This window comes from Cupressus sempervirens, chromosome 4 (genome assembly GCF_028749045.1).
Source record: "Cupressus sempervirens isolate cs-2001-9-10 chromosome 4, ASM2874904v1, whole genome shotgun sequence".
NCBI lineage: Eukaryota > Viridiplantae > Streptophyta > Pinopsida > Cupressales > Cupressaceae > Cupressus > Cupressus sempervirens.
The window spans coordinates 482,142,101-482,214,189 of NC_143121.1; the positions used below are offsets into that span (position 1 = coordinate 482,142,101).

The 72,089-nt window shown below is 34.4% G+C and overlaps 2 protein-coding genes across 3 annotated transcripts; one reads left to right on the forward strand and one right to left on the reverse strand.

Moving 5' to 3' along the window:
- Positions 1-17,594: 17,594 nt before the first annotated feature.
- LOC149562064 (uncharacterized) lies at positions 17,595-59,363 on the forward strand. Of its 2 annotated transcripts, none has more exons than XM_089825597.1 (5): positions 17,595-17,730; positions 17,858-17,980; positions 18,121-18,228; positions 21,493-21,660; positions 59,004-59,363. In XM_089825597.1, exons 2-5 carry the CDS (start codon positions 17,879-17,881, stop codon positions 59,124-59,126), a joined length of 501 nt encoding a protein of 166 aa, XP_089681723.1. In that variant the 5' UTR covers positions 17,595-17,730; positions 17,858-17,878; the 3' UTR covers positions 59,127-59,363. The 2 variants fall into 2 exon arrangements, with proteins under 2 accessions (XP_089681723.1, XP_089681724.1); XM_089825598.1 differs by having other exon boundaries at positions 17,653-17,738.
- LOC149562065 (uncharacterized) lies at positions 20,048-20,985 on the reverse strand. Its single transcript, XM_089825599.1, has one exon. It carries the CDS (start codon positions 20,726-20,728, stop codon positions 20,435-20,437), a length of 294 nt encoding a protein of 97 aa, XP_089681725.1. The 5' UTR covers positions 20,729-20,985; the 3' UTR covers positions 20,048-20,434.
- Positions 59,364-72,089: the final 12,726 nt, after the last annotated feature.

Below are 72,089 nucleotides of genomic sequence, written 5' to 3' on the forward strand. Positions count from 1 at the left end.
ACACACAACTTGTTGTTGTAGGATACATATTAAATTTTCTAACCATTTTGATGTTTTTAGGCATATATGTGTGTTTTTGCATTCTAAGTTTGTTTTGCAGGATTGTGACATGAATGAGCCACCTAGATCTTCAAGGGAATTCATATCCAACATTTTATGTGAAATAGGGGATGACCAACAATTTTACAAGACATCATGCTTGGATGGTACATGCTTATTTTGTGATTTTTTGCAATTTTTATCAACTTGTGAACATATGGATAGTACACATGCAATTGGAAATGAAATAGTAGATTATGGAAAATATAAGATAGTGACATATTCTCTAAAAGATGAGAAATATGGTAAAAATGATGTGATTGAGTCATTGAAAAGATTCCAGTGTATGAGTTCATGAAGATTTTTCGTGAAAAGATTATTTACAAGTATGCAAGGCATACACACAGAGCTTGATGGTTGGATTTGCAATTCAAGTTGTGCAAGGATACATTTCCACTGGATACCATTGTTTTAGTTGTAGAATTCATAGAGAACTACAAACTACAACCACAAAATGAGGTGCAAAAAAAATATTATAATTTTCAATAGGTTTCCATATTTGTTCACATAAAATTCATGCATTCACCTACAAGTACAGAGGATGATAGGAAGATTTTGAGGGAGTACCATTTTTACATTAGCAATGATCGATTACATTCTATGGAATTTGTACATGGTTATTTTCAACTATTTTATAGAGATTTGGCTAATAGGGGCATACCATATCATCAACACATTATTTGGTCAGATGATTGTGCATCTCAATTCAAGAATGCATAGATGTTTTATTAGTTGAGTAGGATGCACAGGTTGTCTGGAATTCAATATGTATGAAATTTCACAGAGGTTGGTCATGGAAAGGGAGAGCATGATGATACATGACCATGCATTAAAAGAGCCTTAGCTCGTGAAGAACTAAAGTACAAAGACGGAGCAATATTGACAAATGCAAAATCCATCGTCCAAAGGTGTAATGTTGCAATGGGTCCAAGTAAGGAAGGTGAGTCTATGGTTCATATATTTTTTTGGTTGATAGATAATACTAACATTGCACCATACGAGGATTTTTGCACAATAATAGAATCAAGTGAGTTGCACTCTTTTAGAAGCTCCGATGTAGGTTCATGGAGTATCTACACATGAAAAATGGCATGCTACTATCCATGATGTGTAGAGGAAAATTGGGATGAGTGTGAGTTGACTGAATGGGTGGACAAATGGGATATATGATTTTTGGACCCAATTGACACCTATCATCCCCCACAAGCACTGGAAATGGTAGAGATGGATTCATTCATTGACTTTGACTACTTGTCTAATCTAGTGTAATCTGGTTATATATATATATACCAGTTACTATATATATATATATCTTTGTAATTTCAATATGTAACTTTATAAATTTTACCTAAGTATTTTCTAAATTAATGAACATATTTTGTACATTTATCATTGCAAGCCATGTTTTTGTTTATTGCACCTAAAGACAATGAAGAAGGAACATATTATTATTTGTTTCATTATGTCCAAGCCAAGCAAAAATTGGATCACTCGGTTATAGATGGTGAAGGTTTAGAGTACCATATCGGTGCGATGGTTGTAACTGACACATGCTTAGATGATATTCTATGAAGAACCCTAACTTGTGGTTATTCGAAGATTGGCAAACAAAGAGGAAGATTCTTCATTATTTGAAACTTGTTGTCGCATCAAATGTCCACTTGATAAAATATGGTGGAAAACCACATAATAAGACTCTTTGGAAAGTTCGCGAGTCATATCGTAAGGCAATACTTGAGATATTAAAATGTAGAGTAGATCTAGTTGGTTCATTAGATTGAATGAGAGAGAGAGAGAGAGAGAGAGAGAGAGAGAGAGAGAGAGAGAGAGAGAGAGAGGTGTAGGGGCACCTTGAATCATAGGGCCCTCACCTTTTCATTTTTGTTGTGTTATGCTCCAAGCAAGCCTTGTAAGTAGAATTAGGGTCATTGGACCTAGGTGTGATAATTAGGGTATTGGATGTCATTTAATGTCCTTAGAAGAGTCACTATTTTGGCCTAAAAGTCAAGACATACCTTGCCATAGGGAAATGAGTAACCTAAGGGATGAGTCATCAACTTAGGGAAGGGTCCCTACCATGGAATTGCTAAGGAATAGCCTAAATGACAAGTTAGAAGTGTTAAGAACAACAAGCAAGAAAAAATGTAAAAGTTGCTATATTGCAATTTTGCAATTTTTGCAAAATGTTGATTTTGCAAGGATTTGTGGATTTTCCTTTCAGAACTTGAAGGAGGCTGATGCAAACCATAAGGATGAAGGGGAAAGACCTAGGAGGAGATAATAAAGACTTTCCAAACCCTAAAATGAGAGAAGTTAATATCATTATGTACGATCAGCATGCTATAGCATGATATTTGAAGACAAAATTATTGAGATTATAAGTTTTAAGGCATTTTTGACATTTTTTTTGTAGATTGTACTAGTTTCCATGGTAGATTGGGTTGTTTAGAACAATTTTGTTTTAGGAAGTTTGGTTTGATTGTCTTTCTTTTCATAGTTTTAAAAATCTTTCTCTTTTCACCAGCTTGTATTAATAATGGTGTAACTCAATATCCCACTATTGGATTTGTACAGCCTCTTGGGGATAGTGAGTATACATAATGTAATATATTGTGGCAAAAGCAGGGCCCTTCAAAAAGTAGGCAATCAATTTTAACCTCTTGCCCTAGGCAAGCTAGAACATGTTAGGCAAGTGCATCCAATAAAGAAAAGGAACATCATTGAAGGATATATATGCATATATTAACATTAAACAATAAAAAATATAAAGGAATACAAATATTGAGTATTCTATACAACAAAGATTTTTCCAAACCAAAGGCAATAAGTCATTCATAATAGTCAGACAATTAAGAAACAGATTATTCTTACATATGTATACAATATTATTGACCAAATTAGAATAAGAAAAATGATATTGCACATAATCTCCATTACAACAGCATGGACACTTTGCAATTTTAATAGTTATATTCTTTAGTCCCAAAAATAGACATTATAGATATTGCTCACTAATCCTTTAAGATAGAAAATGTTTACAAAAAATGGCATGTACTTATATGAGGACATTATTTATTACAGAAATCCCACACTGAAGCAACTGGCTAGCCGCTTAAAAAATAGTTTTTGAATGCAAGTGGTATCATAAAGATACCTTAATAAACTAGTATCCCCTTTACTCGCAACATCTTGGTCATTGATGTAGCAGTAGGCAGCAAGAGTCTTCAAACAACAAGGAATGGTAGAAGTTCTCAAATTCCCTCAACACCTAAGGTGAAGGGTCCTAATGCCAAATACCTATCATGAGTATGGAGATGGGCTTATAGGAAGGTTATCACAACCCCACAAGACAAGATAACCTAATCACTAGGTCTAAAGTTCTAAGCCTCAAAAACTCAAAATGCATTAATGGATTCCCTTAGCCCAAGAGGGATCAAACCCCAAAAATTGGATCCAAAGAATAGGGGTGGCCTATAATCATTGATATGGCCTATTTAGGTCCTAATGAACATGAATCAATTATTCATTTCATCAAAGACAACTTATAGCATCAAGTTGCTTTGAAAACCAATTAATTGGCTTGTAGCCCTCTTAGAATGAGAATGAGGCATAAGTTTGAATTCTTCCAAACAACATGGTGACTTGACTAGGGATTTGGATGCCCTTTTTGGTTTTATAAAACATTCCAAAGCACCCAAGGATGGAGAGGAATAGAGATTGTTATTGTTGCAACATTAGACCGAATTCCTAGGCTTAATTAGGGCTCCCTTTACTCTACAAGTGTGTTTTCTACATAGGAGAAATTCAATCCAACTATTAGGATATGTAGGGGCATGTAAAATAAAAAATAATACAAGGTTTTAGCCTCTAATGAATCCAACTCAAACTAGAAGGGATTGTTACAAATGTTGTATGGTGTACTCATGGTGATGCACACCTAGGGTATGGCGACAAACTCAACTCCTTGCACTTCCTAGAAAAAAGCTTGAAGAATCTGAAAGCACATTTTTATACCTTGCATTCCACCAAAGGGAATCAATTTCCCATGGTGGAATGTGTCAAAATGACCCATCCCTAGCAAAGTGTTGATTTCTAGGTTGAATCCTAGGCAACAAGCAAGAAAATTTGATAACTTTCAACCTATGAAGAATTAGAACATTAGAATTGATGCAAAATAAAATAGATAAAACTCTCCAACTTCTAGATCCATTGGCACATTCCCTCTCATTTGTATAGTTCTGTACAAGGGTCTAGAACATGTGTTTTATAAGGAAAAATGTTGATTTGTATTGATTTCAATGCCAAATTACAACTGTGCTTCCTATGTCCAACCTATAAGGCTTTATAGGACTTCTTTAATGGTTACATGGTCAATTTAAAATTCCTAGCTATTGGAGGAAAGGATTTGAAAGTATTTGACACTTTCTTGCAAAGTTGCTCAAAAGTTGCTAACTTGGTCCAAACCTAAACTTGGTCTAAACCTAAAGCAAGTGATCTAACATGGATCTAGTTATTAAAAACAATTAAAAACCTAGAATCCTATTCATTTTTTAGGTGTATTGATCATATTTGGTCTTAGTTACCCAGGGACTCATATTTATGCCTAATCCTAGAATGAGGCCTTATAACTGGATCAATGTGCCAACCTATCCTAAGTGAACTATATAGGATCCTTAGGTGCCTTCTTTGATGAGTCTAGAGTGGGTGCTCCTACACTAATCATCTACCTGACTGGGACATGTTTGGGAACTAACAATATCCATTTAAACTCAAGTCTCCATTTAAAGGTGGCAATGAGCTTTTTGTTGTTCTATTAAGATCATTAATATATTTCAATGAGAACTTTGAGGGATCATGCCCAGCTTGAGTATCCTGGCTTCCCAAGTCTTGTAAATGTAAGGCCATTAATGAATAGGAATTTCTAATTGAAACATCTGTGGTGCTAGAATGAAGTGAATGACCAAATTCTTTGCCTACTAATGAGTGAATTTGAGGCTTCACTTCACATTGCTCCATGGATAATTCTATAGCATTTGTTACTTCTTTATCTGAAACTATTGTGTCTATGTGCATGTGTACTCTTTGTCAATACATGTAGGTTTTGTCTCTTCATCCTAAGTAATTGGCATAACTAGGGTCCTAGAATAGTCCTAGATGGACCCATTTGACCTAAATATGTAAAGAGCAAAAATTGCTCAAAAGTTGCAATGTTGCTTGAGCAACTTTTGTAATTTTTGCAAAAAAGTTGCAAATGGAAGTTTGGGAAGTTGTAACTATCCATGCTTGGGTATACGAGCATGGAAAACATATTTTCAAAGGTTAGAAGGTTTCTAGTCAGATTTGCATTTTTAAGCAACTTTTACAACTTTTGCAATTTTGCACAAAAAGTACAACTTTTGCAAAGTTCATTAGATTTCAGTTCTAGGACTTGGAAAAAGTTCCAAACTATTAAAAACAACTAAAAACACCTAATTTTAGGCTATCTTGACCAAAAACTCAAAAAGACCCAATTTTTTCTAATTATCAACTTTTGCTCATATCTTGCACAAAGTGGCCTAAGCATACATATCTTGCTCATATTTCTCTCACTATTCATCGTGGGATCGAACTGTCTATTCCATTAGCTATGGGTGGCCAATTAAACCCTAACCCCAAGCTCCTCCCATCCTATTGAGTGCTCAAACATTCTCGGGCATGCTAAACCGAATCATCCCTAAGAGTCACTAAATGCCATAAGGAAGTGATCTTTGACGAGGCATATCTCAGAGCTTGTGTGAGATATAGATGCAATTCTAGGTGTTATAGGACCATGTTGTGGAGACCTACAATAACCTCTCTTTGCTTTTGGAGATCTTATTCTATTTTGATTTTGTGACCCCATCTCGGGTGATGTTGAAACTTGTAGTATTGGCCAGTACTTGAAATTGCCAACTGTCGAATCTCCCTCACCATTCATTGTGGGATCAAACTATCTATTCCATTAGTTCAAGGTAGCTAGGTAAACCCTAGCCCCATGTTCATTCTATCCTATTGGGCACTCGAATGTTCTCAGACATGCCAAATTGAAACATCCCTAAGAGTCATTAAATGCCATAGGGCAACAATCTTTGACGAGGCATATCTTGGAGCTCGTGCGAGGTATGGATGAAATTCTAGGTTCTATAGGATCATGCTATAGATACGTACAATAAACTCTCTTTATTTTTGGAGATCTTATTCCGTTTTGATTTTGCGACCCCATCTTGGGTGATGCTAAAAATTATAATGTTAGCCAATATAAAGTTGTCAACTGTCGAATCTCTCTCACCATTCCTCATGGGATCAAACTGTCTATTCTATTAGTTCCAAGTGGCTGGGTAAACCCTAGCCCCTGCTCAAACATTCTCGAGCACGCCCAACTGAAATGTCCCTAAGAGTCACTAAATGCCATAGGGCAAAGATCTTTGATGGGGAATATCTTGAAGCTCATGTGAGGTATGGATATGATTCTAGGTGCTATAGGACCATGTTGTAGAGACCTACAATAACCTCTCTCTCTTTTTGGAGATCTTATTCCATTTTGATTTTGCAACCCCATCTCAGGTGATGCTGAAACTTGTAGTGTTGGCTAGTACAAAGTTGCCAACTGTCGAATCTTCCTCATCATTCATCGTGGGATCAAACTATCTATTTAGTTAGCTCCAGGTGGCTAGGTAAACCCTAGCCCCAAGCTTGTCCTATCCTATTGAGCTCTCAAACATTCTTAGGCATGCTGAACCAAAATGTCCCTAAGAGTCACTAAATGCTATAGGGCAATGATCTTTGACAGGGCATATCAAGCTCGTGTGAGGTATGGATGTGATTCTGAGTGCTATAGGAATGTGTTGTGGAGACCTAAAATAAGATCTCTCTCATTTTGGAGATCTTATTCCATTTTTATTTTGCAACCCCATCTCAGGTGATGCTGAAACTTGTAGTGTTGGCTAGTACAAAGTTGTCAATCGTCAAATCTCCCTCACTATTCGTCATGGGATCAAACTATCTATTATGTTAGTTGTAGATGTCTGGGTAAACCCTAGCCCCAAGATTTTTCAGTCCCATTGAGCACTTGAAAATTCTCGGGCACACTAAACCAAAATTTCCCTAATAGTCACTAAATGCCATAGGGTAGTAATCTTTGATAGGGCATGTCTTGGAGCTCGTGCAAGGTATAGATGCAATTTTAGGTGCTATAGGACAGTGTTGCAGAGACCTACAATAACCTCTCTCACTTTTTGGATATCTTGTTCTGTTTTGATTTTGCGACCCCATCTTGGGTGATGCTGAAACTTGTAGTTTTGGCCCGTACAAAGTTTCCAATTGTTGAATCTCCCTCACCGTTCATCATGGAATCAAATTGTCTATTTCGTTCACTTTGGGTGGATGGGTAAATACTAGCCTCAAGCTCCTCCTATCTCGTTGAGTGCTTGAACATTCTCAATCATGCCAAACTAAATCATCCCTAAGAGTCACTATAAGCCATAGGGCATCGATCTTTGGTAGTGGCAACTGGATATGTCATCTCATCCAATGATGGAGACTCATGATAGAAGGTAAAGGGGTGATCATACACCTCATTTTTTAAACTATTATTTTTTATGGTAATAAGGTAATCCTTGTTTGTAAGATCAAGGAACTTGAGGTCACCTATAAACCCAAGTTGCCTTAGTCCTAACGATTTTTTTTATTTTTATTTTTATTTTGGTTAATAAGTTGACTCAATAAGTGTTTTGAGAGTCATTACACCTTATATAGGTCCTATGTGTTACCAAAAACCACCTGGTTAAGTTCTAGGAAGAGTTAATGCAAAAATTGCATTTTGCAATAAAGGTTGCTGACAACTTTTTGGCAATTTTAGCAATTTTTTGGAAAACCTTTAAATTAACCTTGTAACCAATCAAACCAACTGGTATTTGATTGGAATGGATGTCAGATGATGAAAATGCCCCCTATGAATTTAGAGCAGGCATAAAGTGTTGGTGATTATTAAGTTTTTTTTTTATATGGCAAGGAATCACTACTAATGTTAAACTTGTATATAGGATCATTGAGTTATTGTCAAATATCATTACTTCTTATTTGGAACAACAAACTTGTACTTTGTCAAAATAAAACACCAATTTAGCTACATGTTATCACTGAATGGAGTTAGTGGAAGATGTTAAGGATCTTCTTGTTTGTCTTAATAGCCATTTCATGGGCTTGAAACATAATCACTTCCCTTTGTGAAGAGTTGTCCAAAAATCATCAAATTACATGTTGCAAAGAAAATATAGTCATAGGATGTTGGAAGATTGTTTTCACTCATAGGATGTTGAAGAATCTCTTGGAAGGATGGAATATATGATAGACTAAAGTTTGTGAGATAGTTATTAGGTGTTCCTTGAAGTGTCTAAGGTGTTAGTTTGAAGCAAGAAGTTGATTATGATCCATTTCTCAAATTTGCTCATTTTCCCCTTATTACTTCCCAAGTCTTGAATAGGGAAAGTGATCAAATAGTTTTGTGAAGTTGGGTATAAGTTTGTTCAATGTTGTAACCAAGTTGAAAAGAGTCTTTGAAGACACCTAGGAAGGTGGAAAAGGTAGTTTGCCTTAAAAGTGTTCTTGCTAGGAATCCACTAGCTTTTGGTGTGAGCACTCTACATCATTTTGGATGCAATTTACACTAAAATGAAATACATGAAATGTACTTAAAACATAAACAAGAAAAACAAGATATATATTGTGATAACCAATAATGTCATACATGAACGAACATATAATATATTATGTGTAATGACCCCATCTTTTAGCCTTCACATTCTCCAAAGTCTAAGTGGAGCATAAGAGGAAATTAAATTAATTTCTTGTAAAGTCATTAAATAAATTAAAATTAAAAATTGAAAGGTGACTTTATATTTAATTAATTTAATTAATTTTTGTATTACAAGAGAGAAGCTTCTAGAGTGTGTATTAATTATTGGAAAGGTGGAAGCCTATAGTAATTTAATTTTCTAGAAGCACAGTTAATAATTGTATTGCAAGGGAGGAGTTTTTAGAGAGTGCATTAATTATTGGAAGGGGAAAGCTTCTAGCACTTGCAATTAATTAATGTTTTAGTTCCTTCTACAAGGGTGAAGGAAAAGGATAAATAGGGGTGAGGGTCTCATTGTTGAGCATGAGATTTTTGTGAATGACATTTGATAAGAGCTTGGATGTGTGAGTCACATATCTTTCTTGGCAATAGAGGACATTCATCCTCTCTTGTAACATTCTAGATGTCATTCCCTTGGTGTTTGGCCTTTGGAATACATTGCTTTGTATTTGATTTTATCATTTTGAGAACTAATATAATTTTAACATCAGTTCAATCTTTAGTTTGCATAAAAAATCTATTTCAATAGTTGGTTCAATTTTTGGGCATTTCTAGGGCACCCATTACATTTTGATAACCAATAATGTCATACATGAACAAACATATCATATATTAACCAATAATGTCATAAGTCTAATAATGTCATGCATCAAATATAAAATGTCATATATACACCAAATGTATATCGAATATGTCCACTAACATAAAATCTAACATATATGTCCACTAATGCCCATACATGTGTGTCTATCAACTATATCTTCTCCTTCCCATGAGGGGAAGGAAAAAAATCCCTAGAGGTCTTTGATCATTGTGTGGAGGGATATATGGAGATGATGGGGTCTTCCTCACACACTCGTTTGTCCTCTTGTTTAGGCTCTTCTCTAACTCGAGCTGATACAAAAAAAAAGTAGATATGAATCAATAATTATTATACATTGAAATCAAATATATGTACACACAAAATTAATTATTTTCCTACCGCCATCGAATAGTCACTCTGTACATCCACCTCAAAGGCTCACGAACAATCAGGTGTAATAAGGCCCTACAAAAATTCAATTAATATAATCACTTATAAATAAAATTTGAAATTTCAATACTAACTATTATAAACAACAACTAAAACTAAGGAAATTCTTTCATACCTCAGTCAATGGCTCTGAACTAGCCATCGCTACAACAACTCCACGATCGTTGGACTAGTGAAGATGAGGAGTCTCAGATGTCAACAACTACATGTCATATAATACAATTTACATATAACATGAAACATGAAACACATATAATCAAATGAATTAAATTAACATGAAACAAATGTACCTCTACGAAGCTTGTATCATACCTAGGTTCAGAGTCCCTTGTGAATGTCGATGGTCCAGTAGAGAACTAATGCACATCAATAAATTTTTTTTGCCAATCCCTCATATGATTACTTAATAAATATATGTATTAATTTAAATGATTAAATTAATACATACCTCTCGACTCGTTGACAGGACGAAAAATAGGGTTAGGGAATCTGTACTAGGGCTATCAACACTCTTATCTTGAATTTTGAACAATGTCAATACATGCTAATTAATTAGTCATTCACTATACATACGAAATGTGATCAAATTAGTTTATTATAATTGTAATTTATCTGTGTCAATGCCAAATATGTCACTCAAGAACTCATCAGTGACTAGCCCATCATTCATATTGTCTCTAACATGACTACCAAATGTGCATAAGGATCCACATGATGTGCACATGTGACCACGATGCATAGAAGGCTCCTCCTCAACTAATGGACTGGCGCAATGAATGAGAGTTTGCATCAAAGCATTGATAGTCCCTAGAGTGTTGGTCTCTACAAGTTTCTTCACAATTGAAGGAATAATCACATGCTCACCTTGTGGCTTCACAACAGGCACCCTAACTACATTGATGACCTCCCACCTCTATCCTGAGATTCTAATATATCAAAATAATTGGGGATCTCCCCAAGGAAAAATTCACAATACAATTTCTTTAAGAAATACATTGGAACCTCATGATTATTGCAGGGAGGGGCATCAAAGACCATCCACCATCTATCCCAAAAGTTATTTCTAATATCATCATGTATGCACCAATGGATGGGGAACCTTTTAGTTGTATGCTTAACAGTGTCTTGTTCTCCAGGCTTTTTAAACAATGCACAAATGCTACCTTTTGCTATTTGTTTTTTTTAACATCTTTATATGATAATTTGTTTGCATAATATCTTCTTTGTTCATCCCTCTTAACACGCCAAATATCCAATTGACCTCTAATAGAAGCTACATGGGTCATAATGGACTTAAGGGAGGATACCAATTGTGCTCTCATCAGATTGGTTTGTCCACAAGCTTTCAACCTACCAATGAGTGCTTCTAATCCATTTTTCCCTCTTTCTATTTCATTCAAAATGTTGTCTTGGGTGCTAGGAGGAAGTCTTCCAATCGGTGGAGGTTGTGGAATTTCTTACTTTTCTTGTGGAGGGTTTTTATATTGATTTTATTGATTTGGTTGGGGATTTGGTGGTTCATTATTCACATTTCCTAATAAGAAACCAATTGCAATCTAAATAAATAAACAATTTTAAAGAAAAATTGAAAAAACCTACAAAACAATGTAAAAACTTACAAAACAATGCAAAAATAAGAGTAGAAAACATACTACGTGATCTTGATCTTGATCTTCGATGATGAGGAGGCATTTTGAGGAGGTGGGTGACAAAATTCTTCAACTTTTGCAACTTGCATGCACGTTGTTGAGGAGAAAGAACGTGAAAATAAAAAATAATGAGATGGGCCACGAGTTTGCAGCCCATATATAAAAATTGATAATTTCACAAAGCGCGCACACGCTTTGTGAATTTAAAAAAAAAAACTTTTGTGTGTCATATTTTCAGCACCACAACTTGGTGCACTTACCCATCTATCATGCTACCTATATTGTTACAATTCAGATATGAATCATTAAGATATATCTAGTTGCTACAATTTATTCACAATCATAGAAAATATAATTCTAGCTAGAGGAAATGCTCTAGTAGAGGGCATTCCATTTCATCATTATACAACTGTACGTAGAACTAACATCTCTGGTCTATACATTTTGTCCCAAAAGAACAAAGATTATATCTTCCAAATCAAAGTAGCAACTAGAGGATGAAGTTAAAATGAACTACCTTAATTAATATCGACACTCCTAGGGTTGGGGGTTCAGGTTTGAGCGAGAGCTACACTTATGCCAATGTATGAATAATTGATGAATATAGAACCTGTAAAACTAAATGTTAATGAGATTTATTGAATTTGAACTAAACCTTTGTATTGTGTGTACAAAAAGTGTCGCACTTCTATAAACCATTATTCTTGAGAATATCCATGAAAGAGGCGACTTATAACTCTCTATCTATGATATACAAAGGCTATGAGATGGTGGCCCTCAAATGAACAAAACTATGCAACCCTTGCAAGGTGCACCATAGAATGAGATATTCAAAGAATAAAGGTAAGAGTGTCAATATCCAAGAATCTAGAATAAAATGCAATGCAAATGCAAGCTATTTTAAATAAAATACAAGCTAACATAGAGCACTAAGCTAAAGCATAAAGGAAACTAAGCTAAAAAGCATGTCATGGTATAAGTAGAATGAGAGCTAAGCTAAAATGCAAAAATGCAAGAATGCTCTAAGTCTCCAAAATCACCAAGAAAACCTGCAGCATAACAATAGCATGAGAGTCTAAGATTTTTGAATGAGGAGAGAGCCCTCCCTTTTAAAGAAAAATGGAGGGTAGAGATTAAGAGACAAATGAGGCATAATCAAGGGAGGAGAATGCATCTTGAGTGATCCATGTGCACAAGCATCTTAACCAATCACAATGAAGAATTAACTTTTGAAAAGGCTTCAAATGTGTGGAGGAGAATTAAAGTTATTTTAAAAATAGAAGATTCCTCCCACCTATAAAATTGTGCATTCATGTGTAAAAAAATTCTTTTATTTTATTTTTAAAATAGGAATAATGTTTTATGTGTGCACACTTAGGATAAGTGGGAAATGGAGATTTTTATTTAATTAAAATGGAGCATGTTATTTTAATTAAATAAGAGACTTGGGATAAAGTGGTTAAACGATAGCTTATAATCAAATAAATAGATTTTTTGGAGATTTGATCAAGGATAAGCATTGGATAAATTATGCAAAAATGCTAGAAAGGTGCTCATAGTCTTGATGGCCATTTTTGGTTGATTAAATGTATGAGGCCACAAGGCTTTCATGCTCTAATATAGGCTTTGCCATCATACTCAAGAGGTTTTTATATGAACAAATTAGTAACACTTATCAAAATAAAGCAATTTGAGGATGAATACAAGGATGAAAGAATAACGATAGCAAACCATTCCTTCCCTGCATGTGGCATAAAATGAGCCTTTTCTCTAATCAAACTCCAACCACTAAATTTTAAATTATAAAATAAGTAGCTTAAAGGGAAAAAAAACAACTAGTGATGGTTGCATCCAACAATCATCCCACTACCTGCTATGGCCCTATTGTAACCTTGATCTTCTATTAATTATGGAGGCCTCTCCTTTTTTATCTCTATTTTAGACAAAGCTGATTATAATTTTAGCTCCAAGTGGTGTCAGATGCTCCTTCCTATTTACAAATTTCTACTTTTACAACTTGTGCAATCTTCACCATTGAATCTTTCCATTATCATTGAAGAGTTAGAATGACTAATCAACAATGGGAGAAACTTGAAAATAGTTGTTTCATGGTCAAGAGGTGGATCTCAAGGTTCAATTTACTCCCAATATTGATAACAAAAAGAAATCCAAAAGGTTTACAAAATTTGGATATGGTATATGATATGAAAGGTACAATTTTTTTTATAGTTATATATTTAGACACATTGATAATAGAAAATAAAGTTAATTTATGAAACATTTCTTCTAATAACCAAAACTTTCAAAATTATTTTACACAAAAGATTTATGAATTTTTTAAAAATGGATTTGAATACATATGAAATCTATCAGTTTTGAAGCAAATTATACGATTCCTCATACTTGTGTTCTAGTATTTCTAAAAATGTATCAAGTTATATAATTCAAAATATTAGATATATATAATATAAAATTTTATCTGAAGTATTAAGATTCAATATATGCATAAAAGAAAATATCATATCTAAAAATATTTTCAATAATAAATATATAATTAATAAAAAAAATATTTTACAAGATCATTAAATACAATTCTAAATATTCATAATTAGAAAACATGATTGACAAAATAATTGCAAATAATTTTTATAAGACTATAGATGAAGGGACTTAAAAAATTTCAAGCGAGCTATTGAAACTAGATATTGGCTGACCAACCTTAACATTTGAGAGGTTCTCAAATCGTTGAAGCATGAAGGCATCAAGGGAGCATGTTCCTAAATCTAGCCAACTCCTTGATGGCAAAATCCATGCCCTCATTAGAGTCCATCAACATAAGTTGAGATCCAAAGCCCTGTATTGTTACTCTTTATTGGAGACTTGTGTGGGAGGCCATTGTGAATAAGATCTTGTACTATTGCACTACTGCCACAAACACAAGCCTATGTCTAATACTAAAACAAAAAAAAATGTCTAGGGATTGAAATGAGTAAAAAAATTTAATTTACAATCTATAGAGACTAATTTGGAGAAAACCTAAAAGATGTATTTTCATAATTAAAAGGAAATAAATATTTAGTTTATTTCAAATAGAAATAGATATTTAGATTATTTCCAAATAGGATAGAATCAATAGTCCCTTATTCATTTCAATATTTATGGGCCCACACAAAGAGACAAGTCCACTAGATTGGGATACCCACATGAAAGTAGGTATTAGAGCATTAAGAGGACTTGCCTACCTCATTATTAGATCCCTTATATGATAAATCATTATCTCAAAGCTTGCATCATTTTGTTAGAGGATGATTTTACTCCTAAAATATGTTATTTTGGACTAGCAAAAACAACTTCTAACAAAGGGAAAGAGTACATATCCACAAGTCTTATGAAAACCTTTCACACTTAGTGCTTCAGATTTTATTTTTTATTTTTTCCACATCAGATTTTATTTTTTATTTTTTCCACATCTTAAGTAAATAATATAGTATCTATAATAGTAATGTGATATAAATCATTTTTTTTTTCTAGTGGGAGATATTGACTCATGTCTTGCTCTAAATTGAAGTACTTTCTGCTACAAATATGTAGCTCCTATGTATGCAATGGCTAGGCATTTTGCAAGAAAATCTTATTACATGGGCTCTCCCCTTACTACTGAGAGAAGCTTGGAGATGTTAGTAGATCCTTTTACAAAGGGAATCTTTTCTTTTGTTAACATAGCTCTAGAGTTGCATGCATAGCTTCAATGTGTGTATAGCCTAAGGCTTCTCACAGGCCATTACTCGGTGAAGTTGCACGAGTGCTAAAACTTGTTTATATTAATTCATATGTGTGAAGGTTGATCTAAAAAAATTAGTCAAGTATAAGATCCAAATTTTTCTCATACAACATAAGGAAGAATTTGATTGCACATGGTAGTCGAGCACTCAGTGCATACTTGATGCTACTTCTTCTATTACAATTGACTTGATCTTGGGCCACTTCAAGCACATGATTTACATGTGGAGAGACCACTTTTAGTGTATGCATTTCTCTCTTCTATATTATTAATGAGAGAATTATGAATGCCTATAGAAAACCAAAAATTAAAATTCAAAAATTCATTTTCATAGAGAATATTGCACTAGGTATAGGATATCTTACAAATTGCATAGTTTCCAAAGCCAGAACTAATATGAAAAATAAGCCCAGGAACATTAGTCCACACAATTAAAGGCAGGGACTAATAATTGCTTAAGGTATATAGAGCTAAATACTTTAGCCTCTTCCATAAATTTTTCTCCTAAAAATACCACACTTGAAGCTCTTGATGAAGCATACTTGTCATCACATATTCATCACTCATGATGTTTAGATTATCATAATTTTCTCCAGCGAAGGAAAATTGCCCATTGTTGTTGAAGTTCTCCAACACATTTTCATACAGAACAACACATAAACAAATGGTTAAATGCCTATAACTATCAAAACCAAAAACATGCTACATAAGTAAAGTAAAACGAATAATGAAAGAAAATATATTTTAAAAGTATGTTCTTTGATAGTTGGGACTTGCATATATAACTTAAGGATGTAGAAACATCTCAACGAAAAGAGATGTTCAACAATTGGTACCTACAAAAACATGAGAATAATGAAACCTGAGAACTGTGAGTCCTAAAGTTGTAGCATTAAAATCCTTCGTTATACTTATGGATTCTAATCCTATCCCCAAACTTCCATCCCAACATCTATATTCATTATAAACTAAACATTTTCATAAAATATTCATGGCAAAATTGTGTCAAGATATCTATTGCCTTGTATATAAACTCTAGCATTCACAATTGGGTCATATGTTGGAAAATTAAATGTTAAAATAACAATTTAACCCACTGGTAAACATAATCAAGAGCCTCTTTTCTCTTAGGTCGATCAATTTGAAGGCATTTTGAGATGCATCGACCATCCCAAACTGCTCGATTAAATCACCATCTCCAGCTTGCATTTCTTTTAATAAGATTTTCACTTCCTTAACAAGTGTTTCAACACATTCTTGATATTCAGGTTCTTGAAAATATACAATCAACATAGAAGAAAAATGCTAGAAGATTCTTGAAAGAAATAAATATACTATTTAAGAAGTCATTTGCCCTCAATGATGTTTCCAAAGACTACACATAATCATTATCCTATTGGTTGATAAATCTTTTAGGTATATCATAAGCAACAACTTTGTCTTGCTTCAAATTGGCCATTTGCGAAGCAATCTAATGTCATGTACACTACAAATTTTGCCTGCTTCTCCCATTCCTAAAATTACACGCTTCAATTTTAATGTTTGCATACAAAATGTGGAAGTATGAATAGGACACAAACTATTTTCATAATGCCACAATGAAGGATGCAGATATGTGGAGCATTCAAATCTTTTTTGTTCATAATCTAGACATGCGGAAGATACACAAGACACGTGTTATAAACTGCAATCTACCACCATTTCCTATGGTCTTATTTTCTACCTAATTTTTTCACACAAAAATAAAAAGATTACCAACAAAAAAGCTAAAGGCCAATAGAAAAAAGGAAATTAAATATAAAAATCTTCTTTAATAGAGAATATTGTTTCAAAACATAGTATAAATGAAATTCTTTATAATTTGACGAGTTCCTAAGACAACAACTAATATGTAGAAGCAACTTGAATATAGAGAGGGACTAATACACAACAACTAATATGTAGAAGCAACTTGAATATAGAGAGGACTAATAAAGACAACAAAATGTAACAAAGACAAAAAAAAGTCAAACATGATTCTTTTTCATATGGCAAAATTTTCTCAAAAAATTTGTTGTTTTCTCATAAAGTGATAATGTTAAAAATTTCAGAAAAATTCATCGTATTTTCGTTTTTGTCAAATTTAGTCAATGGTGCAATAGGGAGGATAGCGGCGTCCCTTCACTATAGAGAGTAAATACATATACAATAGAATAAGTGTTTTTAAAAAGCCAATTAATGATTCATATCGGTTATAATCGCAACTGAAACCACCATTTTTTTTTTCCTTTGACGTTAATTTTCCTTGCAGATAAGGGTACGCCTGTTAGCAACTGATATTTTGCAGATTTGATATTTTGTTTCGTGAGAGGAATTGTATATTGAATGTTTATATTATGTCGAAATTGCATTAGATTTACACCTCGCGATATTTGGTCTTTCAGGTATCGATAAATAAAAAAGATATGGTGCTATTTTTGTTGGAAATCAAAGCGGAGCTTGAGAATCTCACCAATTTTGAGCCTCAGGGCGGCTGTAATGATCCCGATTTCTCATACTACTTCAAGGTTGGTTTCCTCTTTAGTTCTGTTCTGGGATTTATAAAGTGACTGCATGATATATAAATTGTGGTTTGCTTGACTACCTGTAAACAATGATCTACCATGAAGCGATTGAATGTATTTGGCTTCTCTTTCGTTTTGAGTAGCTGAAATGTGGAAACTGTGGAGAAGTGAGCCAAAAAGAAACTTGTGTTACTTTGTCAGAAATGGTGGAGCTCCCCAAAAGCAGAGGCTCAGTACATCTTGTTCAGAAGGTATCGTAATCGTTTTCATTTTTTTGTACTTATATTGAAGCTCTTTACACGGGTTTTCTGAAAAATGCGGTTTTGATTGGCTAGGGTAAATACTGTTCTGAAATTGATGCGTGTCTTAGCCGAGAAGTCTATGAAACGTAGGCGTGAACTATGAAATTTAATCTCAAAATCCCTTATGCGCACAATGCTTCGGTCGTTGCAGCCTGCAGCTACAGAGTCTGAAGCATTATTAGTTGGAAATATACTGTGTTTACATGAGTGTATTATAGGAGTCTAAGGGCATGCATTAGAATTCATGTCTCTGCGATGTGAAAGAAAACGCGTATTCATTGCAATCCTTGGTAATTTTGCTCTATTTGTGCTTTCAATTAGGACTGATGTATAGGTTTGTTAATCTAAGATATAAAATAAGAATACACAAAATAGAACAAGAGATAGGATATATCGTGGTTCACCACAACTGTCACGACATCCACACCGAGAGCAGAGCAAATATATTATTCAGTCATTGCAACTTACATACACAGGGCTTTGCCCTTATATTTATACATTAGTTCTTCAAGAGAAGACAAAGAGACAAATAAGAAGAATGTGAAATGAACAGACATGACAGTTGGACTTCACATCCAACAATCTCCCACTTGAAGTTCAACTCATGCTACAACCTCATATCTGAATATCCTCCCACTAAAACTCTGCTTTCCCTTACCAATCCTATGGTAAGCAATTGCCAAAAGACAATCTTCTTAGCCGGAATAGCAACCACAACTAATCGCTAATCACATCCAACTATCCATACAACATCAGTAGATTTATAACCACATAACCAGCCCATACAATAACTCACCAATTATACCATCTTCCAACAAAACACACCAAAAGGTTATTGATGTGCAAAAAACTAGAAGACCATTATAAGGATATTTAAATTGCATGAGCAATGTCAACTATAAGCTGACTCAATCTACCAATCAGCACATAAAAGACATTGCATTAACTTGAGATGATCTGCGAACCGCAACCAACTTGCTGTAAAAATGACATCTTTCAAGTCCTTATGAAAAGACCACGTATTGTTGTTAAAAAAAATGAAGTACAACAACAATAGATGACCTCAAAAAACTCTTGGAAGGAACACTCATCCTTCTAGCAACACCATCAAGTGCCCAGCTGTGTCAAGTATGATCTCCTTTACCTCCCCATATGAGAGCATTTACAACACCCAAACACCATGAATGAAAGCTCCTATAAACAAGAAGATCAAACTCCAAACATTCCAAAATTAGGAACAATATCAACCATCTCCTAAATGCACGAGGAGATAAATCTGCCAAATTGACCAAGCATGGGGAGTGAGAATGCTCTTCCAGGATACACCAAGTCTCAATGACTCTTCTCCAAGAACAATCTCCACTAGGTCTATAATGAAATCGCGCCCATCCACAGGTGTAGGCTGTTTGGACTTCATGCTGAAACCTCCAAAGAGAAACCGTCTCAACAAATGTTCTCTAAACCAAGAGAATTGTAGCCTCACCCAAGCCTCTTAGTTATCAAGAGCACCTCCATGGTCAATCTGCCAAAATACCCGATACCAAGAGCACTAACCAAGATCAATTATCAAAATTCTCACTGCACGTCTGCATAACCTGGGAAAACCTTATGACAACTTGAACTCCACAAATCAAACTTCATGCTCCAAACAGCGAAACCTGTCAAGAGATCCTATATCATGCCAACACTCTAATCTAGAATCAAGAGCTCATCATGGCACAATAACAAACATCTCCAATGCTATGGAGGGAATCATCTCATGACAGTAATTTTTTGGCTAAAACTCCCACTGCAGTGTAACACCGAACTATTCATGGTATCAAAAACAAAATCTGAAACATGATACCAAACATTACACTGAACAGTAATACTGAAATTGCAATTTCTCCACAATGAGCCAAATCAAACAACATTATCAATATTGCTAACAGTAAAACTTCTGCTAAGAAAAAAAACAACACAGCCCCAAAAACTACCTCTGTGTTCATCATCAGAATCAAGAAAACATGGCTTCAAATCACAGAGTACATCTTTACGGTCACTCTTAACTGCATGTTTGGGGATGGGACAACCAATAGCGAACCTCGTTCTCCTTCAGAACCTACTTCATATCCCAGTTTGCACATACTACAATACGCATCTCTTCTTCTTCCCATTAATTGAGTGAATAGATCTTATAATTCAGAGCCGTTGCAAAGAGTACCCAGGCAAGATAAGGCTTGAAAAGACCAGCAGCAACATGATTTACAGGCTTGAATGCATTCATACAAACAAGAACAGCCACATCAACAACAGCAATGTCCAGAAGCGCCAATCCAGGTTTCTTCAGCCCAAAGAAGATGGCAGGCCAGAGAAGATTAATGAAGAGCTGAGTGCCATAGATCAACAATGGCCGCTCCTGTTTCACAAACCCTCCTTCAACCCAGACAAGCCATGAAGCCAACCCCATGAGACTATACAAAACAGTCCATGCCACACCAAAAAGCCAGCCGGGTGGATTTCACCTTGGTTTCTTCAAATTCTTATAATAACTTGAATTTGGACTGAAGAAAACGGCATCCAAAATGCCCAAAACCAGAGGAATTGCAACTGCTATGAGCAGAGATTTTACCCCTTTTCTTGGTGCAACTTTCTTTTCAATAGACTTCCTTGCCTTTTGCTCTGCTCTCCAGAATCTTACATGCTCTGATACCAATTGTTAATTTAAGATATAAAATAAGAATACACAAAATAGAACAAGAGACAGGATATATTGTGGTTCACCACAACTGTGGCTACATCCACACCGAGAGCAGAGCAAATATATTATTGAGTCATTGCAGCTTACATACACAGGGCTTTGCCCTTATATTTATACATTAGTTCTTCAAGAGAAGACAAAGAGACAAATAAGAAGAATGTGAAATGAACAGACATGACAGTTGGACTTCACATCCAACAAGGTTAGCTATTATGAATTCCTTTCTCATCTTTTAATGAACAAGAGGAAATTGTGCAACTTGCCGGAGACACTTCAGTAGTTTTTTGGGTTACGACCATTATTTATTCATTTGAGATTAGAAGTTGCATTCCATGGTTATGTACAAATATTTCATGTCTCAATTAGTAGCTAAAAACATTGCTTAGTGGGCATTTAATATTTTTCTTCAAATTTCTGTTTCCTTTAAATGGATAAGTCTACTAAAGAATTTTCGTATTGGCCTTGGAATTTAGTGCAAGTTCTGTAGCAGAGAAGGGAGTGTATTGATGATTGGTGGCCGAGGACGACCATATACCATTGAAGATAGTGAGGCTCAGGCATTTGTGCCCTTAATGCTATTCGATTTTAGAGGATATGAACCTGTGGATTTTGTTTTCAAAGATGGATGGAAGGCAGTATCAGTAAGTGACATAATCTTCTTTATACTGCAGAAATAAGAATACAAATTGAATATTTTACAAAATGAAAAACTCCATTAGTAATTTAATGTAACTGGAAAATATAGAAACTTGAATGTTCAGGTATGGCACAATGCTGAGGGACTGTGACTGTTACTGCATGGTGAAAACTCTCTCGGGACCTTTGTATTGAAGCAAATACTGTTTTTAATGGTCCATTCACTGTAGAGATAATAGTGCCATATCCTTAAATTTTTTAAAGCATGATGTCCCCTGTTTCGTAAGTTTCCATTATAATTGCTTGAACTTCACTTTTTTTTTTAAAAACGGTAAAAGATCCCAGCCATATAATATATTGATTAAAAAGGAAAAAATTACAAAGTCTCTGTTCAAGCGGGAACTGGTAGGAAAGGATGGAGAAGAAAACCTCCGATTTTGCCCGGGACAATCGTCCTATACAGTTTACATAATTGAAAGGGGCATACCCCAGTTAATTAACATTGAGAAAATTATATAGACTTGTCCCTTTCTTACTTGGAGACTTGATTACATAACTCTTTTTTGTAACCAATTCTTCTTTCAATCTTGAGCTGAATCTGAATTTGCAAATTTCTGCATTCTGTTGCCAACTTCTTCAGAATCTGCAATCACATCATATTTATTCCAAGCGTTAGTCTTATATCAATATTCAAATAATAACCAAAATTCACTTTAAATGTCCTGTGATTGTTAGATGCATAGGGTCCCATTATATAATACATTTCCTTCTTTTTACTTGGGTTCTGATCCTCTGATCGTGGTTGTCTATTTTCCTGTTTTATTGGTACTATTTTAGATAGGATAGTTAGAATCTGTTGATGTGGTTTGCTATGAAGTAATGAAAAAATAAAATTCTTTGGTAGGTGATTCTTTTTATAAAGTTCGAAGATGAGGGGCAATCAAAATGTTCATATCTGATTAGCTGTTAATTCTATCTCTGTTTTCTAGGATCTGTGCTGCCTTGATGATCCTAATGTATAATTGGGGAGTTTATTTACCAGTTTCATATAATTTCAGCATGTTAATGATCAGCCTGGGGACTGAAATTACATCTTTTGATCATTTTCGATCTGTATGCTTCTTTGAATTTTATCTGCCGTAATATTTATAATTGTCATTTTTTGTCATGTTCTTAGGTGATTAAATTCTGAAATGACTTGCCTCTTTGTTTCATATTTTCTTTTTTTAAAACTTGAAAGCTTGAACTTCACTTTTATTGCTTACAGGCTACAGCATTTGTGAGTGGTCTAAAAAGAATTTTGACAAAATGCTTACAGATATTTCTCAGAGTTGTCTTGACAAGTGGATTAACCTTGATTAACATTAGAGTCAGTCTTCAGCCTAGCTGTTCTTTATCACTTGATAGGATTGAAAGTAAACCCAAAATATTTGTATATTGTTATGATGTTGCTTATGTACTTTGTTTAAACAATAATGAATAAAGATTTGCAGAGGAATTTCACTAAATTCTGATACAGGTTAATAAATCAGCCAAAGAAATATTATTTTATAACGCTGTTTTGTCAGCTGGTTGTACCTCCACTATAGGATGACTTAGATAACTTGTTTAACTATATTGGGTTCTCTAATGAATGCATTTTTAAAATCTAAAGCCATGGCTTTGTTTTTTGTGGCAATATGTATTGTCTCTCGTCAAGGACCTGAGAGTAAACCCTGGTATCCAATTGTTATGTTGATTACAGCAGACAGGAAAATGAAAGGTGTTAAACAAAGAATAGCTATTTCTTAGCAACATCTTGTGAAAATCAAGCAAACACCACATTTTCAATGGCGCTTTCTTATTATCCACTAGTAATATGAATAGCTAAAATTATTCATGTGAACTATAGAAATGTGCTTGTAAAGGCTTTGTGTTCATTGTTGAATTATTTTTAGGCAATTTTAAACATAATTAGTGGTAGCTTATTTTTTTGTCTACTAGTCCTAAATTATGACATTTTTGTTGCTGTCAACATATCTGAATAAATATGTTGTTTTCTAATACTTAAGGGTTAGAAAGCTACGAAGCTAGCTACAAAAGAATTCATGGCATTTATTTGTTACATTTGGATTAATTGGGAATGAATTAGTCTATTAGAGCTATACGTTTTACCACTGATGAATGCATGACTTATTTGAGGCAGCCCTTAAACATCACACACTAATGAAACATCACACACTAATGAACAAATTGAGCTTGGGAAAAATTAGTCAACTTCGGCTATAGGAGCCCCTCGTTGGTGTGTGATGTTTAAGTCAGCCGCATTTTTGAGATTGTTGTGATGATGTGCCTAATGTCTGGTTTACTTCTGTCGTGCCTTACAGCTAGTCCTAACAGTTGGGAAGCTTCAGAAGATGACATCCTTAAGAAAAAAGCTCCAGTTTTGGGCTGTCTACCCCTATCATGACACTAAAATTGTATAATTATTAAGAGAGAAAAATATTAAAAAAAATACAGGAGGAATAGGCATTCAAACGCCAAGGTAGTTGTGATCTTATGACTTGTTGATTATTATAATAAATAGAAATTAAGTACCGCAACATAACGAAAAACAAAACAACTCAGTTTGTTAGCCGAAATCATAACATAGAAATTATTTTGCAAACCAAAAGCTGTTATGCTCCCAACCCTAAGCAACAAATAACAAATATTATATGTATGCATGTATGTATATGTATATGTAATGTCCCATGGTAATTTAAGTTCAATCATTATTTAAATTAATTTCAATTTTTATATCCTAGGTTGCATCAACAAGAAAATGTATTGATTTCCATAAACATAGGGTATAAGTAGGGACAAACATCCATTTGTATTATATATTCCATTTGTATTATATATTAAGTAATTTATTTTCTTATGCTATCTATATTTCTTGTTGCTGAGCTTGACCTGTTATTACTTTGTTATAGGGAAAGAGGAGGTTGGAATACAATCCAAGGCACTTAGAGTCGGCTTGGTAGATTCCCTCAAAGTTTACAGATCCAAGCCCTTATCCTATCTCAGGAACCATCCTTGTGGGATTTAGACCGCCATTCCTTGAGTTGCTTCAGCTTTCCTTATTCATCACTAATGTAATAATGAAAATCTTAGCATTAATTCTATTACTATTAATTAGAATACCTCTGAGATTCTAAAAGGTCTCATTAGGCAAAGGCTTTATGAAAATGTTTGCTATCCGCTCTTTTGTACTTACATATTTCAGCTTTACTTCCTTTTCAACAACTTTCTCTCTCTAAAAGTGATAATTGATATGTGCTTTGTTTTTGAGTGCAATGCAAGATTCTTTGACATATTAACTGTACTTGTGTTATCGCAGTGAATAACAGTAAGATCTTCAATAGTAATGCCAATGTCTTTCAACATCTGTTTCATCCTAACAATTTGAGTGCAATTAATAGCTGCAACAACATACTTTGATTCAGCAGGAGACTAAGACACACAATTCTATTTCTTACTCAACCAAGAAACAAGTCTTCTTCCACGAAAGTAGGCTCCACAACTTATGCTTTTTCTGTCATCCACACTACCTGCCTAATCAGCATCACTGAAAGCATACAAATTAAAATCATCAATTCTATCATACCATAAACCATAATCAATTTTTCCTTTCAAATATCTTAAGATTCTCTTCACAACTGTGAGATGAGTTTCTTTAGGTTCTGCTTAAAATCCAAGCTGTGTTGGATATATCTGGCCTTGTATGATTTTAATATTGCAATCCACCAATTTCTGACCTGGATCTTGTCTGAATAGTATTTGGTGAATCATCGGTAGCAGTTACCTGTAAACTTGTAACCATAGGAGTCCCTACTAGCTTACAATCTTCCATTCCAAACTTTTTCAATAGATCCTTAAGCTACTTAATTTAAGATATAAAAATTCCATCCTTATTTTGTGTAATCTCTAAACCAAGGAATATTTTCATTTCCCCTATCATGGACATCTCAAATTCATCTTTCATTTCATCAACAAACTTGTTACTTATTGCATCATTTCTTCCAAATATAATATCATCAACAAAAACTATGAAATATTTCTCACCATAGTATGACCACACGGATATCAAATCCAATCTCCCTTTAGCAGAATAAGTCTTGCTTTGAAAACTATTCCGGTCAAATTTCCCATAACACAATCCTTGAACATCATATTTGCAAGTTTTACAATCTTTGGCAAATCTCTGATCACATTAGTGTTACTAATGTTTAATTTTCACAATGTTATCAAAATTTACATGACAAAAACTCTTATGCCATAACCAACCGTCATCTATCTTCACAACAAAACAATTGACTTTTGATGGGTTCAATTGAAAAAAACTACCTCTTGTCTTATTACATGATGCAATTATACTACCCGATTGATCTTTGATAGTGCATTTGCTATCCTTGAATAGTAGATGATAACCTTTGTCAATAAATTGTCCATAACTCAATAGATTATTCGATATTAGTTTTATCATCAAGTTTATAGATCCTATTACTTCAATCAAACAAGGAGTATTATCTCCAAATTTAACAACACCTCTATTATACTTGTTAAGTTGCACAAATTTATCTTTATCACCTGTCATATGATCTGAACATCCACTATCTATAATCCATTCTTATTTCTTTTCTGCATGTGAAACTAAAGCTCTTTCTTCATTAACAAGATTTTCATCTTTGATAGCAAGAATACTAATCTCATCCTCACTCTTCTCAAATTCATCATCAAAAGCATACTCGCTAGCATAATAATAGTCCTTAGGATACTTAGACTCATATGGCTTAGGCTTGTACTTTGGAACTCTGGTAGAACATCTAGAAGTAAAATGATTCAGTAAATCGAGAATACAATATATTCCTTTGTTGATAAATTGTCCAAAAATATCAAGTATTTTCAAACTACAGTAATTATTGAAATATTTAAAAGAGGTTTTCGTTTTGAGTTGTGCGAGATTGTTTGGTTTGAAAACAATACCATTGCATTAATAAAGGCTGAAATTATTATAGAAGTTGGGAACTTTACATTGGTATCAGAGCATTAAACCCTGCCATCCTCTGGAACAAACACATGAGCTAGACTTGCAAAAGGGGAATTATAACTTCTGTAATACTTGAGTCAAAGAAAACAGATTGATAGAATCATCTAGTTCTTCTGTACAAGTTGACATTGAAGATAGTCATACAGAGTTAGACAAGGAAATAATTTTTGAAAACAATATGGGAGACGCAGATGACACTAGGGATTTAATAACTGCATTACTCAGGAGCCAACAAGATATGCAAAATAATGTAAACCAAATGGTAGACTTGATGACACAATTGATGAACAATAATATGAATCAAAATTGGAATAATGTAAGGGAAATAGGTGGACAGGAGTGATGGTGCCCAAATTTTCCAAATTTTGACATCTATTTTTAAGAATAGCAAAAGGCAGCCTGATTTCAAAAACTGAGAATATGTGGACTTGGATGAGATGGTGTATGGAAATTTTGAGATTGTGCTCCTTGTACAGGCGCAACAAGAGAGAAAAGAGTCCAAAATAAAAAAAAGAACTAATGGAAATCATCCTCATAACTATTAAAATATTGATACCTAAATATACCAAAGAAGAAAACCTTCAGCAGTACAAGATGATGCTGATGTCACAGAAATTGAAGAAAAATTTATATGTAAGGCATGTTCAGAATTGTTTCAAATTGCAGGTAGTGAAAAGGTTTCAGGTGCAACTCTTATTGTATTTCTTGCACCAATATTGCAACAATGGAAGACAAAGATTTCTCACCATACAAATAAAGGATGAAAGAAAAATTTGGAAACTGATTCGTATTGCACTAGACACAGAAAGAAAGAAATAAATATGATCAGAGTAAGCAAAATAAACCATAGAAATATCCAAAGACAAAAATTGGAAGTGATGCTAGTCTTACATGTACATAGAGATAAAATAATCATGGGGACTATACGGCAACTAAGGACTTTAATATACAAACTGGCCCATCATAATTTACTCATGTCCTTATTCAGGAAGATTCCCTAACGAGGAATCCATCACCAAAATTAGCTACTCCTTAGCTTGGGATATCTTTGAAGGGTGATAGATTTCCATCTGTTACACCCCCAGAAGCATGTGGTGGAGATTTACAAATGGACAAGTTTAACATTGGTCAACATTTTGTTCATAATATATATGAATTTTCCTCTACTTCATCTCTAGATTTTGGTTATATTTTATATGACACAGTCTAGTCTCTCCCAGGATAGGTTGTCGTCTACCATATCTAGTATCATAGATTTATCAACAAATGTGAATTTGACTACTTTACAAATTGCAGTGGAGCAATGAACGACAAATCAAATTAATATCATTGGACTTCATATATACAGAAGAAATTACAAGCCTTCCAAAACTATCGAAGGAGTGTTGGAGTTTGACCAGAATAACTAAAATAATATTCAAACGATGGAGAACAGAGGGCTTTAATAGTTGGGAGGAGCTGTAAGTTAAAAGGAGTTGCAACCTCTATTCATTATCGTGGCACCAATTCAAACTCCCACATCAATATCGGTAGTGAATGAATTATTCAACAAGGCTACGCCTAGAATGAATATGTGAAAGGGTCAATGATCACAAATTTGTTCTACCTACACCCAGTGCAATTTCGACATGATCAAGGGCAAATGATGAGGCATAGGCATATGTCCAAGAATGATAACCGCAAATGCTCAGGTTTTATGAGAATGCTTATACCTATCAGAATTAAATCGATGAAGAAACAAGTCTCATTGCAGGAGTTCAATTTTTCAAAATGATTGCCAATGAATTAATAATAATTATTCCTCAAAGGTTTTTGTTAACCAAAGGATTAAGGATAATAATTATTAAAAGGGTGCAATCATTTATTTTTAATTATTTTTAATAATATGACTGTTCACTTTGAAAAGTCACATCCCTATCTCATTAAAATATAAAGGGAGATACTCAAAGGAAAATAAAATGATTCAACATTCGAAAGAACATTCATATTCTGAAGAAGCATTTTATATTACTTATACGGAGGGATAAGGAGTTTAATATGATTTTGTAATATAAATTCAATTATTTTATTTTAATAATAAAATAAAATATTCTTTGTTCATTATTAAAGGCGTGGATATTTAAATTGCAGATGAATCGTCCTTTGTAATTATTTTTTGGAATTCCGTATAGGATCTAAATGTCAGATAAGTGGACATGGTCATTTAGCATTTTAAATTTTGATCATCGCAGATATTGTGAAATATTAAATCATTTCCATATCTATGTCCAGTTTGTTTCCCTACCAGATGAGTTAAAGTTCAATTTGGACTAATTTAAGATTGTGTAATATTTGGTCTGTCGCATCTTGATTATTTAATTGTTGGCAGTATAAGTGCATAAGAACTTTATAAAGTTGTACTTGAAAATTCACTAAAGTTGACTCTATTGCCCAAATGAGTAGAGGCACTGGTCTTTTTATTATTGAACTTAGAAAATCTATATACTTCCTTCCTACAAGCATCAAATTTATTATTACTCAATTATACAAAACATCCAACCATTATTCAGTATTCAGTTTCATTTTGATCGAGTTCGAGGACCTTGCTAGTCGAAGAACTCCTAAGTTTAATTTCAGTTTAGAAAACCTCTAAACTGGGTGATCAAGTTTGAGGAGAAGGTCTACCTGTGTAGGTGTAGTGGAGCCTGAAGTGTAGGGGAATCGAGAAGTATTCCTGTTTGGTGGCCAGAATTGATTGAAATGTCCTATTGGAGAAGTGGCAGGCTCTTGGATTTTCAATCTGCAATTTTGGGAACCAACAAAGAGAACCAACCAGTAAATGGACAACCTGAAAGTTCAAATTCAATAAGATCATACCAACCTTCATTCCTAGAAATCCACAACTTGAAAGAGAACCTACCATTAGGGAACTCTAGGAAGAGGTATATCAGGATTGGATACAATCAGGTGATGAATTCAGGGGATCAATGACTTTTAGAGAATATTTGGATGTCAAGATGAAACATAAGAATAAGGGGCAAAGGGGATATAATAATGAATTACAAAGGAAGAGTGGTAAAATGTCCATTCCATATTTTGACGGGTTATGTAAAACCACTGCTAGAGCTTGGGTACAAAAACTTGACACATACATACAACTATATTCAATGATGGAGGATGAGGCCATCAAATATGCAACATTACATTAAGAGGGAATTGCCCACTTATGTTGGGTCATAGTTAGATTAACACTTATGCTGTTTTCACAGAAAGACTTATTGACAGGTTTGATTCTAAGGACCCTAAACTCCATCTCAATGATTTGACTCTCCTTAGACAAACAGGTACGGTGGAACAATATATTTTTGAATTTGAAACATTAGCTGTATTAGTAATAGAAATCACTGAGAGGCAGAAAACGGTGATATTTATAGATGGATTATTTGATACTATAAAAGGGTGGGTTAGGTCCTTAAATCCTCCTTCCTTGCAGTGAGCCATAAAAAGGGCTAGAGAACTAGAGCCTCTTTATAAAGGAAGGACATTTAACAAAGGGCCACTCTCTAAGCCGGATTTTGATAAAAAATCTTTTCCAAACAACACACCACCTAGAAACGAATTAGAAACGAAAGAGTGTGATGCACTTAGAAGAAAAAAATTGTGTTTCAATTGTAAAGAAGCACGGGCACCAGGTTACAGATGTTTGGGAAAAGGGGAAAATCATTACATTGAAGTAGTATCAGATAGTGAAGATGAGGAAAACATAGAGCCAAATCAGGAACGAGATCCTAAAATTGTAGGACAAGCTTAGAAAGATCCACTAGGGAAGGGTGAAATAGCAACAATGACAAGAACTCCACATTTTAATATTTTTAGAGTAAGAGGGGTTTTATAGGGGCAACAAGTCATAGATAGTGGTGCTACACCTAATTTCATTGATATTGCTTTTGTTAAAAAATGTGGCTTACATATAGAGAAACATGAAGGTTTTGGTTTCAGAGCAGCAAGTGCTACTACTTAAGTAAGCACACATAAGGTTCCTCAATTAGGTGTTACTCTTGGTAATTATATAGTAACAGATGATTTTTATGTGGTTGATTTGGCTAACTCTAATGTCATGTTGAGCATTCAATAGTTGATAACTTTGGATAAATATTCACAGAGTTTCAAGCGTATGGAGTTTTCTTTCAAAATTAATGAAAAAAAGGTAATTCTCACAGGAATGTCAAATGGTGGACCTTGAGTTGTGTCTGCTAACATAATGGAGGCCAATTTCCGTCATGGTGATGTAGTTTGGTTAGCACAATGCCTTGTCTCCACTAAGGTTACAGGTTTTGAATCTAAACATTATCAAGATGATTTGTTGCAGATTTTAGATTCACATAGTGCAGTTTTCAGTGACATACTTCCAGGAGTACTTCCAGATAGAGGTTTTGAACATACTATTGAGTTGGAAGAAGAGGCAAAACCAATTATTACTACTCCTTACAAACATCCTAAGGCATTCAAAGATGAAATAGAAAAGGCCATTAAGGGGTTGCTAGATATGGGACATGTGAGGCCTAGTTCAAGTCCATTTGCTTTTTCGGTAGTGTTGGTCAAAAAGAAAGATAAAACTCTTCGCATGTGTATAGATTATCGTGCCCTTAATAAAAAGACCATAAAAAACAGGTATCTGATTTCCCGTAGAATTGTTAGATGAATTACATGGTGTTGTATATTTCTCTAAAATTGATTTAAGATCCAAATACCATCAAATCAAGTTAAGAGAACAAGATATTCATAAAACTGCTTTTTGTTGTCATTATGGTCACTATGAATTTTTAGTCATGCCATTTGGACTAACAAATGCTCCAACAACATTTCAGTCTACTTGTATGAATCATATTTTTAATAAACAATTGAGAAAGTTTTTGTTAGTTTTCTTTGATGATATCTTGATTTACAACAAGACTTGGGAGGAACATTTGAGACATATTGATGATTAGTGCCAAGGGTGTGTAGGTACATCAAGAAAAGATTAGAGGCATGTTGGATTGGCCACCTCCACGAAATTTGTCCAAATTGAGAGGTTTCTTTGGTTTATGCAGTTATTATAGGAGATTTTTCAAAGGTTTTTTACAGAGCGGTGCACCATTGACAAATCTTACCAATAGGGGAGCATTCAAGTGGACTGAAGCAGCTCAAAAGTTATTTGATAAACTCAAAGAGGTAATGAGTTCTTGTCCAATTCTTGCACTTCTAGATTTAAATCAACCATTTGTCCTAGAATGTGATGCTTCTAGTGAAGGAATAAGGGCAGTTTTAATGCAAAATAAGCATCCTATAGCTTATGAAAGTAGAAAACTCAATAGTGCTGAAAGATTGTATTCAATATATGATAAGGAAATGTTGGCAATTATGCATGCATTGGCTAAGTTTTGGCAATATTTAGTTGGTGGCAGTTTTGTAGTTAGAACTAATCATAATAGTTTGTAATATTTCTTGAGTTAGAAAGATTTGAATGACAGGCAACAAAAGTGGATTAGTAAAATCCAAGCTTATGATTTTGAGATTGAATATGTTAAAGGTAAGAACAATGTGGTTACTAATGCATTATCAAGGAAACCTAAAAGTAATGCTATATCTGGGGTAATAGTTGATTGGAAATCCTTCTTATTAGTGGAATATTCTAAGATTGCCTTTGCATGTGATTTATTGGATGGGAATGTATAGGACAATAAATATTAGATTGTGAATGATGTTATTTACGACAAGGATAAGATCTTTCTTGTACCTGGTTCTAAATTACAATTGAGAATTATGCAGGCATTTCATAATCTATCTTTGGCGGCACATCTTGTTTATTTCAAAACTTATAGGTAAATACGTGAATGATTTACATGGAAATGGCTCAAAAATGATGTATTACTATATGTGAAGGAATGTATCACATGCCAACAATATAAAGTTGAACAGTCTTATCCTGCAAGACTACTTCAGCCTTTACCCATCCCAACAGAAATGGGAAAGTGTTTCTATGGATTTCATTATTGGTTGCCTCGAGTACAAGGTAAAGATTGTATTTTTGTCGTAGTTGATAGACTGACAAAATTTGCACGTTTCTTTGCTATCACTACAAAGTTCACAATGGTTCAGGTTGTGGAATTATTTTTTGAGGCGTTCCGCTTACATGGTTTGCCAAAAAACATCATCAGTGATAGAGAGAGCAAATTGTTGAGTGTCTTTTGGGAGGAATTATTCAAGTTAACAGGTACAGAGTTGAACCATAGCACTGGTAACCATTTGTAAACAGATGGACAAACAAAGATTGTGAACAAGTGGGTTGAAGGTTACCTTCGTAATTATGTGGTTGGACATCAAAAGGATTGGATCAAATAGTTGTATTTAGGAGAATATTGTTACAATACGACCTATCATATGTCTATTGGTATGACTCCATTAAAGGCTTTGTATGGATATGATGTTGTATCCTTTGTTGATCTTGCTTTTACTAATGTACCCAAAGCTCATAACTGGCTTCAGGAAAGTCAAGATATTCTAAAGGCACTTAAAGGATAACTTGCAATCTGCTCAAAATCAACAAAAAATTATGTAGATAGGAAACGTACGGAGTGCAGTTTTGATGAAGGCAAGTTGGTGCATCTCCAGCTACAACCCTATCGACAATCTTCTCTCAAACGCAGTGGTGCTGAGAAGTTGAAACCTCAGACCTTATTAGATTGTCTGAAAAATTGGTATAAGACTCTTCGCATGTGTATAGATTATCGTGCCCTCAATAAAAAGACCATAAAAAACAGGTATCTGATTCCCCGTAGAATTGTTAGATGAATTATATGGTGTTGTATATTTCTCTAAAATTGATTTAAGATCCAAATACCATCAAATCAAGTTAAGAGAACAAGATATTCATAAAACTGCTTTTCGTTGTCATTATGGTCACTATGAATTTTTAGTCATACCATTTGGACTAACAAATGCTCCAACAACATTTCAGTCTACTTGTATGAATCATATTTTTAATAAACAATTGAGAAAGTTTTTGTTAGTTTTCTTTAATGATATCTTGATTTACAACAAGACTTGGGAGGAACATTTGAGACATATTGATGATTAGTGCCAAGGGTGTGTAGGTACATCAAGAGAAGATTAGAGGCATGTTGGATTGGCCACCTCCACGAAATTTGTCCAAATTGAGAGGTTTCTTTGGTTTATGCAGTTATTATAGGAGATTTTTCAAAGGTTTTTCACAGAGTGGTGCACCATTGACAAATCTTACCAATAGGGGAGCATTCAAGTGGACTGAATCAGCTCAAAAGGTATTTGATAAACTCAAAGAAGTAATGAGTTCTTGTCCAATTCTTGCACTTCCAAATTTAGATCAACCATTTGTCTTAGAATGTGATGCTTCTAGTGAAGGAATAAGGGCAGTTTTAATGCAAAATAAGCATCCTTTAGCTTATGAAAGTAGAAAACTCAATAGTGCTGAAAGATTGTATTCAATATATGATAAGGAAATGTTGGCAATTATGCATGCATTGGCTAAGTTTTGGCAATATTTAGTTGGTGGCAGTTTTGTAGTTAGAACTAATCATAATAGTTTGTAATATTTCTTGAGTTAGAAAGATTTGAATGACAGGCAACAAAAGTGGATTAGTAAAATCCAAGCTTATGATTTTGAGATTGAATATGTTAAAGGTAAGAACAATGTGGTTACTGATGCACTATCTAGGAAACCAAAAATTAATGCTATATCCAGGGTAACAGTTGATTGGAAATCTTTCGTATTAGTGGAATATTCTAAGATTGCCTTTGCATGTGATTTATTGGATGGGAATGTATAGGACAATAAATATTAGATTGTGAATGATGTTATTTACTACAAGGATAAGATCTTTCTTGTACCTGGTTTTAAATTACAATTGAGAATTATGCAAGCATTTCATAATCTATCTTTGGTAGGACATCTTGGTTCTTTCAAAACTTATAGGCAAATACTTGAACGATTTACATGGATATGGCTCAAAAATGATGTATTACAATATGTGAAGGAATGTATCACATGCTAGCAATATAAAGTTGAACAGTTCTATCCTGCAAGACTACTTCAGCCTTTACCCATCCCAACAGAAATGGGAAAGTGTTTCTATGGATTTCATTATTGGTTTGCCTCGAGTATAAGGTAAAGATTGTATTTTTGTTGTAGTTGATAGACTGAAAAAATTTGCACGTTTCTTTGCTATCACTACAAAGTTCACAATGGTTCAGGTTGTAGAATTAATTTTTAAGGAGGTGTTCCGCTTACATGGTTTGCCAAAAAACATCATCAGTGATAGAGAGAGCAAATTGTTGAGTGTCTTTTGGGAGGAATTATTCAAGTTAACAGGTACAGAGTTGAACCATAGCACTGGCTACCATCTGTAAACGGATGGACAAACAAAGATTGTGAACAAGTGGGTTGAAGGTTACCTTCGTAATTATGTGGTTGGACATAAAAAGGATTGGATCAGATAGTTGTATTTAGGAGAATATTGTTACAACACGACTTATCATATGTCTATTGGTATGACTCCATTAAAGGCTTTGTATGGATATGATGTTGTATCCTTTGTTGATCTTGCTTTTAGTAATGTACCCAAAGCTCAGAACTGGCTTTAGGAAAGTCAAGATATTCTAAAGGCACTTAAGGATAACTTACAATTTGCTCAAAATTAACAAAAAAATTATGTAGATAGGAAATGTACGGAGTGCAGTTTTGATGAAGGCGAGTTGGTGTATCTCAGGCTACAACCCTATTGACAAGCTTCTCTCAGACGCAGTGGTGCTAAGAAGTTGAAACCTCAGACCTTATTGGATTATCTGAAAAAGTGGAATAAGACTCTTCGCATGTGTATAGATTATCGTGCCCTCAATAAATAGACCATAAAAAACAGGTATTTGATTCCCCGTAGAATTGTTAGATGAATTACATGGTGTTGTATATTTCTCTAAAATTGATTTAAGATCCAAATACCATCAAATCAAGTTAAGAGAACAAGATATTCATAAAACTGCTTTTCGTTGTCATTATGGTCACTATGAATTTTTAGTCATGCCATTTGGACTAACAAATGCTCCAACAACATTTTTGTTTACTTGTATGAATCATATTTTTAATAAACAACTAAGAAAGTTTTTGTTAGTTTTCTTTGATGATATCTTGATTTACAACAAGACTTGGGAGGAACATTTGAGACATATTGATGATTAGTGCCAAGGGTGTGTAGGTACATCAAGAGAAGATTAGAGGCATGTTGGATTGGCCACCGCCATGAAATTTGTCCAAATTGAGAGGTTTCTTTGGTTTATGCAGTTATTATAGGAGATTTTTCAAAGGTTTTTCACAGCTTAGTGCATCATTAACAGATCTTACCAATAGGGGAGCATTCAAGTGGATTGAAGTAGCTCAAAAGCTATTTGATAAACTCAAAGAGGTAATGAGTTCTTGTCCAGTTCTTGCACTTCCAGATTTAAATCAACCATTTGTCCTAGAATGTGATGCTTCTAGTGAAGGAATAAGGGCAGTTTTAATGCAGAATAAGCATCCTATAGCTTATGAAAGTAGAAAACTCAATAGTGTTGAAAGATTGTATTCAATATATGATAAGGAAATGTTGGCAATTATGCATGCATTGGCTAACTTTTGGCAAAATTTAGTTGGTGGCAGTTTTGTAGTTAGAACTAATCCTAATAGTTTGAAATATTTCTTGAGTTAGAAAGATTTGAATGACAGGCAACAAAAGTGGATTAGTAAAATCCAAGCTTATGATTTTAAGATTGAATATGTTAAAGGTAAGAACAATGTGGTTACTGATGCACTATCCAAGAAACCTAAAATTAATGCTATATCTGAGGTAACAATTGATTGGAAATCTTTCTTATTAGTGGAATATTTTAAGATTGCCTTTGCATGTGATTTATTGGATGGGAATGTATAGGACAATAAATATTAGATTATGAATGATGTTATTTACTACAAGGATAAGATCTTTCTTGTACCTGGTTCTAAATTACAATTGAGAATTATGCAGGCATTTCATAATCTATCTTTGGCGGGACATCTTGGTTATTTCAAAACTTATAGGCAAATACGTGAACGATTTACATGGAAATAGCTCAAAAATGATGTATTACAATATGTGAAGGAATCTATCACATGCCAGCAATATAAAGTTGAATAGTTCTAACTTGCAGGACTACTTCAGCCTTTACTACTTCAGCCTTTACCCATCCCAACAGAAATGAGAAAGTGTTTCTATGGATTTCATTATTGGTTTGCCTCGAGTACAAGGTAAAGATTGTATTTTTGTCGTAGTTGATAGACTGACAAAATTTGCAAGTTTCTTTGCTATCACTACAAAGTTCACAATGGTTCAGTTGTGGAATTATTTTTTAAGGAGGTGTTCCGCTTACATGGTTTGCCAAAAAACATCATCAGTGATAGAGAGAGCAAATTGTTGAGTGTCTTTTGGGAGGAATTATTCAAGTTAACAGGTACAAATTTGAACCATAGCACTGGCTACCATCTGTAAACAGATGGACAAACAAAGATTGTGAACAAGTGGGTTGAAGGTTACCTTCGTAATTATGTGGTTGGACATCAAAAGGATTGGATCAGATAGTTGTATTTAGGAGAATATTGTTACAACACGACCTATCATATGTCCATTGGTATGACTCCATTAAAGGCTTTGTATGGATATGATGCTGTATCCTTTGTTGATCTTGCTTTTAGTAATGTACCCAAAGCTTAGAACTAGCTTCAGGAAAGTCAAGATATTCTAAAGGCACTTAAGGATAACTTGTAATCTGCTCAAAATCAACAAAAAAATTACGTAGATAGGAAACGTACGGAGCATAGTTTTGATGAAGGCGAGTTGGTGTATCTCCGGCTACAACCCTATCGACAATCTTCTCTCAAACTCAGTGGTGTTGAGAAGTTGAAACCTCAGACCTTATTAGATTCTCTGAAAAATTGGTGTTGTTTATGAATTCAATCTTCTAGAGGTTAGCCGCATACACAATGTTTTTCGTGTTTCATGCCTTAAGAAGTCACTGGGCAAATAGGTGACACTTTCAAAAGAATTACCACCTTTGGATTCAGAGGGAAAATTGGAAACTGTTCCCCATAAAATTTTGGATGTGGGCGAGAGGTGTTTATGTAATCACTCCATTAAGGAGCATTTGATTCAATGGAAGAATTTGCCAATGGATGATGCTACATGGGAAGGTGAGCTTTAACATCCAAATTTACAATTGCTTGTGGGCAAGCAACAAGAGGGAGGGGAGATTCGTAATGTTCCTCTAGAACTATTTTTATAAAGATAGAGAAATGAGAATAAAATATTAATTATTTTATATTAGATTTCAATCTTATGAACTAATATAAATTAATTAATAATTCATGGAGAAAATAAAATAATAATGTTTTGAGTTAATAAGCGTTTAATTAAGAAGTCAGTTTCTTTGGAAGTTAATGGGAATTCTACCTGAATACTCCAATTTAAATAGGTACCATGTGAAGTTGAAAGGGGGGAGATTTAAAAAACTAATGGATTCGAACATTGGAAAATAAATACAAGCAGTAACCTTGGAGGTATCTGTCGAATAAATAAGTATTTGAAAATCCCCTTTCGTCAGTTTCCAGATTGGCCTAGTGGAGAACACAGTAAGAAGCGTTGGAGAAATGGTGATTGGTTTGTAGTGAGTTGCTTATCTGTCTTCTGTATGCTAGCAACCCACCGTGGTATTGAGTGTCTTCCTATATGCCAGCACACCAACCAAAGGTAATTCGGTTTTGATATTCAGATTACGGCACAAGGAGGAATCATTCAAGAATCACCGGGTTGTCAGGGTTGGAATAAAGACACAAATTTTTTCTTGTTGTGGCTTTTATTTACAAATATGCAGCACCCAAGAAGACTTCTGGGACAAGTTCAGAATTCATCATTATTATCAAAGAAGAAACATCTGTCGAAGAATTACATCTGCAGATTAGAGACCAGTATCAGGGTGTGTCATTGTTATCCAGGGTCATACGTACAACAGGAGAAGTGAATACATTTAATAATTGTGATATGAATATCAAGATTTAACTGTGTGATTTTGAGTCAAACACGATGACCCATGTTTCATGAGTAGTGATTCAACATGAATCCATCTCTCATGAGAATAAATGGAACACTCAGCACTCATTGGATCTAGGTGATGCTCACAAGGGTGAAGCACCGGGACTTCCCGGGAGGTCAACCATCCCAGTACTACTCCAGCCTGAGCGCGCTTAACTACAAAGTTTCCTCCATAGTTAAACCCAAAGCTTGCAACCCCATTTGCAAAACCTTCACCAAGTGTTGTGCCTTATGAACCATTCATTAGAAAGCCCCTTAAGCTTATCAATTGATAAGTAGGAGATAATTTCCACAGCTAGTCAAATTGTGATATGAATATCAGGATTTAATTGTGTGATTTTGAGTCAAACACGATGACCCATGTTTCATGAGTAGTGATTCAACATGAATCCATCTCTCATGAGAATAAATGGAACACTGAGCACTCATTGGATCTAGGTGATGCTCACAAGGGTGAAGCACCGGGACTTTCCGGGAGGTCACCCATCCCAGTACTACTCCAGCCTGAGCGCGCTTAACTACAGAGTTTCCTCCATAGTTAAACCCAAAGCTTGCAACCCCATTTGCAAAACCTTCACCAAGTGTTGTGCCTTATGAACCATTTATTAGAAAGCCCCTTAAGCTCATCAATTGATAAGTAGGAGATAATGAGTAGTGATTCAACATGAATCCATCTCTCATGAGAATAAATAGAACACTCAGCACTCATTGGATCTAGGTGATGCTCATAGGGGTGAAGCACCGGGACTTCCCGGGAGGTCACCCATCCCAGTACTACTCCAGCTTGAGCGCGCTTAACTACAGAGTTTCCTCCATAGTTAAACCCAAAGCTTGCAACCCCATTTGCAAAACCTTCACCAAGTGTTGTGCCTTATGAACCATTCATTAGAAAGCCCCTTAAGCTCATCAATTGATAAGTAGGAGATAATTTCCACAGCTAGTCAAATTGTGATATGAATATCAGGATTTAACTGTGATTTTGAGTCCAACACGATGACCCATGTTTCATGAGTAGTGATTCAACATGAATCCATCTCTCATGAGAATAAATGGAACATTCAGCACTCATTGGATCTAGGTGATGCTCACAGGGGTGAAGCACCGGGACTTCCCGGGAGGTCACCCATCCTAGTACTACTCCAGCCTGAGCGCGCTTAACTACAGAGTTTCCTCCATAGTTAAACCCAAAGCTTGCAACCCCATTTGCAAAACCTTCACCAAGTGTTGTGCCTTATGAACCATTCATTAGAAAGCCCCTTAAGCTCATCAATTGATAAGTAGGAGATAATTTCCACAGCTAGTCAAATTGTGATATGAATATCAGGATTTAACTGTGTGATTTTGAGTCAAACACGATGACCCATGTTTCATGAGTAGTGATTCAACATGAATCACCTAGATCCAATGAGTGCTGAGTGTTCCATTTATTCTCATGAGAGATGGATTCATGTTGAATCACTACTCATGAAACATGGGTCATCGTGTTTGACTCAAAATCACACAGTTAAATCCTGATATTCATATCACAATTTGACTAGCTGTGGAAATTATCTCCTACTTAACATTTAATAATTGTTGAGTAGCGAATTGTAATCTAAAGAGGACTGGGCGGCATCAGGTACTACTCTGTTGATGTCAATGAATTATATCAGATGCATTCAGTAAATCCAGAATACAGTATATTCTTCTGTTGATAAATTGTGCCAAAAAGACCCAGTATTTTCAGACTATAGTAATTATTGATATATTTAAAAGAGGTTTTCAGTTTGAGTTGTGCGAGATTGTTTGGTCTGAATATTTGTACAATACCATTGCATTAATAAAGGCTGAAATTTTATTATAGAAGTTGGGAACTTTACAAAATTGTTCTATAAATTGACCAACAAAATCACACCATCTAGTTATAGACCTATCGGGAAGACTTCTATACCATTCAGCTGCATCTTGTGTCAAGGATTGAACAAAAAGCTTCATGAAGACATCTTCATGATCTTCATCCATTTTTTCAATTGTACTCTTAAGGTTTATGACATGCTGTTCTGCTGATTCAGTCCGACTACCAGAGAATTTCAAAATAGTAGTCCTTAATTCATTGGAAATTGGATTTGGATATCCTCTTATCCCATCAAAATCCAATTGCCTGTATCTTTCAATAGCCATTGACTGCCTTATGATATGATTTCTTGCTCCCTGTTTATGCATTCCATGACCTTGGTTATGATGATTAATATTGCCCATACCTCTATATATTTGATTCCCACTAGAAGGATGTCCTAAATTTGCATAGTGAGAAAAACCACTATTTTGTGAAATGCCTCCATTATGCTGTCCTGAATTTCCAACATTCTGGTTTTACCAGGGTATCTCCCAAAGTTTTTATTTTGTTTTGCTCCATTCCTATTATCTGCATGGTCAAATAGAGGATTAATTTGACTGGTGGCAAAGAGTGGGTCTAGATTTTTCTTGTGAGGAGGATTATACTCTGGTGTTTTATTTGCTTTCTCTTGATCAGACTTCCTTCTTTCTTCCCTCATTTTGTCTTGCTTGTGTTTCTTTCCATCGTTTTGCCTTACTCTGTGAGGAAATGATCTGTTCTCTTGTTATCCCAATCTTCTCAAGGATATGATCAGGTTGTCTCCTAAGTATCTTTACCATTTTATCATCTTGGTGTGAAACATTAGCCATCTTCTTAAAGAGTGCATCCAACTGTTGCAATTCTTCATCTTCATCCTTTCCTATCCGTGTCATCTCACATTGATGCTCCTGATCAACTTCAGGGACTTGAAAGGTAGGGTTGAAACTCTCATCTTCCTTTTCATGACTATTATGATTTGAGTTGATTCCTTCATATAAATATTTTTCTATTTAACCCTTTCATGGAAGCTTCTATGCCCTGAATAAATCATGTTTGGTGTTTTACTTTTGTTTCATTCTTTGTTTCCTCTCAAGTTCAAATGGGTGAGATTATTTTGTCCTTTATATACTGATCTCCTTCCCTACATAAACTTTAGAGATAAATTTCTGTCCTTTTTCTCTTTCTATACAAATTAGTTGATCATTCATGAAAGAATATATTTATCATAGAGTCGCCACCCTCTTCAAGGGAATTATAAATCTGAAACAAAATCAAAGTTAGGACCTCGTTTATATCAGATTTAAATGCTTCAAAGATATCACTTGGATGTCAACTTCTTTATGCTGAATAATGAAATCAAAACTCTTCAAAATCTGAATTATGTTAAAATGCTTCAATAAACAAGTCAATATTGTCTTCACTATGCTGGTCTGAAATCATAAACTCCTTAAGGTTTATTTTGCAACTCTCCCCTGTAGAGTCGCCAATTTGTTGGTTCCCAAAACCATAGATTGGAATCTTATGAGTGTAGCCAATTCAACGCTGAGATATCCAACCGGTTATGGCCAACTTGATAGGATTGATCAACTTGATCTAAATCCTCTTCGCTTTTGGCTCTACAAGACCAAGACAGGTGCACCTACTCCTTATCCAATTCTTCTATTCTTAGGCTTTTGTAGCAGATTATCCAGTTACAAGTGCAACCCAAAACTTTCCCAAATGGCAAGAAATCGGGAAACCCTCAGTATGCAAAGCTTAAAAATACATATAGGAAAGCTTGTAATCGCTTGAAAGTAGAAATGCTTGTAAATAAGAACATTTATAAATTGTGATAATGATTGGATTAATTCTTTGAAAAGGAAGTACAAAAAGTAATCACCAATTTTTAAGCTATGAATCAAATGAATAGAATATTAAGAATGCAGAATCCAGTGCTTTATATTGGCAACAAAGTCATCTTCATGACAATGCTTTATATGTACAACTTTATAGGACAATGCTCTTTAATACTATTAACAATCCAATTATTAAAATGTAAAAGATCAATCACATATGCAATTCTAAGTTAGTCCAGATTGGATTTTAACTTCTGTGGAAGGAAGACCAACTAGACAAAGATAAAACAAATAAATGTATCTCTATATCTCTAAAATGCTGTAATTGATCTTCTTTACTATCAAATATTTATAATTGCTCACCAATTTCCTGATGACTATAAAGGACAAAACTTATTTATGTTTTGACTCCTTGCCTTTTACAAATAGGAATATCAAATTCTTACAAAGTCATGCCAAAATAATTGTATGAATTAAAACATCCGAGTCTGAAAATGGTTCTGCCTTTCTCCTTTAAAATCTGCTTCTATATATCTCAGTATTACAAGATGATATCTTTTTCTCAGAATTGTCTATATACCAAGATTGATTCACTCGCTAATGTTCACGTTGCTCTTATTGCTGTGTGGTTTTTTTGTCTTTTGGGAATTCCTATTTATATCTGAACGAAGAGACGTGAGGTTATATCCCATCAGACATGTCCCTTCCAAATAAGAAACTAATTGGATTTGTTAGCCCTTTTACATACTCTGAAAAACTTTTTAACAATTACTTTGTTTCATTCGACAGTTATCTGTCTGTTATCATACTAAGCATCGACAAATTAAGATATTGGGATGGCTTAAAAATTTAAAGCTTGATATGCCAATTCAGTTGGTCCTGATCACACCTCAACACTTGGCCAACTGGAGCGCCACGTTTTCTCGTGTGTGTTTGCCTTATTCGAATTGCTTAGTTATCTTTATTTGAATTGCTTATTTATCTATGCTCAGTTTAGATCATATCCAAATTCAATTGCTGACGGCAAAGGGAAAGTACAAGCAAGGGTTCGAAATGTCTCCACACTGACTTCAGGCGACAGGATCTCCATTTCAAATGCCCACAGGCTGATGACCGAGATAATTTATGGCAGTGAATTTTCAGTGTCTCTCATCAGCGACATATGCCTGTGTAAACCCTCTGCTTCCCTCCATCACCATGTTTGGATAGGCTCACTGAGACACCTGAACTGGTTACCAAATTCAATTAGAGATGTAGAAATGCGAGAAATTCGTAGTTATGGACATATTCTCCCCATGGAAACTGACATGGATAACATCTCATTCCACACGCCACTCAGTCTTACACAGACGTCTACATGGAAGCGTCGCTGCTAATTTTGTTTACCTTATATAGCCAATTCATGCTTGTCCAAATCAATATTCTTATTCACTATTATTGACTGAGTCATCACATTTACAGTTGCTCTATGTGATTGATTTTCCCTATATATCTGATGTATTTTCCTTGGATAACCGCTTCTATCTTTTGTTGACTGTACACTGGTATTTATTCTTATTAAATCTTCCTCCCAGGTCGATGTCTATCTACACATCTTTACCCCATTTGAACTTGTTTATTTTTCTCCAATTGTATATCTCTGCAACCATTATTGAGCATGTTAAATATACCACATAACCTCCTGATTTTGAATTTGCATTCACCATGTCAATCGCTGCCAAAATTAATTTCTTTTACAAATTGGAAGTATCCTCAGCACTCCTTTTAACCTTTTCATCTCTTCATATGACACCAGTGCCACTACAGGGTGTATCCCGAAGCACCCTGTCCATTGAAGTCAGGCTCAAAACTTCTGGCAACTTTTTGCCATCATAATCACAGACAATTGTATTTGTCACACCCATCTGATGAATATTGGCTGTTGGATATTGGAGTCTTTCTTTCTTTAATTGATTGGCCTATATCATTCCTGTATTTTTCATTAGAGCAGCAATGTATGTTGTTTTGCCTCCAGGTGCAGCTGCCATATCCATGATTCGCTCTTTCTTGTGGGCAGCTAATGCAATCACTGGCAAAAATGAGCTAGCCCTTTGAAGCATATAATGACCAGCCATGTATTGAGGGCTAGCACCTATAGGTACTTGTGAGTCATATACAGTCAATCCTACGTTGGACCATATACCCAGAATATCAAGGCTTACCCCTTGAATAATTAGAACTCCGGCAAGATCCTCCTGGCTTGTCTGAGAGCAGATATATGGATTCAATTTCTGTTAGACCCTTTTCTGAGTTTAGTATAATTACCTAGTTGATGCCTTCATCTTCATATCATCCTGAAAAAAACATGTCTGTGAAGACAGTGATTTATAGCATTATTTCCTATAGGAAACAAGGAATATGTTAGAAAAAAAAATGTCATTTTACAGTTGAAAAATAACGATCTATGTGGAGTTCAAGATTTATTTATTATGAAAATGTGATCTAAGGATACAGGAAGATAGAGTGTTAAATGAAAAGATCATTAAGTTTTTCCCTTAATACACATATGCAAGTATGTATAGATTATACAACAAAAGATAATCAATGAAGCTCAAATGGAAGTGCTAATTTGTGAAAAATAGGGCTCTCTCAGAGGGCTCTGGCAGGTATCCACTCTTTGGATTAGTGTAGAAATGACTTTGGTTGAACCTTTCATGTTTCTTCCTCCAAACCTTAATATGCTTGTATTGTAATATTGATAGTATATGAATATTTTGTGATCTTGTCTAACCCTAATGATTGAATATATGTATGTATTAATGTATATATTATGCACACACACACACACTCTCCAATGTATGCTGCTTATGTTCTGAAATGCTTCTTTTTGGAGGTTAAGGTTTGCATTACATGGACTGGATTATTGATTGACAGTGTCACCGAATGAAAGCATATACAATAATTGGTGCCGTTACAGATGAACTGACTAGGCTGGAGATGAGTAAACGATTGTAGTGCGTTTTCTAGCTATTGGGGCTCACATAGACATTGTTCAAACTGAGAAGCGACATTGGTGGCTGAAATAAGCCTACAGATAGTCAATTGTTGGCGGGAGTTTGAATTGGCTCTAAATATGTGTCGTTCCTGAAATGGTACTAACGCAGAGGAGTTGGTAGTATTTATGCAAATGAAGGATACCATCAACAGTCGATCAAGATAGATATTGACCCGATAAAGATAGAAGCAGTAAAATCTATTCCATAATTCTGAGTTTACATGTCAGGTTTTAGGTGAAAGTCTACTACCTTGCCGTGAAAAAAAGTTGTGTGCAGATATTAATGATAGTCAAATATTGTTCTATTCATAAATATTGTTTCCAGGCATATCCCTGTTCACAACTTCTGCAGAAATTGCAGCAGCCTTTGACTGTGCCTGCATATTATGTGACCAAATGTTCGACAAAATGACAATATGGTGATTATGTGTTTGGTGATGCAATATTGAAGTTGATTATGGGATTACTTTGATGTGATATAATTGTGTGTTGCCCAGTATAAAGCAAACTGTTGGACTAGTCAATTCTGAATCATCATTTCTGAATAACTGATTTGGCTTTAAGTAGCCTGGGTGAAGATTTCCCCTCTACATGAATGACTCTTCTATCATTGCTCTAAGGGACTATATGCAACAAATCACTCTGTTCTGAGACAAAGATTACCTATGTTACATCAGAACTTGCACTAATGGTTTAATATTTCTATTAAGGTAAACGTACTGTTTGAGACATTTTCAGTGGGAGGAGGTAGGAGGATTGACTGGGAAGAGTTGTTCAAAAGGTTTCTGTGCAGTATCTTATTTGGTGCAACTGGTTATTGCATGTTTGAAGCAATAAAAGACCATTTTTTATTCAATACTCGTGTAGACTTAAGAATATTCATCTTGAAACTTTAAATCTGCAAACAAGTTAGCATTCACAAATTTAGAAGTAAGCAAACTATTTGACAAATTTCCTTGAAAGGAAAAAAGTGTTGTCATGGGGAAAATATGTGGCTTGGAAAATATCAGAAAAGATCTTGTTAGATTACAACAACAATTGGCCCGAACTTCCAACTCAATGTAAGAGCAGAGGTATTTGATATGTATGATGCGTATAACAAATTCTCTTCACAGATTCAAAAAGAACTACCCTCCATTGATTATGTGGATTTTCATCCAAAGCTGACAAACAAGAGTGATGTGGCAAAAAAGAAATATTATGATTTGGCCCAGAATCTCCTTGCAAAAGACGGGCACAAAAATTCATATGACAATAATCAGCTTGCTAGTGATCTTGCAAAGGAAGAGTGACCCGCTCATGATAATGTGGAAGGTGTGGAAAGTGTTAAACATGGTACAAATCTATTGATGGGTAGTATGGAGGTAGAAGGCTCTTGCAAGACTACCGACACTAGTATTCTTGATGAGCATATTGAGAACAAATTGGAGAAGATTGTCCAACCAACCAATGATGAGGACTCCACATTTCTTGTAAGTGCTGATTCAGACCTACGGGTCTCTTCATATGGTACAGATTCCTCTTGTGAAATTTTTATCTTTGAATATGATGTTGTTCCTAAGTCTTTCTCACATCTGATTATAAAAGAGGATGTTGGTAATATCGATAAGTATGATGATTGTGTCACTTCAGCAGTTGAGGAAAAATTAAAAAATGTGTCATGACAACCCTTACCCCTTAGATGAATTTGGAATACAACCTTTGTCATAGCAAGATTTGAAGAAAAGATTGTTGGTTATAGAGGAGAAGGTTATACTAGTTTTAACAAGGGCAGATAAGTCTCACAAATACATTGAAGATCTTATGTGGAAAACTCAAATGGATGAGAGGCATACAGGGAATACGTGTGTGATCATTAGTACTCAATTGCACAGAATCAAAGAAGCTTTTGAAAGGTTACACGCAAATTATTTGCAGCTGTTCTGGGATAAGGATCTTGCTATCAAGTTTGTGGAAGATAAGTAGGAGATAGATCAATCATGTCTCCAAGTATGACACAATACTCATTGCATCAGGCTGAAAATCAGACTTCTATTGGAGCCATCCACAAGGAAGATGAAATTAAATATAGAACTATGGAGGTGGTACAAATTGTTGAAGGGATCAAATACCATTTATGGGAATGAAAACAAGAACAATGTTTCCACCATTCTCCATCCCGATGAGGCACTTTTTTTCTAATGAAGACCATAAGGACCAACAAGAGGTCAACCACAAGAGTTTTGATTTTTACATCAGTAGCTACATGATTTCACCATATCATGGGGTGGAAGATGAGCCAAGTGATTTTACTTAAAAAACTGTGTGATGGTGATCATTTTGTTGATGAAGGTCTTAATCTTAGTGATGATACTTATGGTGAAGCAAATAATTCAGAGTGGTCCTTAGTGTACCCTGAGGATTTTTACAGCTTACCTAGAGATGTATCACCAAGTTCTTATGATATGGCAGCTGCCTACTTATTGATTGGTGATTTTATCTTTCTACATACTCCAGTTATTAGTGGCTTCCCTGTTTGGACTATTAGTACATTATTACATTTGGCTTGGCCTACAGGGTTTTGTGAGTTGCATGCAGATGAGAGGTTGCAATATATTCCATATGAGATATTTACCTTTTCAGTTCAATGACACATTGGTGACAACATTGTCATTCTTGATGCTGATCCGAGTCATGACATTGACATTTTGAGTCATGTTGAGTTGGTTTCCTTGCACATGGGTAGTGTGTTGGGCATCTATTTATTCAATTGCTGATAGGTTGGTTTGGGATCCAAGTGTTAGCAGGATATATCTTTTACATTTTGTGGATTATGTTGTGATGCTACACAACTGGAGATTTGTGATAAGAGTCACCCAACCTATAGTCACAACGAAGATTCAGAGACTCACATGGGATCCAAGGATCATAGTGATAGATGGGTTGCATTCTTCATATTTGATGAAGTCAACTGAAGATTACAATTGATGAAGTCAACTGATGTTGATATATGTTTTATTTGCAAAGATATATTCTTCTTCACAATTCTCTTTGTTGCCTCAATCTTAGATATTGTTTAAATTTCTAGTCCACCCTTTGAATACTCTGTGGTCTTTTCCCTCCTTTATTCAAGCTAAATACTGTTAATTTTACCTAAGCTTTTGCTCTAAGTTTGACTCCTAAAGACCTTTGAAGTTGTGTTGATCAATTCTCTTTAGCCACTTCCCATATTCTTCATCATCATTCTCTTTGTTCCACTAGTCTTAGAGATTGTCTAATTCTCTACTCCACCCTTTGAATAGTTAGTGGTCTTTTTCCACTTTTGTTCAAGTTGAATGATATTAATTTTCTGTTTCTAGTTGCATGGCTATGTTGGATAACTGCGGGGGTGAATCAGTTATCTCAAGTCCCTTAAAACATTTTTCACCTTCTTTAACTTATCAGAAACTAAACCTTACTACTCTAATTTATCATGCAACTGACCAACAACAGTTTACGACTTTGTGCATATGAAAACATATAATAGCATGCAACACATCCACCTACACATTAACATCAATATTTAATGTAAAAACCCAATTTGATTAAAAACCGTTGCAGGAATCATCCCCCACAAAGAAATTCACTCTTCTAAAGTGAGCTCAATTAAGAGCCAACCCTGTTAAAGGTTACAAATACATTTACTAAATGTGACCCTGTTAGGGGATTTTCACCAAAGATCAGCTAGATCTGTCACTCAATGAGTGACCTTATTAAAGGACTTAGTATATTCATTGGAATGACACCTTACAAAGGATTTACAAATAGGACAGTTAAATCCACTCAGTTTAGAGATTTTCTGCAACAATGGTTACAAAGTAATAGTGAAATGAACTATAGAAATAACAAATACCTTTGCCTGTTCAGATCTCTTTTCTACTCAATACTCTTCTTCACACTCTTCCTTGTTTGGCTGATCAACACATACTTCATTCAACACACTTTCCTTCACTTGATTCACACTTTCCTTATGCTCTGTTTTGCATTCTTACTCATCCCTTATTTAGGTGCTATATTGCCGCTTAATCATGTTCATTAGGGTTTTCCTGAATTCCTCTCATCCATTCAGTTACATCTTGGCTTACATATAATGTATTTGGCACTTGGAAAAATGTTTTATGCATTGTGCCAATCGTAATTCATCTTGGAACTTGAACTTTTCTTGTATCACAAACCTTTCCTTGAGTCTCTTCCTTCTGATCTTACCTAACCATTTTCATCCGTAGATTTCACTAACAAACTTATTTCCTTTATTAGAATCTTCTAGATTAATCCAGATTCTCATTTGATGTCGTTCCACAATTGATTAAATCAAAATTGTTCTCCTTTGCTGACCTGTGTTCTTCCTTTACCAAATAATCTCATTTGCTCGATTAACATTGCTCACTCAGTTACACTTCTTTGCTCGGTGACACTTTCAAACTTTGTTCTCAAACTTATGCTCAATACAGTTCCACTGAACAACACCTTTGCTTACTGATCACCATTTCCAGCTTGGTAACACACACTTATTCCTTGTCTTTTCATTTCACAAATTCGAACCTTTCTTACCAACCAATTTATTTGACTTGTACATATTTCTAACTCTTCATCAAATCATGTAAAACAATTAAACCAATATTACCCTGTCAAAGACTAATTCATCAATTGCCCATTTAAGCTCATACACTTAACATTACTTCTTCATTTCATCTTCTAACTTTTACCAACCTTTTCTTTTCAGCACCACATCCTTTAGATGATTGGGGAACTTACATAAATCAGTTTGTTAATAGTCTTGACATCAATGACAAAATAACAACTAATTCAATTCTCTTACATTCCTTTCAATGCTCGGTAAACTAACCTTGTTCATCATCAACATCCATTTGGGTACCAATATAAGTTGTAGTAACAATCTCCCCCTTTGGCATTGAGGGCAACACATTTGAAAAATACCATCCAATACCAACATTAGTTGACGTCGTCAATTGTATTCTTCTTTGGCGACACGTCTTCTTTATTGTTAAGTCTCCCCCTTTGATTATTGTTTATCTTCTTCTAACTTTTACCAACCTTTTGTTTTCAACATCACATCCTTCAGATGATTTGGCAACTTACATAAATCAGTAAGTCAATAGTCGACCTAAATGACAAAATAACAATTGATCCAATTCTCTTACATTTCTTGCAATGCTCGGTTAACTAACCTTGTTCATCATCAACATCAGTTATAGTAACAACCTCCCCCTTTGGCATTGATGGCAACACATCTGAAAAATACAATCCAATACCAACATCAGTTGACTTCGTCAATCGTATTCTTCCTTGGCAACACATCTTCTTTATTGTTAAGTCTCCCCCTTTGATTATTGTTTATCTTCTTCATTCTGTATTCTCATGCTTCTTTCTTTGTCTACTTCATTCTGTTCTCCTTTTCTTTGTTCTCTCCCCCTTAACTATATTCTCTGCTCATCTCCTTTTCCATGCTTCCAATTCTCTTAGTCTTCTCTCCCTTCATTCTTTCATTCTTTCCTTAGCTTTTGCTTTGAGCTGGACTCCTACTTTGCCTTTGAAGTTGTGTTGATCACTTCTCTTCAACCACTTCCCATATTCTTCTTCATCATTCTCTTTGTTCCACTAGTCTTAGAGATTTTCTAATTCACTACTCCACCCTTTGAACAGTTAGTGGTATTTTCCCACCTTTGTTCAAGCTTAATGATATTGATTTTCTGGGTTTTGGTTGCATGTCTGTTCGCTTTGTTCTTACTCTTCTCAACAACCATCTTCAGCCTGCTGTATTTTGTTGACGTTGTACTTTGGTAAGGAGTTGGGATAGTTAATTTAGTAGAGTACCATGGAGTTCTGATATTGAACAATGCTTGACTTCTATGGCTTTTTCACATGTGCCTTTGTCTACTAAAACACTCTAGATATATTGAAAATCTCATGTGAAATTTTTCTTCTGCTCTACATTTATATCTAGTGGTTTTTCTGTCTACCATCATCAATAATTAATTGACTAACATTGATTCTTGAAGCTATGGAAACAATGCCAATGTTTGCTATCATCGATTGGATACTACAATATTAGGAACTAATAGAACATATCAAAATTTCGGAACATAGTATAACACAATCAAATCCTTATTCAATAGAGTTTTCTTGCATACATATACATTAAAGAACCCTATGCTTCCATGCCACAATCAAATGCTTTCCCTATCTATGTTCAGTAAATATAAAGTAACTGAAGCCAAGAAGTTAACTAACAAAAATAGTGGCATCACAAACTAACCAAACATTACAAACTCATTTACAATAATTACAGACCAAACAAACTAAACTTGCAAAATGTACCAAGCATGTCTTTTTCCTGGCCAATTATAGCGAGTTGCAATAAGGAAAAGATGCTGGTACTTACAAAAGTGTTTCCAAGCTCATTCCTATTTGAAAGCACATAAGCCAAAAGAATCTCCATGCTAGTAATGACTTTGAATAGGTTTTCAATAAAGTATAACTTATGTTGTTTTCAAATTTATCCATTACACTTATTCCAAAATAAAATTCTGAGCTCGGTGTTCTTATTCCATAAAATAAATCTTTGGCTCAAGAGAAGAGTCTGATTCAAAAAATGGTACATGGCCTTAATCTAAATTTGCAAATCGTTTGTTTGCTGAACTTTATAGTGACATGCCTTTTTAAATCTCTTTCATCACTCTATCTATACATATGATATCTGAAAAGATCTGATATGCATAACTATATGTTAGATTTAAAAGCTTCTTCTAATATTGTCTTTTATATATACTTTATGAGCACTGAGTACCTAGTTCAACGTGACTATATATGCTGAACGAACATCATGGTAGACCTCTTTTCCATGTTCCTTAAATGGACAAATAAGATAGTTCTCCTGTGAGTTCATGCGCACAAGTGTTCGCATATTAAAATCCAAAGAGAATGCCTTACCACAACCTTTGTAAGGACATATAAAATGTTTTTCTCCTGCATGAATGAGAAGTGTTTCTTCAGCTTAGAACTACCCATAAATTTCTCGCCTTGTCCTTCATTATGACCAACATGTTGTTCCTCGTTGTGTACATGGGAATGTTTCCACAAAGCTCCTCCCTTGGGAAAGTCTTCCCACAACCTTCGTAATTGCAAGGAAAATTCTTGGAGTAACTGGTTCGGGTTTTGGTTCCTTCTAATGTTTCTCCTTTAGTGTATTCAGTAAACTAATAATCCTTCACTTATCACTGTAATATAAACTCTGGCCTGTAAATATTTCTCCCACTATCAACAATTTCTACAGTCCTTAAAACAGGCTCTCCAATAAGATTCTTTCGGGTTAAGGTCTTTTCCAAAATACTAGTGGTAATCAAGGTAATGACTGGGGATGATATCAAAATATTTGGTCTTTTCAAAACTCAAATAAAGTGCAAATATCTAGTATTTAAGTTCCAGAACTGAAGGAATTTATCTTCTTCAAACCTGTTCAGATTTCACACTGTTCAAATTTCACACTTATCGCCTGAACGAAACCTTTGTTACACTTGAAATTTCCAAAAGCTTCCAAGAAAATCATCTCTGGTAAAATCCTTTTAACCTTCTGCTTATACCCGACAGGATGGTAGGTTCGAGCTATGATACCACTGTATTATCCCGACATTGGATAGTTACTAAACTTCCCGTTCCGCAATATATTCAGAAATAAAGCATTGCAAATCTTTTCCGACACAATCATACCCAGTAGAAAACCCAATAGATATCTAATCAAATTCTTCTTAAATATAATATCCAACTCAACATAGACAGATATAATACGTTGTAACAATAAAACCAGCAGATTCTCCACAAGAAAATAACCGTCTTTCCAAGTTACTATTCAGGATTTGAACGTATGAAAGTACGTCACAAATCAGTAATATAAAACCAGCAATGTAAACCATAGGAAATAATCCAACTGATAGATATTTGGTTGTTTCCTCAAACTGATATTCAACACTTGAATACAGGCAGATGAATTACGAAACACAATAGAAAATCAGAAGATTTACCGTAAGATATTAACCCATTCTTCTCATAATAGTATTCAAGATCCAAGCATATAAAATGCATTACAAATCAGTAATATAAAAGACCAGCAAACTCTTATACAACTCCTTAGAACATGTTATTGCATTATATAAAAGTAATACAATAACCGACTTCCACCATCCAATCCTAAATACAGCTTGGAAAAACTTAAGAAAAAACCCTGGTAAGCACATGCGAAACACCTGAATTGATGTCTCCCCGGACAATGGGTTTACATCCACTGTTTGTCGGCATGAGGGGCTACGTCCTCATACTAGCTGAAAGCTAAAGCTTTCCAAACATGCTCGTAAGAGAGAAACTGAAATCTGAAATAATAAATCAAGCATACCCAGGAATGAGCCTCTTTCCCCTTTTTAATACACAAACTAAGACTCTTCAATTCCCTTCGGGCTTTCGTCCTATTCCCTTGTGACTCTTCAACTTTTCTCTGATAATTCGTCTTATTCCTTCTTGACCTTTTGTCATTTTTATAACATTAAATTGACCTTTTAATATTTTGAGTCTTTCTCAGAGTCAATTTTAATATTATATAAAATAAGACTTCAATATTTCTAATATCCCAAAAAGGAGACATTACAATATAGTACAAAGAAATGTTGATATTAAAGAAAGCCCTCAGAGCCGCTGATCTGCAAAGCCACACAAACTGTTTGCAGCGTGGATAGAAAATGTAGCTAGACACTGGGAGTTATAATTGAACAACTTTCCCCTAGGTAGTTGACAGATACTTTCCATCAACGCCAATAATCTCTAAAGTCAAAGTACATATTTTTAACATCACAATTTCTGTCAATTACCTTTGGCATACATTATTACTTGTGTGTAAAATGCAAAGCTACAACATTAAAGAGATTTGTTAGGGGGTATGGTGTGTATTAAAATTGTCACCACCTAGTTGATCTTGACACAAGCACCTAAATCTTTTACCATAACACCTTAAATCTGGTACATCATCAATTAAAGACATTGCCCTTTTACCACACGCTTCTTTCGCTCTTCAGATTTTTTGTCGATTTTCTTTCACATATTATATCATCTACAGTTTAATAGAAGTCCACGTCTATTATGTAGGAAGGTACACCATTCATTTTTCAGACCCAAAAATTAATGAACCTTAATACCTACATAAAGAATCTGAAAGCATAGCATATCATATTTTCTGTTTTATATATATCGTATCAGCCCATTACTCTAAAGATGATTCTATTTTAGTCTTGAGGGTAATTCTATAACGTTTATTTAGAATTCTTAAGCATCCACTTAATAGGATACATGCAAGAAAATGGTGTAATACTTTATTGGAGTAAGAGCTATCAAATCAAATAATAAAATCCTTTTTTTAAAGATTGGTAAACGGCCAAAGCCTTGTATTATATTAGATAAATATAATTGAGTTTACAAATTTCTTCGTTCAAATGGGCACTAGTAGGAAAGAAAAAATCATTTTTTTAAATTAAAATAATATTTTTGTTTTAAATATTTAAATAATTTTTAGTTAAGTGATTAAAATTATAGCTTATCAATATATTAAATATATATTATTTGTTAACTAAACAATATAATAAATATATAATATTTATGATTAAATTTATTTTGATAAAAGCAATAAAGTTATGCCACTTCTTAAAATTTGGTAAATGAAGATAACTAAATTAATCATCCATATTTAATTAAATTTTCTAATTAAATCATTATACAATAATCATATTTTAAAAGATTAAATTCTAACTATTGTTAAAATAATAAAAAATATAAATATGAAAAAACGCTAATATATTGTATTTAAAATTAAAAAATTAATTTCTTCTATTTTTGTTTAGAACTATGTATAATTTTTCATCAACATTTAAAATGATACTAAATATTCCATCATTTTATGCTCTCTAATTATTACTTCATCATTACAATAATGATATATTAGAAATATTATTAAATTTTTTGAAGAAATATTTAAATATACTCACTTTAAACAAAATAATATTTTACCTATTTAATATTTTTTAGATATTATAATATGTTATGTGTAAATCTTATAAAATACATTTAAAAAATTGAGTCTTTTCATTATTTAGAAAAAAAAACCATTTAAATATAGATTTTACATATATTTTTTGGAGACGATTTTATCATTTTATTTGATATATCTTATTTGCTTAACTTTTAAAAGAAATAAAACATTTTCAAATTCTAAACCAAAAGGCAGGGACTATAGCTCATCTAGAGCTCTTGTATAATAATGTCATATCAATACATATTGGATTAATTATTAGTTAGTGGTTCCATGCATCTTTTATAGGAGCATATTTCAATTACAAATTTCAGGGATGTCGATTGTGATTAAATTTCATTAATATATAATATTGATTTTATTAATTATTATTTACATACTATTATATTTATTCGTTATATTTGCATATTCATTAATGGGTGTGTATGAAAAAATTAGTCTGTCTCTTCATCTTATTATTTCGGGTTCATGACAGGATTTTATTTTTCCATTTGAACCTTTTTGGTAAGAGGGAGATCAAGGCAACCCCAAATTTAGAATCTTCTCAAATCTTGTTATTATTCACTGATGTTATCAACAATGCACAAGGGATTACATTGTGGTGATTTCCTCTTGCTTAATGGGTTTTCATATTTGGTTCAGCCGATTTGGATGCTTATTTGGACCAAACAATGCTTTGCACAAATTGTTGAGTCACTTCAAGAATTATATTTGAACATAAATTTGAAGATTAAATTCATGGTTTCCTCTTGATGATGAGACACCTCTGGTTTCTGTTTGCAATCTAATTTCCTTCAACAAACAAGAAAGACAATCTATTACAGTTACACAGGGAAAGGTACTCACACACCGTTGTTGAATGGATCTTTGTAAATGTTCAAGGTGTGGATAATTTTGTGAACACTGACCCTTTCGAAAAACTTGAGAAAAGAATCTCTGTTAATCAATTGAAAAAGAGACAAATCCAACTATTTGAAATGTTTTTTTAATTGAATTGTGCTTTAAGCTATATTAAAATCTATAAATTAGGTAACAGAAATTATATGCTATTTTGCCTTCAACAAAGTCTTCTGGTCCCTCATTATTTTGCACAAGAAGCAATTATTTGCCTGATGTGGCTACATGATGCTATCCTCCTACTATTTCTCTTTTGGCATATTTAGGGAAGAATTTCCAATTCCTACATTTACTAGGTCCCCTGGGTTTCTATTTCTACTCGATTACTGACTTATCTATATACTGCCAAATTTTCTTCTATAACTCAATGGAATTACATTTGAGCCTTGAGGTTTCTTAGGCTCCTTCATGGCATCCACCAATGCTTTGATTTTTTTTCCTTTTAAATTTATTTATTTCCTTGGGAATGTAGATCCTCACACAAGTGTTGACCTCTCAAGGCATATTAACCTGTTTTACAAACTACTTGAAACTGTCACAGAAAGAATCGAAGCCCATGGAATTGAATATATTTTGAAAATCCTCATTGAAGATGTAGCAAATTTGCATTCATTTATATCAATGTGTGATTTGCATTGGTTCCCGAACTGCACAAATTCTTCCCTGTTTTAACTCTGTACATATTGGGAGAAGAATTCTGAATATACATTACATTCATTCATCCATTGCATACACCCCTTGATTCTAGCTTTCCTTGCCTTTTACTTAATAATCCCGAGCTGTGAATTGTGAATCGAACTAACTGCTGATTTTTTGTTCCACCTCAGCTCATTCAAGGCACACCTCCATGACTTCTCTAGCTTGGAGAAGCTGGAATTGAACCTGATTTTTGTTTTCCTATTCCTGCTTTAGTGATTTTATCCCGTTGTTTAAGAAACTTTGCTGTATGATATCAGCTTTCTACAATAAGGTCCAACTGTTATTGTCCTTTAGGAAGGTGGGTGTGGGGAGTTGAATGCCATATTGTTTGGATGGCCCTTTGCCACCATTTTAACTAAGAAACATTTAGTTTGAAGAAAGAGTGACAATCCAACCTACAGGAAACACTAATTTAGTATTATGGTATGAGTTAATAATGTTTGGATTGTGAATGGATGAAACCGCACACTCAGACCACCTTTTGGAGGTGAAAGTTGTTCCATGTGGATTTGCATTGAATTTATCAAGCTCCACTTGGAGTTGTTTTTTTCCTTCTCTTCTGTATCATGCATAGTGCCATGTTGTTTCAAGAGTTGTTTGGCCCAATGCACTATTTGTCACACCAAGGATGTCTTAGACTTGCTCCATGATTTCCTTTTCAGGGTGAAGGACTGTGTCCTACTCTCTGCAGCCAGCATCCCACCTCAGAATTGTCAATCACCTCCAAGGACCCAGACAGTATTAGCTAGCTTTTTGGCTATCCAACACTAAAGATTTGTCCCACTGTAAGGGAATCATTGGGGCCATCTGTTGCACAAAAGCCCCTGTTTATTCATTTAGATGATTTCCATCCAATGACTGGCCAGGGGGTATTTCCTTATTCAAGATTATGAGATGTGATTGATGAAGCAAGGCACCACTTTACCTCCCACACGAGCTAACAGAAGAACCCCCATTTTAGTTGTGCATTTATAAAGCAACACTAATATAGTATGCTAGTAACTTATAGAGAGAGCACATCTGAATTTAAATCGGCCATGAGTGATTGAGCAGCAGCTGGTCTTTCATCTCATAAATCTTACCTTATATTTTTGACCACCATAGTTTTCATTTGCAACTCTCGTGAAAGGACTAGATTTTTTTTATCTCCATGATCGTCAGTTAAAGACACATGATAATCTTCTAGTATGGTCAGTACAGCCCTTCCAACATTCTACATGCCATTGCACAATATTTCTTGGGTAAAAAGTAAAAACCTAATTTTATAGCTGTCTATTGTAAATCAAGGATCATCAAGGGATCCCGGTCCATATATTTTGATTGGTTTTTTAAGGCAAATTCATTTCATAATAACTGAAATTTTGTAATAACCAGATGAAAATAACTCCTTTCTTTCTGATTTTGGGGGTGAAAATTGCAATCTGCATTTTGTGATAAAATGAAGTTCAACTAAGGGAGTATATGATGCTGTTTTTAGAATGAGTCAAAACTATGTGGCTTGTAGGTTGTAGGTATCTCTCATTCATGTATTTAATAATTTATAAAAAAGTTTCTCACGTTAACAGTATAGGAAGTTATTTCGGCTAAAAGCCTAAATTTGAATGAAGAGCAGCTAATGAAAGCATAAGCTTTGCAACTTGATTACCATGTTGACATGGAGACATTTGTTTTGATTTTTGACGATCTCTTACACATTTCTTCTGCAGATTTCTGGAACAAAGTACAATGACATAAACTTTTTAGAAGGGGATTTTGTGGAATATGATGAGAAAGGTCAATGTCCAGTTGGTATTTCAGAATTAAAAGCCAATTTTGTTGTTACAAGGTAGAGATTTTATCAAAGAAAATTTCAAGGTGATATAGATTCCCAGTTTGATCGTGTGCTAGCAATGTGACATCATAATTTATTATGGTGAATGTTGATAATTTGTTTGACTAAGATCTATCAATCTTCCTGCACAATTTGATACAATGTTTCGATGGAATGTATATGTTGGTGATCGTTTGCTCACCTTTCCTTTGGGAGATTTAATTTCTTGTAGCATTTGATATATCTTATTTTATTACTTCACGTCTCACCTTAATCTTAAAAACAATGCTGTTGTCTTTTTTTGAGCTGATTTCAACACTATTCTTCTCGTCCTTTGGTTGTTGGAGGTATGGGGAGGATTGACCGGCCATGATGAGTTGGAATGACAAAGTTAAACAGAATATTTACAGGGAATTTTCTGTGGAATGACAGGTTATTGCATTCTTATATATACGTTTTTGCATGCTTTTCAATCAGTGTATTCTTTTTCTGGATTCTAATATCTTGACGAGATAAAAGAAACTATCTAGGAAGACAATTTACTTCGACTGGCATATCTGAACGAAGTCAACAGCTGTGTTTGGCTTGCAGAGGATTCCTATAGTGATTTTTGCTGTTAAATGCATCTTGTTCAATAACAATAAGATTGTTAGGTATGCATATACATGCCTTTGAAGAGGGATAACTGAAATATAAAATTTGCTCATTGGAATCTCAATTATCTTTTTTGAGTCTCTAAGAGATGGTATTACTAGTAACGTTGTAACTGAACATGCATTGGCCATGCAGTTTTTGAAAACATAATAATGTTCTGATTAAGTAAAGTGGGAATGGATTCAAACCCTCACAACAAAAATAATATCAAGTCCTTAAACACATAGATAAGGTCACAAGCAGTGACACCTACAAAGTAGAACCAGAACCAACCAGCTAAAATAGAACCAGAACCAACCAGCTAAAACTTAAAATTGCAAGACAAAAAACTAAGAAATATGAACCACGATGGGAAACCAAAAACAAAAACCCAACATTGCCAACAAGGCCAAAAAATGAACCAAGCTGCAGCCCAAAACAAAAACACAAACCAGCAGCAAGGAGCTAGCCGAACCAATGAGCACTAACCACTGAACACCGCACCACGGCACTGAACCAGCAAACACTGCCAACAGCCGAAGCCCAACACCATCAGAAACCAAACACGGAGGACCCAACACACACCAACACAAGGCAAAAGACAAGAAGGCCAACCCACTACTTCTGCAGCTCCTTGAGCTGATCCAGGAAGGTGGGGGCGGGGGGCGGGCGGGGTGCGTGGCGGGTGGGAAGCCTAGGGCGGATAGACATTGTCTCACTCCTACCTTGGGAGGCAACCAGGTTACCTTCTGCTTTGCTTGAAGTTTCCTCCTTGTGCTTTCTTTTCACCAATCTTTTTTCAAGATGGAGCTTTAGATCTCCTATGTTGGCCTCCATTTTTGCCCTGAACAAAATTGTTGTGGGAAAACAAATTATTAATTTGATCACCGAGTTGGTCATGAGCTTTTTTCATGGACATTAGAGCCTTCAACATTTTGTTCTTTTCTTCCTCCGAGGGCACACTATTCCGAATTTCCACCACTTACCTCTCAAGCTGTTCCCAATTGTGCAATTTATCACCCAGCTCCCAACCCGCTTCCCATCACACTTCATTCCTGTGATCTGAAGAAGAACAAATATCATAGAGGCGTACAAGTTGCTAGGAAATGCTAGGCTAAATGGAGTACTATACCGGTCACATTCATTACTCTTGGAGAGGATTTTTCATAGAGTAACATGCGAACTTGAGTACAAATCAGTAGTTTAATATCAAATTTGCTACCGACAAAAACAATTCCTTATTGGGTTAAGCTAATATTGGATATTTAAGTTGATTTTCTTATTTCTAGTATATTTTGTACTAACATATTAAATCTCTATTTAATTTTAATTAGCTCCTTGAGTTATAATGATAGCCACTTATATTTACTTATATATTCCATTTTATCTTATATTTTAACCTCTTTCATATATCATAATATTAAATTTTTTTTGCCTGCATATAAAGTGATAATTTTATATAGTTTTTAAAGATATGGTTACTAAAGTGAGGTCTCCTTAAACCTCGTAAATACACTTTGCAATAAATAATATCAGTTAATCTATATCTAAGTAATTATTTGTTGTGCCAATATCAGCTGCTAATTTATTATTGTTCAATGTGGCTATTAATAAAGTTATGACGGTTATGGTTGTAGTTTAGTAGAAATAATTTTTTGTGATAAAATAAATTTCTATATTTGTGATTAGTTATTAAAAGATGACAAGATAATAAACAAACATTTTATAAATTAAAACTATAAAAATATAATAATCAGTTTAGATATGCCATAATAATTAAGACTTAAACACTCAAAATCAAATTTAGGGCCATTGTGTAGATTGAGAGGAAGGGCTTACCTATAAAATGATGAGCATGATTTCATTTAATAATTTCATGTGTTTCAATTTTTATTTTTTAGATTTGAATAAAATATTTAAGAATCAATTATTTATCTTGTGTTATTCACAACATCTTCATTTAGTTTAAGAGGTTATATAATTTCAGAAATTGTGATTTTTGCAATTGAGTAGCCTACAAAATTTACAAGTTTATCCCTTTGTATTGACACTTTAGATTAAATTGAAATTTAATTTGTTATAACCATTTTTTTGTGAAAACATAGATTACAATATTGAAACTAAAGTCCAATTATTGTTGATTGCAAATGTATAAACTCTATATGGAGTGTGGGGGGTTTGATAACATTGCCACTTAGTACAAATCATAGAAAAAAGAAAAGTGTTTGCTAACAACAAATGAGAGGGGGCTAAACCTTCACCTCTTTGTCAGTACAAAATATTAATTGTAGCTAGTGAGTTAAGTGGGTGTTTGACATTGTCACCATTAAATTACAAAACTAATATAATTTGAAGCTCTTCAAATATAGACCAATTACAATAATAAAGATTAGAGATTGAAATTAGAATATTTGATCGTAAAAAAATTGAAACTCTTCAAATATGGACCAAGTTTTAATTACAATAACAAATATTATAAATTGAAATTAGAATATTTGATCACTAAAATTACATTATTCATCTTTTCACAATCCATAAATACATGAAAAGAGCTTCTTGATTTGATTGTGTTATCATTTTTTCATTAATATTTTAAGTCACTCTACGATCCATCATTATGAAGTAGTGCAAATAGTATACTAGAAAAGCTTAGGGTAGTGAGAAAGAGGTGAAAGACACGAAGTGCAAGAGAAGAAGTCGAGAAGGAAAACACACAAGCAAAAGGAGAAAGGGTACTAAATGAAGATAAATAATAAATCAAAGAGACAATACTCGAATTAAAACACAAAGAAGTAAAAAATGGAAAAGGCATAAACTGAAAGTAACCCTGTGTATGCGCATTCATAAATCTATACAAATATAAAACAATACAAGAAAAGACTAACCAAAACTAAAAGCTTAAATAAAATATAGAATGAACCACCTAAAATAGGAAAAAAGGAACCAAAGTGAGAGCACCAAGTAAACGTGTCTAGGGTTGAGGCTTTCGTGCATATTAGGTTTGAGGCTTTTGTGCATGCCTTTGCATCTAGGACTTCCTTTGTCATCAATTCTCTGACAACTATTGGTACGTGTCCTACTGTTGTCATTGTTGGGGATTCTATGCGTGGTTCAAATGCGGGTAAGGGCTCTAGGGTTGTGTGTGGCCTTGCAGTTGCAAATTCTAGTCCTTTGTGCTCTTCTTTAGGGGTCACTAGAAATGTTAGCTTGGTTGCTAAAACCAACTAGGTTGGTGAAGTAGGTTTAAATCCTCTTTTTGACAGGTTAGGGAAATGTGGTGTTTTTGGTTTGAAATTGAAGGGACATTTCATTGTTTCAAACCCAATTTCAATCTCATTGGATAAGGATGTCGTGAAAGATATTGAGCTTGCTTCCTCTTAACTTTCAACTCATGTTGGATTTGTTGCTTCACGGGTTTGTGGCCAAGTCTTCCTAACTTGCATAGGTGGATCTCCTCTCATTGGGAACCTATTTTATTTGGTACTATTCACATCTTCCCTATCTGGTATTGTTCACATCATGGCTATGGCCAAGGCATTTTTTTATTATTTAGTTTGAAAATGTTGAGGATAGAAAGTTGATTTCGTCTAATCATTCTTTTGCTTGGGAATATTGTTTTGTGCTAATGATGAAACCATGGGACCTTGATTTCCCCCACTCTTCTGAAATCTTTAATAAGGTTCTAATTGGTTGAGGTTCTCCTATCTTTCTCTTTATCTTCGGGTTGACTCATTGTTGGAGGCGGGAATGGCTTTTGGAGATATTTTAATGGTGGATGACGAGTCATTTGATATTTTACACTCGTGTGCAAATTTTGGTAGAGATGGATATCTCTAAGGTGTTACAGAAAAGATTAAGCTAGAGCATTCTAAGGGCTTTTGGAGTTGAACTTTGGACTATGAAGGGCTAATTTTTAGATGCAAGAGATGCTTTAAAATGGGTCATGTGGCAGTGCAATGTGGGTTTAGAGAGGGCTAAGAAAAAAAAATTTGCTTCTTGGTGGAAGGGTGCTTCTTCTGCAAATTAAACTATTTTAAAGAAGAGCTTTTACCAAATTGTAGCACAGGAGTCTCCTGAAGGTGAGAGTCCCATTGTTGCTAGTTTCTTTTCTGTTGGGTTTGTTGAAAATGTGTCCTCCGGTGGTGGGACTGTTGGTAAAACTTATGTTGGAAACCTTTCTATTGATTTTGTTGGTAAAACTTCTATAAATTTTGCTTCTAATGCTCTAGCTAGTTCTAAGTTGGTTGTTATTAATTCTACTTCAGACACTCCTTCATTGGTTAGGGATAGTGAATTTGTTGTTTTCTCTATTTTAACTAGCACGGTTGGGCCCATTGCCTCTCCTTTGTTCGAGGAGATTGGCCTTAGTTGTATTATCAATTCCGGCCTTGAGTTGTCTTGTTTCAAGCTGCTTGTGACATCCCTAAGGGGTGTTGGTTCTTTGGCTCCATATTGTTTGAGTTGGCAAGTTGCTTTTGCAAAAGTTGAGGATGGATGGATCACTGTGAAAGGAACACACTCTAACTGTTTCACATGCATTGATATGACCTAGATCCCATAAGAAGGAGACTAAAGGCAAATCCTAGTGGGGATTTTGTTGGTTTTGGGTGCTAATGCTTCATTGATTCATCTGTGGCAACATTCAATCACTCTTTTGTTTGGTGAGTTTTTGGCATTGTATGGCCTGTTATTTGTACTAGAGAATCTTAATGCTTTATCTTTTGATATAATCTTTGTATAGGGTTTTGGGTCTCCTTAAAACCCATTTTTACATTACTTGAAAACTAAAAAGTAAAAAGGATAAGAAAATGAATAGGAACATAAAGAGACTACTAAAAAAGGAGAAAGTGTATGTATCTACATGTGAGAAGGACATGGATCTAACAAAAAGAAAGAAAGAAACCCAAAAACATAAGACCCAACAAATACTCCAAAACAAAATTGAAACTAACAATCAAAAGATTAAACTAAAGAACAAGAAAAAAGGCAAAAAGAATCAATTGAAAAATGTTGACAAGGAAACAAAGAAAACTAAAGAAGAAAAATAGAGAGCCTATTGAGAAAAATAAAGAGCCTATCAACTAAAGGAGGTGATATAACAAAAGGAGGGGAAGGAAAGAGAGAGGACTTACTACAGGGAGGAATGTATTGTACACTCTCCTCTCTACCCTTCTTGCATCTTGTCTAGGCTTCTAAGGCATATCTCCCTTCTAGGCTCTTCCCACATCAAATACAAGAAACCTACATGAGAAAATTGCTAAGTACTTCACTCAAAGTAAAAAAGTTGCACTCCAAATAATACAAACTCACATCAAAAAATTGTGAAGTACTTCGCTCCAGATCAAAACCTTCTTGAAAGCTTCAAGATTATTGAAAACTTGTAAATATGAGAGAGCTAACTAGATAGGGTGGGTCTTTAACTATCAAAACTAGCAATTAAAAGAAGGGGTATCATTCTCAAGAAACCAAATCATGAACTCCAAAATCATTTCAGTAGCATTACATTAGATATCAACTTCATCATGCGATATGAAATCTTCAATCTCTCTTTTATAACTTTTGAGAGACAATTTAGGAAAAAGTATTTTTTTGTCGCTTTAAAAAAATTACCCTTTACCCCCCTTTTTAAAATTTTAGCAAGTTCCTTCTTGTCTTTTCATTGTCTTCTTAATGAAGCGCATTTTTTTTCTTTTTCATTTTTTTTGGCTAGGTGCAAGAAGAGGACATTACAATCCTCCCTCCCCAGGATTACTTGTCCTCAAGTAATTACAATTTTAAATGTTGTAAAATCTGACCACTCTTCCAAGTAGCATCCACAAGAATGAACTCTATAGAAGGTATCACATTATGCCCAAGTGCTTTCTTGAGGTGAGATATATGGAAAAAATTATGCACCTTGTTACTCTTAAATAGTTCAAGCTTACATGCTACCTCTCCAACCCTCTTAGTGGCTGTAAAAGATCCGTAGAAGTGAGGCTTAAGCTTCTTTAGCCCACTTCTTTTGGGAATGATTTCCTCCTACCTCAAATTCTCACTCAATACGATGCTGATTCACAAACAACTTTTTCCCTTTTTGAGCATGTTGTACATTTTAACTCAAAGAACACATGGTATTATTTTGGCCGAGTTCGGTGCTCACCCATTCAGACTTACAACCATTTTTGACTTGATCTGGTTTCTCCACCGTCTTCGTGGCTTTGTTGACTCAGAGGAAGGCCAACACAGATACCCTTATTTAGCCTATTGCTCCTCAGTTGCTATTGCTGATGTTGATCCTGCCACTAGAGCCTGCGGTTGGTATGCTCAGGCTACTATCCTATTGAGTTCAATGGGGATCGACATTGATCATCTTCCTCCCTACTAGTTCTCATTAGATGCCCCGGCTCATCTACTCCCTTCTCGACAGGAGTTGAACGGGCATGTCAGACTTGAAATTTACAGGAAGTATATCACACGGACCTGGGTGGATCCTCCAGGGGGACTACATCCAAGAATGGCTTTCTACGCTGAGCACTTCTTAGTTATCCGAGATGGGATTATTGTACGCCTTGAGTACTTACATAGATACTGGACTCATGCACTACGTATCTCCCTTCGCTCCTTTAGGGTGGGCTCGCACAAACTTCGGATTCAGGTCGATCACCATATTGCTAGAGAGGATCGGGTGTGTACACTTTGTACCTTAGCAGAGGTAGAATCTGAGATTCATTTTCTTTTCAGATGCCCCATATACTACAAGATTAGAGGGAGATTTTACTGTCTGTTTAGAGATTGCAGATCCCTCTCGAATTTTTTTAGGTACACCGATCAGCGTTGCATTGCACTTTATCTCCGCGAGTCCTTACAGCTTTGTGACCATACTTTACAGCTTTCATCTCCCAAGAGTCAGGCCTAGGCACAACTTATTACAACCTTCTTCTCACCCTTAACTCTAGCTCGGGGTGTGTAGCGACCGTACAGTTTCCCCAACATGGGCTGTTCTAAATCGATGAGACTTTGCAGGGGACCTTTTTGCCAGTGACACTCCTCTCGTGGAACTCAGCTTCATCATAGGGCTTTCGATAGCCGCACAGATCAGTCATTGTTGGACTTTTTCCCTGTGAAAACGGATACCTAATCTTTTTCGTGATGTTTCCTGCTTTCTTCTTCTTTTGTTGTGCTTGTTCTTTCTTTTTTGGACACCGTTTGGTGCTCCATTTGTCTGCTTTTTCCTTGTTGTAAGCTTCCAGTCCCATAGACCCACATTGTGGTCTTTTGTTGGACATTAATAAATTTATCTTATCTATCTTATCAAAGAAGATATTTGGCTCTAGTTACTTTGCAATCACCAAAAAATAAGTCAATGAAGCTAGGAGCTTCATAACCGTATAAAGCCATAACATGAGACATCTTGATAACCATATGGAAAGTAGAGTATCTTTTAATCCACATTTTCTATTTCCCTAAAACATAATTGTGTAGGTAGCCTTCCACCCATTAATTAACAATATTGGGTTGCCCATCGATTTAGGATGATACCTAGTGCTAGGAGTCAATTTGATACTACACAAATTAAATAAGTCTTGCCAATACAAGCTCATAAGCATGTTGTCCCTATCATTAATGATGTTCTTTGGTGTCCTATGAAGTCCAAATGTCTTTTTGAAGAACACATATGCCATATGAATTATTGAATACCTTGCCAAAGTAGTAAAAAAGGAGAAAACCTAGTCAATCTATCCATTACCATAGAGATACAATCCTTTTGCATCTTGGAAAGCCTTGAGATGAAGTCATTGAAATAATTTCCCACTTTTGAGTATGAATTGTAATGTTCCATTTCTAAAATATAATTTAATAATACATATAATAATAAAATTTAATTTTAAAAAATAAAAATAAAATATATTACTAAATTATAATATATTTATAACTATAAGACAATTGGGTATCTAATTTTGTTAAGTCTCTAAAAAGAAAAAATTACAAAATAAATCAACAATCAAGATTATTTATTATGTAGAAAGACCAAACCATAACATTATAAACAGACAAATTAACTATAAGAAGAATATCAATGGACCATCAATATATCTTGATAAGTTTTGTAAAAATAAGTCATACAATTATTAACCCTTATCAATAATCCCAAAACAAAGCATATATTGACTGTGATCCGTAAATACAATTGAGAAAGATTTGGCATATAGTAGGAGAGAAAGTGATCATTATTATCCTATAGAGCCAAAGATATTAGTCTCCAAGAAGATTTGTTCTATATGACTGACACTTCAACAACCCATGATAACATGATTGTCATATTTTACCCATGAGGAAATGAGAGACGAGGTTGTGGCCAGACAACATTGGTAAGGATTGTCTTCCATACCTTTCCATGAGACCTCTCACAAGTTTTTCTAAAAGACTTTTAAACACTAGGATGACCATCCAATGAGTGTCATGAAATGTCTTTAAATTGATATTGAATCTTAGCTTTAGGTACTAATATTATTCTATCCTTATAGAAAATGAGACCCTCCCCATGCTTGTGTCAATTATCATGTAATGTGCCATCAAGAATGATATTTTCAAGTTCATTATTGTCATAATCAACTTATATTTTCTCCTTCTAATCTATTGTTGGCATTGATATTGAACACAAATGAGACCATTTTGACAATGCATCAATCATTATGCTCCTCTTTCCTTGACATGTTCAATGTCAAAGTCACATACTTGGAGTTAACTAACCCATTTTTGTTGCCTATTATTAGGGTATTTTTGATTCAACAAGTAATTAAGGCTATTGAAGTCAATCTTTACAATAAATCTTACTTTAACTTTTTTTTTTTGTGAACTTAACCAATGCATGTATTGTTGCTAACATTTTCTTACAATGATTTGAAGAGTTCCTTTCATCTGCCATTAACTTCATACTTTCATATGCAATAGGGTGTTTATTTTGCATGTGGAGAAACTCAATGCCTTCCCCTTAAGCATCACATTCAATCTCAAAAGAGTAAAATTTGGAATCAATTATATTAGACACGTGCTCATCAATTTCTTGAAATGATAAAAAAATTGCTATGTTATTTTCCAACCAAGCTAAGGCTCCTTTCTTTGTTGCATCTGTAAGTGGAACAACCAATTGAGAAAATCCTTTGACAAGCCTCCTATAGAAACATGACTTGAAAAACCTTGATTAATTGGTGAAGACCAATGAATTTGATCTTTTTAAGAAGTGTAAGATATATCAAATTTTTCTACCAAATTCACACTTGGTCTCCTTGGAAAAAATACACTCTCAAGGATACCCAAAACTGCATCCAAATGGTTCAAATGCTCTTCTAATTGAAAATGAGAATGCCATCAAAGAAGATACAAGCAAAATCAATCAATTTCATCTTAAATATCTTGTTCATACATGATTGAAATGTAGGGAGAGCATTAGTTAAACCAAGGGAATGAAAACAAAATGGCTAAAGTGATATATGAAGGTAACCTCCTTTATGTACTCTATGACTATAATATAATGGTATCCTAATCTCAAGTCTATTGTAGATAAAAATATTTCTCCATTTAGCTTAATCAATGGGCTCATGTATTCGTGGAATGGGGTACCTATTTTTTTAAAAATAATTTTCTTTTTCAATGCTATGCAATCTATACACATACACATGGTGGAATCCTTGTTTACCAACACCACTAAAGAAGAAATGGACTCTTAGTTGGTCTAAAGTGCCCATATCCAAAAGATCCTTAATTTCTTTTCTCATCTCATACTTATTTCTCTTAGGATGCATGTAATGAGTGTGATGATTGATCTAAACCTCCTTCTAACTCAATCACTTGCTTAATGCCTCTATTATGAGCCTACTTGGGAGGATTCTTTTGAAAACCTTACTTTCCTTAGATAAAAAATCTTGAATGATAGGTGGATATTGTTAAGTTTGTAGTTACACTCAGATTGGTATGATTATGAGTTTCATTATTGATGATATATATGTGTGTGTGTGTGTGTGTGTGTAGTGTATGTAAAATAATGTATATATTATAGATATGGTTAGTTATATTATTTTATACTAACTAATGATGTTTAAACCTCGGCTCCTCTCATACTTATATGTGATCCAAATTTGCATTTGAAACATATCTGCAATAATGACAATATAATCACATTTGCAGAAACAATCCATGTTAAATGTAATTATATTGAAGTCATCACTTTCTTATAATGTACACAAGGGGTATGCCCATTCACATAGTTGCATGAATTACAATGCTCTTGACTGTTACAATTTATCGATCATTAAAGATTCCATCACAACATGGCTTATAAATATCAATGTGATGGAATCTTCAATGATAGATAAATTCAGAACAATCAAGAGGATTGTAATTCATGCAACTATGTGAATGGGCCTACCCCTTGTGTACATTATAAGAAAGTGGTGACTTCAATATAATTATATTTAACATGGATCGTTTCTGCAAACGTAATTATATTGCCATTGTTATCGATAATATATATATATATATATCATGCTATGATGGAATCTTCAATGATCGATAAATTGTAATAGTCAAGAGGACTGTAATTCATACAACTATGTGAATGGGTCTACCCCTTGTGTACATTATAATAAAGTGGTGACTTCAATATAATTACATTTGTAGAAACGATCCATGTTACTTAACAAATATGATCTCTTAACTTCATTCAGGATTGTAGGCATAACCACACACTCTTCTACTCAATCAACATGATCATGTCTATATCATCTCCATACATATGAGAGGAACAACTCATAATCATCCATTAGACATCAACATCAAGACCATATTATTTCCTTCCATTTTAAATTTCATCTCCATGGTCTTAAAATTAAGTGTGGTCTTACTGAGTGACTAAACCTAATGTATCCCCATCAGGTAAGTGTACCAAGATGATGTGCAAAAAGAGGGATATAAGTGGACACATTTTTTCTGAAATTGGGTAAATGCTAAACTTGATCTTGGAAGAGCCATTTGAGGGTCATGCACTCAAAATGATAAAATATGAAAAACAAAAATATTGTAGCACTCTAAATCTAATTTCTAAAATACTAAAGTTCTTGAAAAATAGATAAGGTTAAGAGGGTCAAACCCTGTGTGCACGACAAATTGTTCCTATTTTTTGCTAAAAAACATAACATAATTGTTCTTGTGTGCTCCAAAAAATATATAGTTATATTTAGTATTTTTCAAAGCCCTTTGGTAGAATGATAGGCAAGAGTGAGATCTAGTAGTTTTATAATTTTCATAATTTTCTGACAAGCAGTTTTTTTTCTATAAATTTTTGAAGTGACCCCATCTTGAAATTCTGGCACCTCTTCATGTTCTGGGTATAAGTTGCATCAAAATAATCTAAAATCACTTTTAAAAAAAAAAAAATAGAATAAAGTGCTGAACAATAATATGTAATTTATTTTTCATTTTGTTTGGTAGATCAAAAGATAATAAAAATGTGGTAGACACATGTCTGAGTGCTCTTTCAAGACATTGATATAGAAAAATTAACTTCACAATGCTAATGTTGTCCAAAAATAAAAATAAAATAAATGGTTAGAAAGGTGAGAAAAAATGTGAGATTATGGTGGTAATTTTAGAGATACCTACTTCACCATTTGTAAACTTGACGAAGTTACCACTACATTTGGACCCAAATTACGATGGTAGGTCGTCATAGTTATGATGGCTGCCTGTCGCCCAAGTGATAGTATCAAGAATTGGATCCCATTGGATGGGCACCAAACTTTTGGAGTTGACACTGCGACGACAAACTTGTCTATCCTTATTTCAATGACAAAAGTTGTCACAATTTGGAAGAACGCAAGGCCAAGAGTTCAATATCACAATGTTGTAATTGCAATAGGCAACCATCGCAAGTATGACATCTTACAATTTTAGAGGGCCATCACACGTGCAATGACATGCAACAATAATGTTGTGGGTGTGACAAAAATCCATTGGATTTATCTATCACAATGGAGATGAGTATGTGACGACAGTGATGTTGGTGCAACGACGTTCTGTTAGATTAAGCCATTGCAATTGTGACAACCTATTGGAATATTAAAAATAAAAAAAGAGATTGGGAAAGTGGATGGGCATGGAAGGAGAGTCATGCAGGGTCCCTCTCCAGGTTCTACCTCTTACATTTCTTGTCCTTCTCCAAGTGCTATCTCTATTTCATCGGGGTCTCTGTAGGGTCTTAAGATGGATTGTTCTTGTGACCTTGGAGATGTTATTGCTGCTTTGGGGAATGTTGATTTGAGTCATGACAATGAATTCAATTACAATGTTGATAAATCCTCTCCACAAAACCATT

What these genes read in the sequence shown, in the direction of transcription:
- LOC149562064 (XM_089825597.1), top strand. Translation starts at nt 17,879, where the DNA reads ATGGTGCTATTTTTGTTGGAAATCAAAGCGGAGCTTGAGAATCTCACC. An exon ending in ATTTCTCATACTACTTCAAG is followed by an intron (nt 17,981 to 18,120) that starts GTTGGTTTCCTC and finishes CGTTTTGAGTAG; the next exon opens with CTGAAATGTGGAAACTGTGG. An exon ending in CAGTACATCTTGTTCAGAAG is followed by an intron (nt 18,229 to 21,492) that starts GTATCGTAATCG and finishes CTTGGAATTTAG; the next exon opens with TGCAAGTTCTGTAGCAGAGA.
- LOC149562065 (XM_089825599.1), bottom strand. Translation starts at nt 20,728, where the DNA reads ATGGGGTTGGCTTCATGGCTTGTCTGGGTTGAAGGAGGGTTTGTGAAA.